At 47.1% G+C, this 72,089-nt stretch overlaps 1 protein-coding gene across 1 annotated transcript; it reads left to right on the forward strand.

The window, feature by feature from the left end:
• Positions 1–4,521: 4,521 nt before the first annotated feature.
• Positions 4,522–31,690, forward strand: LOC309399376 (maestro heat-like repeat-containing protein family member 7; the record flags this gene model as incomplete). Its single annotated transcript, XM_081967112.1, has 23 exons — positions 4,522–4,528; positions 4,768–4,784; positions 5,951–6,100; positions 6,921–7,040; positions 8,171–8,250; positions 8,996–9,131; positions 15,097–15,192; positions 15,345–15,449; positions 15,890–16,025; positions 17,042–17,160; positions 17,489–17,638; positions 18,142–18,296; positions 22,838–22,985; positions 23,321–23,502; positions 23,737–23,874; positions 25,603–25,717; positions 26,407–26,550; positions 28,190–28,366; positions 29,154–29,300; positions 29,842–29,967; positions 30,778–30,880; positions 31,339–31,404; positions 31,524–31,690. The coding sequence occupies 23 exons, from the start codon at positions 4,522–4,524 to the stop codon at positions 31,688–31,690; spliced, it is 2,784 nt and encodes a 927-aa protein (XP_081823238.1).
• Between the last annotated feature and the right edge of the window lie 40,399 nt (positions 31,691–72,089).

Genomic DNA, 72,089 nt, shown 5'->3' on the forward strand with positions numbered 1-72,089 from the left:
CCAGGTAACTACGCTACAGGTCTGGGCTACCTCTGGAACCAGCCTTCTCCTATCACATCAGCCCATCCCACCCTATCAATCAATCAATCAGAACAGAGCCGGAAGGGACCTTGAAGGTCTTCTAGTCCAACCTACTGCTGAAGCAAGAGTCCCTATACCATATCAGACAAGTGATTGTCCAGTCTCTTCTCAAAAGCCTCCAATGATAAGAGCACCCACAACTTCTGGTGGCAAGCTGTTCCACTGGTTGATTGTCCTCACTGTTAGGAAGTTCCAGGTTGCTTCTCTCTTTGATTAGTTTCCAACCATTGTGTCTTGTCCTGCCTTGGGGTGCTTTGGAAAATATGTGGACCCCCTCCTCTTTGTGGCAGCCCCTCAAATACTGGAAGACAACTCTCATGTCACATACACACAAACACACACATACTGCCCTTCTTTTCTCTAGACTTGCGAAACCCAAATCCTGCCACCGTCCTTCATCAGGCAGGGGAGTTATGGAGGAGACCCTCTTAGCTCTTGGCTCTTAGCTCTGTTTTAATCTTATCTTTTAAGAAAAAAATTGTCATCCCAAATTAATCTTCATATTTCATGGCTAATTTTATATGCTGTTTTATATCTTGATTGGCCTCCTCCTCCTCCTGAGGGTTATCTAAGGATATGAAGATGAGGGACTCGAGGCTTGTGACACGTTTGACCCCTCCCTCAGGCTCAGCCTGGCCCTCCCCTACACCCCTACACCCCTTTCCCCTCTTCCCTTCGAGAAGGCTCCTCCCTCCCAATTGCCTCTCAATCTCATCCTGTCTCTCCTTCCCAGAACTCTCCGATGAACAATTTCGCTATTTGTGGGAGAGCAAGAAGTCTCTCAAAGTCAGACCCATCAAAGAAATATTGGACTCAATGGAGGAGAGGGTAATGTTGGAGACTATCTTGGAACATCTTCGTCCTCTCCCGGTAAGCAGCTGCGTTTGTGTCCTTTGTGCAGAGGTTGCAGAAGCCAGGGCTGCCCCGGTGGAGATAATTGACCCCCAAAGTAGACAAAGGTGGTTCTGGAGAAGCAGTTGAACGATGGGGCCCTTGGTGGGAGGAGCATGGAAGGACCATGGAATGATCACCTCAACCATTTCGGACCCCGTCTCAACATCAGGATAACGGGGTCCTTAGAGTCTGTCACCAGCCCTGGAACGCTTCCAATGCATGGAGAAAATCCAAAGAAGGTGGAGATTTTTGGGTATCTGGGATCCCACCTCCAAGGCAAAGGTCTTCTGACACAGGCTTTCTTAAAAAGCATGAAGCACAGTCTTGGTCCCGGCGAAACCTCTTTTACTGACACGACTGTGAATTCCTTTCATTCAGAGTCAGCCAGGCTTGGCAAACAGACTTTCAGAGGAATATTTATCTACATGAACCTTATCTCCCTCGGAGAACTGCCAGATAATCAGTTTCCAAACACAGGGCAACGCAACACTTGGCTCAGAGACTCTTATAGTCACAAACAGAACTTTCCACTCTTGAAACGACCGACTGGCTGAATTGTTTCCTGCAAAAGCCCCCTCCCCCTTCCCTCCTCTTTTGTTTCCTCTGGGAGGGGCCAATCACCTCCAAGGTGTCTCTTTACCCAGAAGTCGACACTGCTTTCTTAGTAGTTCTTGTCTTCTGGCACCTCTGCGCATGCACACACTGGGAACAGGCTCCAGCTGTTCCTCTGCCTCACTGCTGTCTAGCCTCTCTGCCTCTGATGCTTCTGTGAGTTTCCCTCAGTCCCAGGACTGGCCCATGTTCCTCCCCAACCTCCTCACTGTCCGACTCTGCTGCCAGCTCCACTGGTGGGCCACAACAAAAGGGAACTTTAATGGCAAGGCGCAAGCAAGGGTGAATGCCGCCTGGATGCGTTGGTGAGAACTCACTGATGTGTTACGTGACAGACGGATGCCAACCCATCTTGAATCTAAGACCTACCAGAGAACCATCCTCCTGTTGCACTGTATGGCCCTGAATGCTGGGCAGCAACAGGAGGGAGCAAAAGCTTTCTCCATGCCATGGAAATGCGAAGACTCCCTTGCATATCGGGCACCTCCCTTCCTGACCTCATCACACATGATACCATTCGACCACATTTTACAGAGAAGATGAGAGAAGGCCGACTCTGCTGATAAGGACACGTCCCGAGAGCAGCACCTTCCACCGTGGCCAAGGCTGCCTACCAACTGGAAGACAAGGACTGGTGACCGTGTGGGCATCCAAAACAGGGATGGCAGGAGGCCATCAACAAAGATATGGAAGCTGCAGGCCTTCTCCCAGGCGACACAGGTGATGGTGCAAAGTGGCCCTCAATGACCCATAAAGCGGACATTGTACCTGTGGGAATACGCTAGGAAGAAGACGATGGGGCCCTTGGTGCTCCCTGAACTGGGTTCTTTAGTTGCACACATTTCATGACCCAACTTCTGTACATCATCAGTGCTGGTAAGTTTGATGTTTGCTCCCTGCTTATTCGGGACAAGCTCCTGTGTATAAACAGAGAGAAACTTCACTCCCTCCTAGCGCTGATGATGTTCCCTAGTTGGGCCATGAACCATCTGCAAGAAAACAACTAAGCTCAGAGAGCATCAAGGACCACATAGTCCTCATCATCATCCACCTCCCTTTTCTTTTCTCCCCTTCCATCCTTCCTCCTCCCCTTCCTCCTCTTCTCCTCCTCCAGTTTGAAAACCTTTCATCTCTCCCCCCCCCCTTTATCCACCAGAGCGAGGGTGGGGCTTTGCTAGCAGCGGTGGCTCTTCCGTCCCAAGGACCGGCCCATAGATTTCCACTGCTCTCCTTTCCTTTGCCTTCTGGGCTTCCACGCATCAGGCACTGGGCCCAGTTGTTCCTCCTCTTCCTCATCAGCCACCTCCAGATCTGGGAGCGGTTAAGTCTCCATCTGAGGTCTGATGGACAGCCCAGGCTCCACCCCTGTCACTCTCTCTCTCTCTGCCAGCTCCATTCTCTCTTCCCCCTCGGAGCTCCTAGGTTGCCTCAATGCTGACACTGACTCCCACACCTCCACCTCCTCCTCCTCCTCCTCCTCCTCCTCCTCCTCCTCCTCCTCCTCCTCCTCCTCCTCCTCCTCCTCCTCTGATTTGACTACTGTGGCGGAGAGGCCCCAACAATAAATGGTGATAAATCAAGGACTACCAACCTCTGTAGACCAGACAGAGGAAGAAAATCCAGGCTCTTCATCTCACCATTTGTGGCAGAGCTTTCCCTTCCATTCCTCTCAAAAGCTCTCTCGGCTCCAGCTGATAAAATCCGGATGGTCCTTCTTAGATGCTTTGTGCCTGTTCCAGCTAGAAAAGTTGAGTCAATGATCCAATGAATCCTAAGGCAGAAGGGAGACCAACCCTTCCCTTGGAAACACACAAAAACCTCTTCCTTCCTCTGCTCCTTCACGTCCTCACAGCTTCTGTTTTGTTGTTGTCCAAGCAGATTCCTGCAGACCACAAAGTGCCCAGGGGGAAAATCAGTGGACTGCAGCCCATCAGCCAGAAGCCTTCAATGCCACAAAGCTCTTCCCACTTGTTGCCTAAAGACAAGGTAAATATGCTGAGCTTTCCCCCTTTTAGGGTGGCAGTTGTCTTACACACAAGGTCAGAAGAGGACAACTTGCCGTGGCCAACTCCCCACTACCCACGAATCACAGCCGACTTGGCAGGGGTTAATTTAACAATTTCATTCTTTCCAATAATGTTAAAAATCATTTAAACATTTTTTCATTTCATTTTGTCTCTCCTTTGGCATCCTTTCTTTGATGCTTATGTTCCACATTTCTTCGATATTATACAGACAAATGAACATTAGAATTGCAGACTTGGAAGGGGGCCTTGGAGATCTTCTAGTCCAACCCCCTGCTCAAGCAGAAAACCCTTTACCATTTCAGGCAAATGGTTGTCCAATTCATCTTAAAAGCCTCAAGTGATGCAGCACCCACAACCTCTGGAGACAAACTGTTCTACTGGTTAATTGTTCTCACTGTTAGGAAGTTTCTACTTACTTCTAGGTTGGCTCACTCCTTGCTTAGTCACAGAATAACGTAAGAGATTTGGAAGGGAACTTAGAGGTCTTCTGGTCCAATCCCCTGCTCAAGAAGGAAACCCTATACCCTTTAAGGCAAATGGTTGTCCAATCTCTTCTTAAAAATCTCTAGTGATGAAGCACCCACAACCTCTAGAGGCAAACTGTTCCAGTGGTTAATTGTCTTCATTGTTAGGAAGTTCCTCCTTAGTTCTAGGTTGGTTCTCTCCTTGATTACTAACAGAATAACATAATAAGAGAGTTGGAAGGGACCTTGGAGGTCTTCTACTAAGATCTTCTACCAAAAAGTTTTTAGTAGGTTGGTTGTCTCCTTGATAAGTTTCCATCTGTTGCTTCTCGTGCTGACTTCTGGTCCCTTGGAGAACAGGTTGACCCCCTCTTCTTTGGGGCCACCCCTGAGATATTGGAACACTGATATTAGTGTAACTCTTGTTCCCTGCTGAGTTGGCCATGGCGAGTAAGCCATGCTTAGTTGGAAATGGCCCTGTGCTTGACCACACTTGGTCCTTTTCTGATCACCCTTTGTCCTATGCTTCCTTTTCCTGGATGATGGGTGGAGTTCCCTCAGACTCACGCACTCTTTTTCCAATCTTCAGATAAACCTATATAAATACTATGGCTTAAAGTTGAGGAATACCAGACAGAAAGATCTTGTAAAAGACCACCTCAAAAAGCTTCTGTCATTCTCATTTGCAGACGAGACGGACAGAGAGGTGAGTGGGAGTGGGCTGCCTGCGGGGGCTGAGGCCTCCAACTTTGTGGGGTCCTTGGTGCTCTCTGAGCATGGTTGCAAGAAATGCAGACCATTTGCGACACAACTAGGTCATTTCATCAGTTCTAGAAGGGAACAGGTTTTGCAGAGGGGAGGTGAAGGGAGGAGTGGGAGGAGGGAGGAGGAGGAGGGGAGGAGAAGAGGAAGGAGGGGAGGAGGAGGAGAACTGTGGGGGTTTTGGAGGAGGAGGAAGAGGAGGAAGAGGAGGAAGAAGACTGTGGAGTCCTTGGTGCTCTCTGTGCTTGGTTGCATTCTTACAGACATTTTATTACCCAGTTAGGTAATTTCATCAGTGCTAGAAGGGCCTGGGGTTTGCAAATAGGAGGAGGAGGAGGAGGAGGAAGAGGAATAGGAAGATAAAAAAAAGAAAATGTGCAAATGTCGTAATTCACAAGCATCGCTTTGCCTAGGGAATCTCGGAGACAATCCACCTCGCTGCATTCCATCATCTGCCAGAAATTCTCCTGGTCCTCGGGGAGGTCGGTAATACCACAGAGCCCAAGAGACCTTCTCTCTTGGAAGGATCCATTGAGGTAAGACCAGGGATGGGGTTCCAAGGTCCAAAACTCAGTAGAGAAGAAGGTTGGGGGATTCTGGGAAGGAAAGTCCAAGGTGTTTAGAAGGACGGATGCTCCAGGCCATCTGCTCTCTTCAGACTGGTCATACATCTCAAAGACCTGACACCAGCACTGAGATTGTAGGTGGGACTGGAAATTGTCCACCTCCATCTCCTGGAGGAGTATTTTATAAGGCTAGAGAAGATCATGAGTTGCCCAACAAACATCTCAAGTAGACCCAAAGGTGCTTTTTCAAAGGGCTTGGACTTTGTTTGACCTTGAAGACATTTCGCTTCTCATGCAGGAAGCTTCTTCTGTTTTGACCGAAGTCAGAAGTGAAGAAGCTTCAGGCAGAACTGAAGAAGCTTCTTTGATGAGAAGCGAAACCTCTTCAAGGAAAAAACAAGTCCAGTTGCCTTTGGAAAAAGCCCCTTTGGGACAACCATGACGTGGATGACTAAGAATCTCCATCAGTTTCCATCCATGGCTTCTTGTCTTGTCTTCTGGTGCTCTGGAAAAGAGTTTGACACCCTCGTCTTTGTCCTGGCAGGATTCACAATATCTGTCTGACAGACAGATTAGAACAACATTAATGCTCTGCTATGGACAAGCAGCCCTGGGAGCCTCCGCTGAAGACCTGGGTGTTTTCATCGAAACCATCGTGTCCGAAATTCTCGTCCAGTACGCCACCATGAACAAGGTAGGCTGGTTTCCACCCTCTGTCAGTGCTGGCAGGACTGTTGTTTTCCTCCTCCTAGTTCCTTGATCTATTGTTTACTTCTGCCTTGTTTGTCTGGGGTTAATCCCTGCTTATCTGGATTTCAATTGATGGTGAAAAAATATAAGAAACGTCTGTAAAAAAACAAAACAAAGTTCAGGGAGCACCAAGGGCTCCGCAGTTCAACCCTGAGCTACAAATCGCCCCTTTTAGTGAACCAGGACAACCTGACTGCAGTTCTTAGAGGTTGCTGGGGAGAATCTGGGCTCAACAGGCGACCTCCAGCCCCCAGTTATGCCTCCCATTCCGATCTGCTTCCTGTTCCAATTGCCCTGGAGAGGATGAAATGCTAGTGGTTTCTTTATCTGTGGTCATGCCACATTCATTACACTCAAGGCAGCGCATTATCCTCTTTCTTCCTTTTCACACAACCACAACAACCCTGTGACGTTTCTTGGATTGAGAGAGAAGAACTGGGCCAGATGTGGACTCACCCAGCTGGCTCTCGTGCTAAAGGAGGGACTAGAACTCACAGTCTCCTGGTGATTGACTCAGACAGTTGGCTTTCATGGCTATAGTGGGACTAGAACTCTCCATCTCCTGGTGATTGGCCCAAAGTCTCTCGGCTGGCTCTCATGCCTAAGGCAGGACTAGCACCCAGAATGTCCAGGGGATATTTTGATTGGGAGCCCCCCAGAGTTCAAGAAAAGACGGTCGGCTACGTAATTGTTGAAATAAATAGATGCACCCTCTTCCTCCTGCTGTCTTCTCACCCCACCCTCTTCCCACTTGGGTTTCCCAGGACGAAGGCCTGAAGAAAGCCTTCATGAGGTCCATCATCATGGTCACCAAAGCGGCTGCCCTCAGCAGGAGGCAAGACCTCCATCTACCCCAGAAACAGGAATTGGTCCTCAAGATCATTGTAAGTGGGGAGGGGGAGGGGCAGGTGCTCCTGGGCGCCTTTAGGTTTGAAAGAGAATTTGAACCGAATTGAATTCCAATCAATTGGGCCCCAAATTATTCTGTTGCTAAGTGGGACGGCTGTTAAGTGAATTCTGCCCCATTGTACGACTTCTCTTTCCACAGTTGTTAGCCGAATCACTGCCATTAAATTAGTCGCACGGTTGTTTCATGAATCTGGCTTCCCCATTGTTTTTATTATTAGTGTTTATTTTTAAATCAAGTTAGGTAGGTAGGTAGGTAGGTGGATGGCTGAGTGGATGGATGGATGGATGGATAGATAATAGATAGATAAATGAGATATATAGATATGGATGGATAGAGAGAGATAGATAGATAGATATTTAATATATAAAGTAGAATGACCAATAGAAATGGGAAATTCGGGGAAGAAAGAAGAAAAAAAAAGGCATTGAGACTTTCTAGAAGAAACGACACAGCCAATTTCCAGAATGGAAGAGGGCAGAATTGTATAACTTTAAGAACGGTGGATTCAACTCCCAGAATTCTCCAGCCTTCAGGGATTCTGGGAGTTAAAGTTCACAGGTCGTAGTGAGACCCTAGTTACCCATCCCTGACTTAAACCATGGTCAGGGGACATTGCAAACTGCCATCAATGCTGGCTGGTTGCCAAGAGACCAAAATATGATCCTCTGATCGCTGAGGAAGAAGAGCCTCTCAGAACTTCAAATCTGGGTCATAAGTATTTACTGTGCTTCTAAGTAGTCCTTGAGTATCAGAATTAGAAGAACCAAGTTGGAAGGTGCCTTGGAGGTCTTCTAGTCCAGCCAGGAAACCCTACACCACTTCAGACAAATGGTTATCCAATCTCTTCTTTAACACTTCCAATGTTGGAGCATTCACAGCTTCTGGAGGAAAGTTGTTCCACTGGTTAATTGTTCTGGCAGGAAATTTACCCTTGGTTCTAAGAGGGATCCTGGAGAGATCCTTCATAACTTTAAATGGTGGCTAAGTGAGCAGTTGTAAGTTGAGGACTTCCCCTGTCAACCAGGAAAGGCGTAGGGATGGGAGTAGTGCCAGCTGGATGGTGGCCACATCTCAGGAGCTTTCTTTCTTTCCTTTTCCTTTCAGGAAGTCATTGAAGATGAGCCCGAAAGAACCCTGTCCGTCATAGTTCTCCATCAAGCCATCGTCACCATTACCTGCATAAGGTACGTACCTGCCCCACCCTCATCTTCCCACCAGCTGGGGAGGAGCTTGGAGTTGGACCAAGTGATGGGATTTCCGTGGCAAGTCAACGTGCTCTAGAGCAGGGGGGGTCAAACCCCATTTCATTGAGGTACACATCAGGACTGGGGTGGTATGGATGGATAGATGGATGAAGAAAGAGAGAGAGGGAGGGAGGGAGGGAGGGATAATAGATAGATAGATAGATAGATAGATAGATAGATAGATAGATAGATAGATAGATAGATAGATAGATCCAGGAGAGTAGGAGTTCAAACTCCATTTCATTGAGGGACACATCAGGGCTGTGGTGGGATGGATGGATAAATGAATGGAGAGATGGATGGAGAGAGAGAGAGAGAGGGAGAGAGGGAGGGAGGGTGTGTGTGTGTGTGTGTGTGTGTGTGTGAGAGAGAGAGAGAGAGAGAGAGAGAGAGAGAGAGAGAGAGAGAGAGAGAGAGAGAGAGAGAGAGAGAGAGAGAGAGAGAGAGAGATCCAGGAGACATTTCCTTACACTGAGAACAATCAATCAGTGGAAGGGATTGCCTCCAGAAGTTGTGTTCTCTCCATCACTCGAGGTTTTCAAGAAAAGAGAGAACAACCATATGACTGGGTTGGCTTAAGGACTATCAAGCAAGGGTTGGAGTAGAAGATCTCCAAGGTCCCTTTTAGCCCTCTGAGTCTAGAATCTCCTCACTCTCCTCCTCCTCTTTTCTTGTCTTTCATCAGCCGTATGAAGCCCCCCTTGAATTCCGAAGTGAGGTCTAAATTGGTCAAACAAAGCATCCGGAAGGTGTTATCGTTGCCAGCTATCAAGGTGTCCAAAATTAAAACAGATAGCCAGACCTATTCACCTCAATCTCAGGTGAGCAGTCTAGATGGAGCAAAGCAATAGGGGATCCACCTGGAAACAAGGATGCAGTGAAGAGGATTCCCGATCTCCTCAACAGCCCTGGATCCATCCCTCGAGCCAAAGGTCCCCTTGGCCAGTCCCTTCCTCTTTGTTCTTGAAAGTCTGCTTCCCCTTCTCGTTCTATGTTTCTGGATCCCAGGACTCCCTATTTTGAAGCCCTAAACATCTCCAGGGGGTTTTCCTCCCCATCTTTTCTCTCTTCCTCCACTTCTCTTTTATCTTCTGTTTGAAGGATCTTCTCAAGATCAATTCCCACCTCCCACCTTTGCCCCCCAACAAAAGAAGGGCCATGGTGGGGCAGAGCAACCATGGTCTGCAGGCACAAGCTATGATTCCTAGCTAGTCTCAGATAACCCTCAGAATTCAAATGGTTAGCAACTGATTCAGATTTTTTTAAAACAATATTTATTTATTTTTGAACAAAGACAAATAAACATAAAAATAAAAAAGCCATCTTGCATTACAAATTGTAGAAAGTGTGTCAGTTGGTTACAGTTCTTCCAGGCATCTCTTCCATAGTCATCACCAGCTTTTCATATCAAATCGCATATTTTAAATTCACCTATATTCATGTATATCACGTTTATTATATCTCAACCTTAATTTGACTGTAATTGTTTTTACGTCATTTTATATATAATATTCAAAATCTAGAATAGGATTATATGATAACATTCTATTAAATCATCCAATCCCAATACATCTTTATAACATATTCTAGATAAAGCTTTTAAACCTCCTCTCATATTCTCCATTTGTTGTTTATATAAAATTTCATTTTATCAAACTAATATATCTATATGTATTGTTATCATTATTAATCATTATTTAACTATAGCTATTGTTGCTTCATTTTATGTATAAAATACATAATATTTTATACATACATATCCATACTACTAGTAAACTAAATTTAGCTTAGTTTTTATTATACATTGTATTTATTATATTATATTTATTATATGTAGCATTAATATTCTAGTTACTTTCTTAATAAATCTTGTATGAGCTTCTCTTCGCAACATGTTTTCCTTTCGTATCTCATAAAAGCTTGAAACCCAGCATCTGATCTTTTCATCAGCCTATCTTTGGTTATCAATGGTGCTGCTGTCAAGATTTCTCTTCGTATCTCCGTTAATTTTTCTCTCTTTTCTTCTTCTGTGCTTTGAAGTCTGGGGTAGAGTTCCAATCGATCTATCTCCCCTTTCCATATTCCACTCTTGCCATTACCAACCACGCTCACTTTGTTGTCAGTATCCACAGTTTTCTTATCTCTTTGCTCATTTTTTTCTTCCATCTTTTGAACTCTGTCCTCCACATTCTTCATTTGATAAACATCCTCAGTTTCTCCATCAGATTTTTCTGTTTTATATTCCATATTCTCCAATCTCTTTTCAATTCTCTCTGTCACAACTAATAGATTTTGAATTTCAAACATAATCATTTGCAATGTTACAGTTTCTTTTTCCTGCTGCGCCAGTCTTCCAATTTTGCAGGCACTGCTACTATAGGATTCAAGGCTATTTTAATAAACTTCAAACAGGTTCATTTATTATCTTTCAAGTCAAAATGTTGTCTTCCCTCCAATAGCTAGTGATGGAACTCCCAAAAAGCACCTGTATAAACAACTTGTGCTCTTCCTACTATCACTCTCAGCAAACAATACAATACAATAGCAGAGTTGGAAGGGACCTTGGAGGTCTTCTAGTTCAACCCCCTGCCTTGGCAGGAAACCCTATACCGTTTCAGACAATTGGCGATCCAACATCTTCTTAAAGACTTCCAGTGTTGGGGCATTCACAACTTCTGGAGGCAAGCTGTTCCACTGATTAATTGTTCTAACTGTCAGGAAGTTTCTCCTCAGTTCTAAGTTGCTTCTCTCCTTGATTAGTTTCCACCCATTGCTTCTTCTACCCTCAGGTGCCTTGGAGAAAGTGATGTGCGGTGAGATTTATGGCTGGTGAGGCTGGTGACGTCATCAGGAAGGCAGGGAATGGGACCACGTGTGCTGGAGGGTGAGGCTGCCTCAGCCTCCAGCACACTTGATCCCATTCCCTGCCTTCCTGAGCGCGCTCCACCGGCTCGTGCTCCACGGTCCCTAACAGCAGCTGCTTTTCAGTGCTTTCCTGTGCGTCTGGTGTTTAGGACATCCGGCTATCTACCTAAATGCCAGACACACAGAAAAGCACTGAAAAGCACTTCGCCTCCAAGCCACTTCATCTTGATGACGTCACCACAGCTGCTGGGCGCGGCTGGACGGAGGTAGCCTGATCCTCGGTCGCTTGCCCGCCGGACTGCCTCGCGCCACTCTGGCTACCTCTGTCCATTCGCAACTTGCAGCTGCGGCGACGTCATCAAGACGAAGTCCAGCGGAGGCAGAAATGTTGTTGGCACTCCCGGACTTCGTCTTGATGACGAAGCCACGAAAGTGACTGGGGAACGACGAGAACCTTCCTGCCTCTGCTGGACTTCGTGCACTCCTCACGACTGCAATATCCATCCAGAAGCAGCTTTTGTGGCTAATGGGGTTTGGGCTTCCAGCCCAACAGCCCCTGTCACTTCTGGACATCTATTGCAGTCGCGAGGAGCGTGCAAAGTACAGCAGAGGCAGGAAGGTTATTGGCGCTTCCGAGAACCCTCCTGCCTCCGCTGGTTGCCCAGCTGGCACCGCCCCGCACGCGCACCTCCTCCTCCCTCTTCTTCCTCTTCACTCCCCAAAGGTTCTTCTCCTTACCGGAGCTTAGCGGGAGCCATGTGAATGGGATGGGAGGAAATATATATTATTATTATATATTATATATTATTTCATGATGAGCGGTGAGGCTCTGCCTCCCCTGCCTCCCCTGACCGCACGTCCCTGCTTGGAGAATAGTTTGACTCCCTCTTCTTTGGGGCAACCTCTGAGAACACTGTTATCATGTCTCCCCTAGTCCTTCTTTCTCTTAAGCTAGACATACCCAGTTCCTGCAACCGTTCTTCATATGTTTTAGTCTCCAGTCCCCTAATCATCTTTGTTGCTCTTCTCTGCACTCTTTCTAGAGTCTCCACATCTTTTCTACACCGTGGCGACCAAAATTGAATGCAGTATTCCAAGTGTGGCCTTACCAAGGCATTATAAAGTGGTATTAACACTTGGTGTGATCTTGATTCTATCTCTCTGTTGATGCAGCCTAGAACTGTGTTGGCTTTTTTGGCAGCTGCTGCACACTGCTGGCTCATATTTAAATGGTTGTCCATTTAATGGATGTCCAAACAAACTGGAAGAACCTTGAATCTCAAGTGATCAAAGAGAAAGAAGAAAAACAATGTATCCACCCTCCAGCCTCTAAGTGGCAGTGTAACTGCTTTTCCTCCTGTGGTTACAACCCTCTTTATAATCCTTCTTATTATCTTCTTTATATTCCAAGCTTCAGAAAGGAAAAAACCCATAAATGGAGATAAAAAACAATCCAATCAATCCAAAGAAGCATTATAAAAAAAGAAGGAAATTTTTAATCCATAGGTGTAAACAAAAGTGAAAAAAGAAGAAAAAATTAATCCATTCAGTTTAAAAAATAGGAAGCCTTTGCAAAAATTCCATCCATGAAAAAAACAGGATAACACACTAAGTTTAATGTAGATTTATTTCGCCGCTTAGTCTTCTATCTTCAATTTTAATTTAACTTAATTTTTTGGGGGGAGGGGTAGTCTCTTTTTCTAATAATAAAATTTCCTCACCAATTTGACACACTTTCTCTTTTCGCTTTGTTCCTATTGTTCCTATTCCTTGGGAGCTGTCCCAACTTCAACAGCTTCATTTGCTGCATTTCTGTCAACAGAAATAAAGGCAATTCCTGGATCTTTCAGGAACTTTGCGGTGTCCCTGAGATCAGCAGGAAGTGCCCTTCTCAATCACCATCTCTGTGGGACAGTTTAGGTCCGAAAGGACCGTCCAGTGGCAGAAATATGGACTGCAATCTCAGAGCACCAAGATCGCATGTCGAGCCGTCGTGACATCAGCCCCTTTTTTTTCTGCAACGGGTTCAGATGTATGACGGTTGCAGCATTCTGGGGTCACATGACCCTCCTTCTGTGACCTTCCGACCAGTCAATAGGGAAGCTGGATTCACTTAACAACTGTGTGACCAACTTAACAACCAAAATGATTCACTTAACCACTGTGGCAAGAAAGGTTGTAAAACAAGGGCAAAATTCACTTCACTAATGTCTCCCTTAGCGATGGAAATTTTGGGCTCAATTGTGGTCTTAAGATGAGGACTGCCTGTATTTGAATCTCCCAGAACTGTTAAGGAAGACATTCAACTTTTTAGTCATTCTGTTCTGAACTCAAACAGGAAGGAAGTCCTTTTGTTCCTCAAGTTCAGCAGATAAAGCATTTCTTCCCCCTCTGGAACGGGGCACCGTTTTGCGGTGGTTCGGCTCCTACCTTTCTGGCCGGACGCAGCGTGTGTTGGCAGGAGAAGAGAGGTCGACCCTACGCCCCCTTACTTGTGGGGTGCCACAGGGGTCGGTCCTCTCGCCACTCCCGTTCAACACATATATGAAGCCGCTGGGTGAGATCATCCGTGGTTTCGGGGTGGGATACCACCTGTACGCTGATGATACTCAGCTGTACTTTTCCACCCCGAACCACCCCAACGAGGCCATCGAAGTGATGTCCCGGTGTGTGGAAGCCGTACGGATCTGGATGGATGACAACCGACTCAATCTCAACCCCTCCAAGACAGAGTGGCTGTGGGTACCAGCTCCCCGGTTCAGCCAATTAATTCCATCATTGGCCATTGCAGGCATTCAATTTGCCCCCGTGGAGCGGGCGCGCAATTTGGGTGTCCTCCTGGATGCCCGGCTGTCCATGGATGACCATGTGACAGCCGTGGCAAGGGGGGCGTTCCACCAGGTTCGCCTGGTGCACCAATTGCGCCCCCTACTGGACCGGGACGCCTTACGCACAGTCACTCATGCGCTGGTAACGTCTCGCTTGGACTACTGTAACGCTCTCTACATGGGGCTTCCCTTGAAATGCACCCGGAGGCTACAGTTGGTCCAGAACGCAGCCGCGCGGGTAATTATGGGGAGTACTAGGTACTCCCATGTGACACCGTTCCTGCGCGAGCTGCACTGGCTTCCTGTGGTCTATCGGGTGTGTTTCAAGGTTTTGATAACAATCTTTAAAGCGCTCCATGGCTCAGGACCTAGTTACTTGCGGGATCGTATTCTGCCCCATACATCCCTGCGACCAATCCGCTCGCACAGAGAGGGCCTCCTCCAGGTGCCGTCCACTAGACAGTGTCGGGGGGTGGCGCCTAGGAGTAGAGCCTTCTCTGTGGCGGGCCCAGCCCTGTGGAATGACCTCCCTCCGGATATTAGGAATACCTCTGACCTCCGCTCCTTTCGTATTAAGCTTAAGACCCACCTATTCCAAGTAGCTGGCCTGGCTCAACTTTGATCTAACCATATCGCTCCTGACGGATTTTTAATTGGGTATTTTAATTATATTTAATTATTTAGGGGTTTTTTAATCACTGTATACTAATTGTTTTTTATTCATCAGCCGACCTCCTCCTTGTGTATGTCTTGGTATATGTCTCTGTTATATGTTTGTTTTGTCCACATATTTATTTCATATGTTTCATTGTACGCCGCCCCGAGTCCTTCGGGAGAGGGTGCGGCTAAGAAATAAATATTTATTTATTTATTTATTTAAAAACCAGCCCTGCAATGTCGGCCACTCCATTTACTGCAGACCTCTGGACTTCAACTCCCAGAATTCCATGGCTGGCTCAGGAAGGTTGGGAGCTGCAGTGCCCCAGTCAGAAAAAGGGCCATCAGTTCCCCACCCCTGGATTTCTGCCTCTTTCAGGTGCCGTTTATTCCTTGACGCCCCTCCTTCCTTCTGACATTTTCTCCTTTTTTTTAGGATTTCTATCAGCAGACGGCCACCGCCTGCAACAACATGCTGACCGGATTGCTGTCCGAAGCTCCCAATTTGGATGCCCTGCAGGAGATCCTGACGGTAAAGAGAGATCCTTTCTTGGGGTGGGTCAGACGGTCAGCCAGATGTTCAGGCTGGATTTGGCCCTTCTGTCCCCCTGTGGAGTCTGTGGCTCTTCCAACTGGGAATGATCCATTCCTCCTTTCCTCCTTCTCTTTCGTTTCCCCTGGCAGCACACAAATCCCTGGATCGACTCTCCCAAGAGCCACGAGAGAGAGAGGGCCCTCAAGAGCACCAGGCACCTCCTCAAGTTCGTTTCGGACAACGTCGGTTTCGATGTAAGTCTCCCTTTGGGATGAGAAGTGAAATGTTTTCAAAGAAAGGAAAAACTCCAAGAAAGTCCAGCTGCCTTTTGGGAAAAGCACCTTTGGGATGTGACCAGGAGGATACAAGGAGCCCTGCTTGAGCAGAGGGTTGGAGGAGAAGCCCTCCACGGTCCCTTCCAGCAACTGCGGTTCTGTCATGCTGTGATTCTATGATTCTGTAATTCTAAGGTTCTGTGATTCAAAGATTCTGAAGTTCTTAATTCTCAGGTTCTGTGATTCAAAGATTCTAAGATTCAAATATTTGATAATTCTATGATTCTATGATGCTAACATTCTGTGTATCTAAGATTCTGAGGTTCTTTGGTTCTTATTCCCTAATTTTAGCCGGCTGAAAGCTTCATGAGCCCCCTCCGCTTCTCCTTTTTCCCCTCCTTTTCCCTTCCTTTCCTTAGACCACAGCTGACTTTTCTTTGCTGGGACAGCTGGTGGCTTTGCTGGCCCTGCACATTGGCGACACCAGCCCAGTTGTTGGCCAGACGTCCGCAGAGGCTGCCTACCACCTGCACCACCTCATCATGAGCAAAATGGGTGAGAACTTTGTACTCCAAGGGCTGACTTGCTGCAAGAGGACCAGGGATGCCCCCTGCCCAGGAGAGCATTAGGTGGCACAGCCTGTGGCGTGGCTAAGAAACTGATCGTTTGGCTTGGCAGAGATGCCTGGAATTGGCGGTTGATATTGGCACTTCTCAGGGCCAGGGGTCCTTTTAAGATGGAGATTCTCATGTTAAGTGAGTCAGCTAGGAAGGAGGAGGAGGAGGAGGAGGAGGAGGTGATAGGAGAGAGAGAGAAGGAGCGATGAAGAGAGAGAGCGAAGGAGCAAGGAGGAGGAGGAGAGGGAGAAAGGGAGACAGGGAGGAGAAGCAGGAGAAACAGGAGGAAGAGTAGCAGCAAGTGGGCCAGGGGTCCTTTTAAGATGGAGATTCTCACGTTAAGTGAGTCAGTTAGGGAGGAGAAGGAGGAGAGAGAAGGAGCAATGAAGAGAAGGGCAGGGAGCAAGGAGGAGAGAGGGAGAGGAAGACAGGGGGAGAAGGAGGAGGAAGTGGAGCAGCAAGTGGAGGAGGCGATGAGAAGGGAGGGAAGGGAGAGGAAGATGAGGAAATGGGAGGAGGAGGAGAGAGTGGGGGAGGAAGATGAGGGGGAAGGGAAGAGGAGGTAGTGAGAAAGTAAGGAACAGAGAGGGAGAGAGGGGAAGGAGTTAGAGGAGGAGAAGGAGAAGGACTTTGGGGTCCTTGGTGCTCTCTGAGCTTGGTGGTTTTCTTCTTGACATTTCATGACCCAACTAGGTAAGGTGATCAGTATTTGAAGGGAGGGATCTTTTCTCTGTGCTTCTATAAGTATTGATGGCCAACATCCCTAGTTGGGCAATGAAACGCCTGCAAGGACCCCTCCTCCCAGCGCAAAGAGCACCAGGGACCCCTCAGGTTGACCCTGAGCTCCAGATCTTCTCTTCTGTTGCAACGACTAAACAGGCAGTCAGATGAAGGAACTTCCCAAGTTTTGAAGGCCAAAATCTGACCTTGTGGTTTTTTCCCCTCCATCCAAAGCGAAAGAAATGGACAAGAAAGGGAAGAATAAAAAGGGGAATATTGTACATTGGTTGCGTGAGGATTTCTTTGTTTCGGGTTCTGGGATCTTCTACAACAACATCTCCAAAATGGTGAAGGTATGTTTTGGATCAGCCTTTGGCCTGTCTTCCTTTTGCTCCTCCTCCTGACCCAGAGACCCTCAAAGGAGTCAATCTCACAGTGGGGACAGCATCCACCCAAGGTCGGGCTTTGGGTACCCCTCCTCTCCAATGCCTAGGAGGAAGAAAGGGCAGCTGCCATGTTGGCTTTCTTGACCCCCATCTGAATCCCACCTGATGGAGGACATGGAATAAGGCCTGCCTCTCTAGATGGTGTGCTGTCCCCCAATCTGGGTCAAAGTCTCAAGAGAAGGGAGTCAAAGCCCTGAGGCATCTCTGCATGGCCTCCTTTCCTTCTCTCCGATAGGCCTTTGGGGAGCACCTCAGCCCATTGCAGCTAACACAGGTGATCCTGGAAGCCCTGGAGGCCTTGACACACGTGGAAAAGAACATATCCCAGTCTGCGGGGCAGCTCCTCAACTCCATCCTGGAGGAGTGTGGCATGGATCTGGAGGAGGTAAGAAAATTGCAGGGCTTGGAGCAAAAGGGATGTAGGAGATTTTTTAGAAAGCAAAGACGAGAACGGCTGAGACCTTGTTGGCTCAGTGACGACACTTTGGCTGGTTTTAAGAAGGCTAGGGCTGGATGGGAGACCACTGAGCTATCCAAACCTCCCAGAAGAAGGTAAGGGCAAAACAAAGGAGCCATATTGGTTTCATGAAAAATAACATTTGGTGAGCCAGTGTGCCAGTGGTTAAGGCTCCAGATGTTTTTACATCTTTGTCATCCACCTTGAATCGCCATATGTGAATAGGCAGCAATATAAATCTCCTAAAGTAAACCAATAAAATATCACAGGCGGCTGGACAAATCAGGAGTCCTTTCAAAAATGTAGGGCAAACATTGAGACATTGTGGGGGCCAATTTATTTCCCCCAATGGGTGGGAGTTATCGTCTCTACTGCATCTCCAATGGAGACCAGCACTGGATCTCATCCCTCCGATCTCTCTTTTGCCATAGCTACCCATGATATTAAAGGAGATTTACCAGCGTCTCCCGAATATTGCCCACCCAGCAACGAAAGACCTCACCCTCAAGGCCGTATGTCACCTGGCATCCAAGAGGGTCAACCCAGTTGTGGACATATTGCTGGAATCCTCCATTGGCTGTGATGGGTAAGAAGAACTTCAAGGAGATGGGCCTCCTCTTGCCTTGGATTCATCAGAGACTCTCCATCCTTTGCGATGGGGTGAATCCCTGTACCTCAGGTGGAGGGAGAGGGTGGAGGTTGGTTCTCTGAGCTTCTGCGTTGGTTTCCAAATGTTTTGTTACCAGGCAAGGTAACATCTTCAGTGGAGTTTAAGGAACGCCAATGCTGGTGATCTTCTGCTTGTAAGGGCTTGGTGTCGTCAGAAGGTCGTGTGATGGGGAGGTCACCTCAGATTGAGAGTCATGTGAGGTGGGGGATCTTGTGATGGGTCTTGTGATGTGGAGGTCATGTCAGGTGAGGGTCATATCAAGTGAGGGACTTGTGATGGAGGGGTCATGTCAGGTGTGGATCTTATCAAGTGAGGGTCTTGTTAAGAGGGAGGTCATCTCAGATTGAGAGTCATGTGAGGTGGGGGATCTTGTGATGGGTCTTGTGATGTGGAGGTCATGTCAGGTGAGGGTCATATCAAGTGAGGGACTTGTGATGGAGAGGTCATGTCAGGTGTGGATCTTATCAAGTGAGGGTCTTGTTAAGAGGGAGGTCATCTCAGATTGAGAGTCATGTGAGGTGGGGGATCTTGTGATGGGTCTTGTGATGTGGAGGTCATGTCAGGTGAGGGTCATATCAAGTGAGGGACTTGTGATGGAGAGGTCATGTCAGGTGTGGATCTTATCAAGTGAGGGTCTTGTTAAGAGGGAGGTCATCTCAGATTGAGGGTCATGTGAGGTGGGGGATCTTGTGATGGGTCTTGTGACGTGGAGGTCATGTCAGGTGAGGGTCATATCAAGTGAGGGACTTGTGATGGAGAGGTCATGTCAGGTGTGGATCTTATCAAGTGAGGGTCTTGTGATGGGGAGGTCATCTCAGATTGAGGGTCATGTGAGGTGGGGGATCTTGTGATGGGTCTTGTGACGTGGAGGTCATGTCAGGTGTGGATCTTATCAAGTGAAGGTCTTGTGATGGGGAGGTCATCTCAGATTGAAGGTCATGTGAGGTGGGGATGTTGTGATGGGTCTTGTGATGTGGAGGTCAGTAAAGGTCGTGTCAGGTGAGGGTCTTCTGATGGAGGTCCTGATGGGCCATGGGTGTGTCACAGATGAAGTCTTCTAGTGGGGAGGTCACATCAGATGAGGGTCGAGATAGGAATGAACTTTGAAAGATATTTTACGACTTTTCTTGTCACATTTGTTAAGTGAGTCACTGCAGTTGTCAAGCGAGAAACATGGTCATTAAGTGAATCTGGCTTCCCGATTGAATGTGCCTGTTAGAAGTTCGCAAAATGTGATCGCTTGACTTTGGGACGGTCGTAAATCTGAACCAGTTGTCCAGGAGTCTGAATTTTGGTCAGATGATCCCGAGGATGCTGGAACGTGTGAAAACTGGGAATAAGTCGCTTTTTTCAATGCCGTTGTTCCTTTGAATGGCTGCTGGACAAACGGTCGTAAGTCAAGAACTACCTGTGTATATAGAGATATTTTGGGGGGATGAATAATAATAATAATAATAATAATAATAATAATAATAATAATAATAATAATAATAATAATAATAATTTTATTTGATTAGCCGCAACCCTCTCCCGAAGGACTCGGGGCGGCGTACAATCAAAACAGATAAAATACAGATAAAGACACACATACATACATAAAGAACAAAGACATATACATGTGCATGGAGGAGGTAGACTCATAAGTGAAAGACAATTAAAAAACACAATTTAAAATCCCATTAAATAAAATTATTAAAAAACCCATCAGGAGCGTTATGAAGTTATGATTGAGCCAGGCCGGCTATTTGGAATAGGTGGGTCTTGAGCTTTACACGGAAGGAGCGGAGGTCAGTAGTGGTCCTAATATCCGGGGGGAGGTCATTCCACAGGGCTGGGCCCGCCACAGAGAAGGCTCTGCTCCTAGGCGCCGCCCCATGGCACTGTCTGGTGGACGGCACCTGGAGAAGTCCCTCTCTGTGCGAGCGGATGGGTCGTAGGGATGTATGGGGCAGAATACGATCCCGCAGGTAACTAGGTCCTGAGCCATGGAGCGCTTTAAAGATCGTAATCAAGACCTTGAAACGCACCCGATAGACCACAGGAAGCCAGTGCAGCTCGTGCAGGAGAGGTGTCACATGGGAGTACTTAGTACTCCCCATAATCACCCGCGCGGCCGCATTCTGGACCAACTGCAGTCTCCGAGTGCATTTCAAGGGAAGCCCCATGTAGAGAGCGTTACAGTAGTCCAGGCGAGACGTCACCAGCGCATGGGTGACTGTGCGTAGGGCGTCCCGGTCCAATAGGGAGCGCAATTGGCGCACCAGGCGAACCTGGTGGAACGCCCCCCTGGCCACGGCTGTCACATGGTCATCCATGGACAGCCTGGCATCCAGGAGGATGCCCAAATTGCGCCCCCGCTCCACAGGGGCGAGTTGAATGCCCCCAATGGCCAGAGATGGGATTAACTGGTTGAACCGGGGGGCCGGAACCCACAGCCACTCCGTCTTGGAAGGGTTGAGCTTGAGTCGGTTGTCATCCATCCAGACCCGTACGGCTTCCACACACCGGGACATCACTTCGATGGCCTCGTTGGGGTGGTTGGGGGTGGAAATGTACAGCTGAGTATCATCAGCGTACAGATGATATCCCACCCTGAAACCACGGATGATCTCACCCAGCGGCTTCATGTATGTGTTGAACAGGAGTGGCGAGAGGACCGACCCCTGTGGCACCCCACAAGTAAGGGGGCTTAGGGTCGACCTCTGCTCCCCTGCCAACACACGTTGCGTCCGGCCAGAGAGGTAGGAGCCGAACCACCACAAAACCGTGCCCCGGACCCCCAACCCCTCCAGTCGGTGCAACAGGATACCATGGTCGATGGTATCAAAAGCCGCCGAGAGGTCTAATAGGACCAGGATAGAGGAACAACCCCTATCTCTGGCCCTCCAGAGATCATCCACCAACGCGACCAAGGCCGTCTCTGTACTGTGCCCGGGGCGAAAGCCGGACTGGCGTGGGTCTAGATAATCATTCTCCTCCAGATGTCGTGGGAACTGAGAAGCCACCACACTCTCTACAACCTTCGCCAAAAAGGGAAGGTTGGAGACAGGGCGATAATTGGCCAGCTCCGTAGGGTCCAGGGAAGGCTTCTTGAGCAAGGGTCTCACCACCGCCTCTTTCAAGGCGGCCGGAAGAGACCCCTCACCCAACGAAGCGTTCACTAGGCCCAGGAGCCAGTCGCGTGTAACCTCCCAGGATGCCAGTACAAGCCAGGAGGGACACGGGTCCAGTAAACATGTGGTAGGTCGCAGTCGTCCACGCAATCTGTCCAAATCCTCGATGACAACCAAGTCAAACTCCTCCCAAAAAGGTTTCTCAAGACTCGCCACTGGCGTCTCGACTGGGCCACTGAAGGGGACCCAATCCTTCCGGATTTGAGCGACTTTATCCTGCAGATATTTCCCAAATTCCTCTGCCCTACCCTGTAAAGGGGGCTCCCGCGGCCTCTGAAACAGAAGGGAGCGGGACACCCGAAACAGGGCGGCAGGGCGGTTCTCTGCGGATGCAATGAGAGCGGCACAATATTGACGTTTGGCCGTTCTCAATGCCACTAGGTACGTCCTTAAATGGGCTCGTACCTGTGCTCGGTCAAATTCGGATCGGGAGGATCTCCAACGACTCTCTAGGCATCTCTTGCGGCGCTTCATCACCCTTAGCTCCTCGGTAAACCAAGGAGCCAGGGTGGATCGTTGCCGCCGGAGAAGCCGCAAAGGCGCCACCCGGTTCAAGGCCCCGGTAGTCGCATTATTCCACGCGGCCACCAGGTCCTCTACCCGAGGGCGGGTCAGGGCTGCAGGAGGTGGCCCAAGCTCCGTCTGGAACCTATCTGGTTCCATCAGGCGCCTGGGGTGGAACCATCTAGTGTTTTCTGGTTCCGCCTCCCCGCAGCGAGGGGTAGCACCAGGGAAGTCAAGTCGGAGGAGTGAGTGATCTGACCATGACAGGGGAGTGATGGTTAAATTCCCTCCTCCCAGATCACTCAACCACTGGCCAGAGACAAAAACAAGGTCCAAGGTGTGACCTCCCTCGTGTGTCGGGCCCTGAATCATTTGAGTCAGGTCCATGGCTATCATGGAAGCCATGAACTCCCGAACCCCCTCTGATGCTTCTCCCACCGATGGCAGGTTAAAATCCCCCATCACTAGAAGTTTGGGGGTCTCAACCGCCACCGATGCGATCAGCTCCAGGAGCTCAGGCAGGGTCGCTGATGTATGGCGGGGAGCCAGGTATACTATCAGCAGGCCCAACTGCCTCCCAGGGCCCCATTTCACAACAAGGGATTCACATCCGGACGTCTGTGGCACAGTGGACTCCCTCGGCTCTAATGAGAGCCATTTATTTGGCCATCGGTTTTCCAATCCTTCCTTCCGTTGGGAGTTCATCTATCTGGACTGGCCGTCTCTTCTGAAGTGGGGAAAGATCTGTTTTCCACCCCATCTGTTTCTCCCCCTCCGCAGAAGTGCCAGGGAGGTTTGGGGGGCGCTGGCTGTGGACCATTATGCCAACCTCAAGATCATGAAGCCCCTCTTGAAAAGGCTGCAGGACCAAGACCCCAGCACCGACGCCCTCACAAGGAGGAACAGCAAGTCCCTCATGCCCATTGCGGTAAGCCCTCCACACCTGAGGGAAGGGAGGAGGGAGGCAGTGGGCAAGCGGCTGGGGGCTGAAATTGGAGCATCATTTGGTGTAAGCCCCCCTCCTTTAGGTGGAGGCAGATGTTTCTCTCCCTGGGCACAATGAGAATATATCTGCCGAACAAAACTCCTCATTGGCAACAGAAAGGGCATCTGGCCAGTAAACCCCCAGCTCCATTTAGATAGCCAGACTCCACCCTGCAAGTGTTTCTGGGAACGTTAGAAGAAGAGGAGGAAGAAGAAGAAGGTGATGAATCTAAGTTACCTGGGGAGCCCAAGGTGACGCTTCTTTCATCCCGCTTCTAGGCCACCAACGCTCTCTGTTTCCTCCTGTCCCTCCCGAACGCTGCTGAGCTCCTCCACAAAAAATTCTCCAACCTGCTCCTTGCCCTGGTCACGCAGCTGTACTTCCTCCTGGGAGCCAGCAAGAGTGGGGCCAGGAGGTCCAGCAGAGTCACAGACCTTTCAGAACAGATCAACCATTTGGGGTAAGGAATCTCCTGGGCCCAATCTGGATCCTACAGGATATCACTGGAGGGGGAAGAAATAAAGGGAGGCTGATTTGCTGTTGTGTTTTGTGGTTGTTTCACAAGCCGCCAAGTGAAACCTGGAGATCTCCTGAAGGGCAGCGGGAGGCCGGTTGGCATCAGGGTAAGCCTGGCCTTTGCAGGGGGCATCGCCCGAAGGATTGGCACCAACTCTTCTCCCTTTCTTTGATTTAGCACGACTGTGCAGGCGATCAAAAACCTCATCCTGTCTGCCGGATATGAAGAGGAGTACAAAGATTTGGGGATGGTGGGATGCTGGGAGATGCTCTTGAGCCCAGATAGTCTGTTTGAGGCCATTTTCCACCTGGTCCGGTAAGAACTTCAAAGTCCAAAGAGCTTGGCTACAAGTGTCAGTGGGTGAGAGAGGGAGGAGAAGGCAGAGAGAGAGAGGAGGAAGAAGAAGGGGCAGAGTGAGAAAAGTGAGGGAGAGGGGGAAGAGGGAGGGAAGAGGGGAGGAAGAGAGAGAGAGAGAGAGGAAGAGGGAGGGTGATAGAGGGGAGGGGAGGGCAGAGGGAGAGGAGGAAGAAGAGGCAGAGAGAGAGAAAGTGAGGGAGATGGGGAAGAGGGAGGGAAGAGGGGAGGAAGAGAGAGAGAGAGAGAGGAAGAGTGAGGGTGATAGATGGGAGGGGAGGGCAGAGGGAGAGGAGGAAGAAGAGGCAGAGAGAGAGAAAGTTAGGGAGAGGGGGAAGAGGGAGGGAGAGGAGAGGGAGAGGGAAAGAGAGGAAGAGGGATGGAGAAAGGAGGAGAGAAAGAGAGGGAGTGTAAGAGGGAGACATAAAAGGAGAGAGAGAATGAGATGGAGAGGGACGGTGGGAAGGAGAGGGAGAGAAAGACAGAGAAAGAGAGGGAGGGTGAGACATTATCTAAATGGAGTAATTCATTGAGTAATTCATTTATCCATAATTCAGATAATCTTTTCTCTAGCTTGGTGATTTTCTCCTCACTCACCAGCAGATTTTATTTATTTATTTATTTATTTATTTATTTATTTATTTATTTATTTATTTATTTATTTATTTTATTGTATTTATAGACCGCCCCCTCTCCCCGAAGGGACTCGGGGCGGTGTACAGACAGCAGCTAAAAAACCATATACACAGTAAAAAATATTAGATACCCCTTAAAAACAGATTAAATATAAAGCCTGTACAGTAATAATAAAAATTAAAAAAATTAAAAGGTCTACCGCCAAAAATTTAAAATACCGGCCAGAGGGATTGAAGATTAAAACTACGGTTGGGCCAGGCCAGCTAATTGGAACAGGTGGGTCTTAAGTTTCTTGCGGAAGGAGCGGAGATCGGTGGTTGTTCTGATGTCGGGGGGGAGGTCATTCCAGAGGGTCGGGCCCATCACAGAGAAGGCCCTACTCCTGGGCGCCGCCCGCTGGCATTGCCTAGTGGACGGCACCCGGAGGAGTCCCTCTCTGTGAGAGCGAATTGGTTGCAGGGATGTGTGGGGTAGGATGCGATCCCGCAGATAACTAGGTCCTGTGCCATGGAGTGTTTTAAAGATGATAGTCAACACCTTGAAACGCACCCGAAAAGCCACAGGTAGCCAGTGCAGCCCGCGCAGGAGAGGTGTTATATGGGAGTACCTGGTACTTCCCATGATTGCCCGCGCGGCCACATTCTGGACCAACTGCAGCCTTCGGGTGCATCTCAAGGGGAGCCCCATGTAGAGAGCATTGCAATAGTCCAGGCGGGACGTCACAAGCGCATGGGTGACTGTGTGAAGGGCATCCCGGTCCAATAGGGGACGCAATTGGTGCACCAGGCGAACCTGGTGGAACGCCCCCCTTGCCACGGCTGTCACATGGCCAGAGACAAAAATAAGGTCCACCGTGTGGCCTCCCTTGTGTGTGGGGCCCTGAATTATTTGGGTCAGGTCCATGGCTGTCATGGAAGCCATGAACTCCCAAGCCGCCTCGGATGATTCGCCTATCGACGACAGATTGAAATCCCCCATAACCAGTAGCTTGGGGGTCTCAACCGCCATCTCTGCGATCAGATCTTGTCTGATTTCTCCCTATTTGATCTTTAGGAAACTCTTCAACTACTCTAAAGTGGAGCTGAAGGTGATGTTCAGACAGGCCAACAACTACCTGCACCATCCCGATTTAAGGGAGAAGACAATAGGCATGGTGTTCTTCTCAGAGGTGAGGAGACATTGTGATGCACCACAACATTGTGGATCTCCAGGAATGTTGAGCAGGGTTCATGAGGACTTTATGGATAGGAACTTGAAGTTGTGGGGGCTCTATCACTAGAGGCCTTGAAGAAGAGACTGGAGAGCCATTTGTCTGACATAGTAGATGGTCTCCTGCTTGGTCAAGGGGTTGGACTAGAAGACCTCTAAGGTCTCCTCTTATTCTGTTAATCGGTGGAATGGGAGAGAGAGAAAGAGGCAGAGAGGGAGGGAGAGAAGGAGGGAGGGAGGGAGGAAGACTCAATGACCCCAAATTCCTTTTCCTCTTTGCAGTATAGGCAGTTTTGTATTCTTACTATCATTTGCACTACCTTTGCGATACTGTAGTCCTCGACATATTACTTGGCTTATCAGACGGTCACAAAATGGATCACGTAACTTCTAAACACTGCAACTGTCATAAATATGGACCCTCAAATATCCAATTTTTGATCACGTGACCGTGATCAATGGCCATAAGTTTGAAAAATGAAATTGTCCCTTTTGTCAGTGACATGGTGACTTTCCGCAGTCACTAAACGAGGACTGTCTTTTCTTCTCCCCGTAATGGTTGAATGTGGCATCTCTTCATAGAGGCTCTGAGGAAAGTTCCCTTCCTTTGTTTTGCTAATGCTCTGTCTCTCCACTCTTCTTCCCCAGCTTCTCTATCACCCGGAGTTTGGAGAATTCTTCATCATGAAGGACATCCTCAATGTCCTCCAAGACTGGATGGCTCAGCCATATCCCCTCATCCAAATATTTGCTGTTCGTGGTGTGGGGTATCTTCTCCAGCACCCCTTGGAGGTAAGAGATGGGAGGCAGGAAGTGAGGGACTTTCAAGGGAGCAGCAGGTGTGACCTCTCTGGGAAGTCTACAAGGCTAGGAAGGGTAGAAGGAGGAGAAGAAGACAACCCCCAGAAAGAGGATGCCCTCAGCTACAGTGGCGACTCTTCTACAAACATGGCGGCATCCCTGGAAGATCTGAAGGATCAATTTGGAGACAGATCCTCTTGGAGGACATCTAAAGCAGAACAAGAAGCAACGGATGGAAGCTAATCAAGGAGAGAAGCAACCTAGACCTAAGGAGAAATTTCCCGATACTGAGAACAATTAACCAGTGGAACAACTTGCCTCCAGAGGTTGTGGGTGCTCCAACACTGGAGGCTTTCAAGAAGAGACTGGACAACCATTACTACTGGTTTTCCTAGTAGTAGAGACCTTGCGGTCTTCTAGTCCAGCCTTCTGCTCAAGCAGGAGAACCTAAGCTAATTCAGATAAGAGACTGTCTACTCTCTTCTTAAAAACCTCCAGTGATGGAGTGTTTTGCATCAAACCCCTGGGATGAGGAAGCCCCTGAGCTGACCTAACAATCATCCAGCTTCCTCACGCCCAGCTATTTCCCCAAGATCTTCCCTTGCAGGATTGGAGATCACGGGGAACCTCCACCTGGGATGCTGGGTGTTATGGTTTTCTCCATTTATACATCTCATCCAGTTTTCTTATCATTGCAACCCAAGAGCATACGAAGAACGCTTACAGGAACTGGGAATGCCTAGTCTAATGAAAAGAAGGACTAGGGGAGACAGGATGGCACCTGTTCCAATATTTGAAGGCTCCTACAAAGACCAGGTGGTCAAAAGAAAGAGGAGAAAGAATGGTTGGAAACCAACCAAGGAGAGAATCAACCTGGAATTAAGGAGAAATTTTACTAACGGTGAGAGCAATCAAGCAATGGAAGGACTGATCTCCAAAACGTGTGGGTTTTCCAAAAGAGACTGGAAAACCATTCATGGTATAGAATCTCCTGCTCGAGCAGGGGTTGGACTAGAAGACCTCCAAGGTCCCTTCTGACTCTGATATGCCGTGTTGTATGTTCTAAGTGCACATGTTTATGTGCTTGAAATGGGGAACATGATGGTAGGTTTAACTGTGAAAGCTGAAGTGTGGAGCTGAGGCAAAACATAGGATGAAGAATTGGGGAACTAGGTAGTTTTAGTCTAACAACAAAAAGTGGGGCTGGGATGAGATGAGACTTTTAATATTTGAAGTGCTTCCACAAATAATGGGGGGGGGGGCAACTGATTCCACGAAGCCCCTGAAAGGAGAACAAGAAGCAATGGGTGGGAACTAATGAAGGAGAGAAGCAACGTGGAACTAAGGAGAAATTCCCTGACAATGAGGACAATTCACCAGTGGAACGACTTGCCTCCAGAGGTTGTGGGTGCTCCAACACTGAAGGCTTTCAAGAAGAGACTGAACAACCATTGATCTGAAATGGTACAAGGCCACCTGCTTGAGCAGGGGGTTGGACTAGATGACCTCCAAGTTCCCTTTCAACCCTGTGATTCTAGGTTATGGGGGCTTCTCTGTGTTTGTCATTCGTAGACTCAGAGAACTCCAGTGACCATGTTTAATTGCTCCCTTTTTTCCCTCCTTCCTCCAGAATACGATGTTAGAGCCGGTGCTAGTCCCTGTGGTCAACTGTGCTTGTCACCCAGAAAAAAGTGTGGCAAAGGAATCCTTACGGACTCTTCAGTTCCTATTCCGGTATCTGAAAGTTCAAACCTATGGATGGAAAGCTGTCAATCTTATTCCGGTCCTGGGGAAGTATTTTGCTGATGTACGTCAACCAAATCACGGCAAACTAATCCACCCCCCTCTCTCTTCCTCTCCCTCCCTCCCTCCCTCCCTCCTCTCTTTTTTTCCCATAAAGATGGCCTGGGTACCATCTGCAGTATTCTAATTTTATCAAAAAGGCTTAGAAATAGTTCAGCAATAACTGTGCTGTTCTCATCTAAAAGAGTGTGTGAGCTTTCAGATGATCCTTGAGCCCTTCCAGAGAGCTGGAGAAGGTTGCCACTCTCTTCAGCTTCACCAAACCACCATCAATCCCTCTCCATATTTATTAAAAATCCAGATTGGTGTTGCTTGATCTCAGACTCTTTAACGTTTGTGGGTCTCAACTCTGCTGGCCTGAGAACTCCAGAGGTTGAAGTCCCCACATGTGAAGGCTGCTAAGATGGGAAAACAGCTCCCTTGATCACACCATAGAGGTTGGTCTGCAAGCCTTTTACACCCATGGCCAACCATCCCCATGGCCTTGTCTGGAGAAACAGTTGCCAGACTCCTCTTCCTCGTCTTGTGAGTGGGAAACTGAGGCAGATCACATGAAGAGGATGGAGGTGATGAAGGCTTTTATTGTAGGTTTAGTGGATCCCTCCCTGCCTTTCTATTTCAGGAAACAAAGAAGAATCAAATTTGAGATGTTTTCTCGTCTGAAATTTCTGCTCTCAGTTTTTGCTCAGCTCACTATTGTGTGTGTTGCAGTTTGTTCTTCTAGGTTCTCACAATGCCTCCCATTTCCTGAATGCTATTGGAGGGACTGACCCGTTTCTCTTCCTTCGTAGGAGGACACCGAGTTGCGCAACATCTCCATCACTCTTTTTGGCCTGGTCTTAAATGGGGTCAAGGAGACAGAGCGGAATCTGACCAAATCCATCCTGCGCAGCCTGATTCCTCTCGTCATCCAGTTGGCTAATCCTTGGACCCAAGAGGTGAGTTGAAGGGCGGGGTCAACTAAGCTCCTGCTCTTTCATGCTCCCTTCTCCATGAGACCATGTTGTACCCCCATCTTCACTCAGGGCAACATGGTTGCATCATGTCGACCCTCTGGAGAAGGCAAAGAGATTCTGGACAATCCTGAAGTTATGAGGTCCTTGGTGTTCTCTGAACCTGGTTGTTTTCTTGCAGGCCTTTCCTGACCCAACTAGGTGACAGCATCAGTAGGTTGGAAGGGAGGGTTTGACCTCTGCTTAATGCCCGATCATTTTGATGTGGGTGCAGGTTTTCTGTTGGGTTGTCTTCGATTAGGGGGTTGTTCTCTGCTTGATTGTTTGCCTGGTTTACCAAGAGAATCAGGGTTGAATTGTGGGGAACTCTGGCCTTCAGAGGGGCCCTTTCCCTGCCTTAGCTTCCTCTTGGGGTGGCTCATCCCCTTTCCCACCTCTGAGCAAGGAGAAGTTTGGCTTTTCTCTGCCGAAGATGGATAACCTCAGAACCGGCTCCTCTGATGCCTCCTTTCCTCCCTCGGCCCAGTTCTCCAGGAACGCCCTGACCTCCTGCGTCTCCTTTATGAAGTGGGAGGAGTTTCCAGAGACTTTGTTTGACTACGAGATTTACACCAGTCTCCAGAGCATGTATTCCAGCATCTGCTCGGAGGTGGTAAGTAGGAGCCCAGCTGGTTCCTTTTCTTCTGGATTAGAGTATAATATATTTTCTTTTTCTCCTGCCTTTCTTCTTTTGATAAATCATTCAAGATGGTGGTCGTCCCGAATGCTTCTCCTCCCCCTCCTCCTTGGCTCCTGGTTTGTTGCCTGAAGCCTCAACCACTAGACTAAATCGACTAGAGGGATTCTTCTTGGGTTGTTGTTCCCTTGGGAACAGCAGAGGTTCTATGCCACCATGACGACTGGAAACCTTGCTGATTTGTGGGTTTGAGGATTAGAAATGGCAGTTTGTGGAAAAGGGAAATTACGATGTAAAGAGGGCAAAACATAAATGCATTTATAAGACCAGAAGCCATTTCCTTATCATCTTTCTTTCCCTTTTCTTTTTCTATTCTTTTTTCACTATCTATTATTTTTCTTTATTTTCCTTTTTGGTTTTAACTTGGATAAAAATGTCTTTAACAACATAAATGTGTGTGTGTATAATATAATACAATATTAAACTATATTATACTAATACTTTTAATATAATGTAATAGTATATTGTATTGCATTGTACAATAATCCAGTCTAGTCCAGTCCAGTCAAGTCCAGTATAGTATAATAATATTGTTTAGTATAATAAAAGATAGTATAGTATAACAATCTTATAGTTTAAAGTACACTACGATACGATAAAGTATAATAAAATTCAATATGTTATTGAAGACATTGTTGTTGAGGACATGAGGACTAGAAACCTTAGAAAGAAAAAAAGAGGAAGCTGCAGAGTTCATTGCCTTGTTTGTGGCCTTGTGTTCCCCAGATCAATCGATGCAAGGAAAACCTGCCTGAAATGTTGGAGCAGATGGTGGAATTCCTAAAGAGCCGGAATCCTTTGTCCCGAGAGGCAGCTGCCCTCTTAATTGGTAACCCCAAATGCGAACTCTGGAAGGAGGGGAGGAAAAACCAGGGCAGGCGGGAGGCCTAAGGCCAGGCATGCTGACCATTATTACACACACACACACACACACACACAGACACACACACAGACACACACACGGCCCCCTTTCTTAAGGGTATCGCCGCGGTTTTTAAGTGAGTCATGTGGTTGTTAATTGAATCTGGCTTCATTCTGGAGTTTGCTCTCTCGAAGGTTGCAAAAAGTGATCAGGTGACCCCCAAGACTCTGCAACCGTCATAAGTACGAGTTGTATGAAATTCTTTCCATTCCATCTCTAGACAGACCCAATTCCTGGGACCATCCCGTAAAGCCCCAAAGCGACTCTTCCAAGTAGAAATAAAAGAATTCTGCGTTTTCTTTCTTGAATCAGTCGATTTAGCCGTCTCTGCCAACTCCACCAACCTTTTCTTTGCATGTGTCTAGGCTGCTGCGCACAATACATGACACGGGATCTGGTGATTTCCAAACAAATCGAAGAAGTTTTCCTGGGTGAGTTTCAAAGTTCCCTCGCTTGAAGTGGAGACTTTCTCTCCAGAAGCTCTGGCCCTGATCGGGGTTGGTTCTCAAGGTGGATCCTGGTAATCATTTCTTTTCTGGATTCCTTCCAGGTCTCCGGGATCTGCAAGAGGATCCCGAAGCCTCCGTGGCTCAGGCTGCAGCTGGGTCCATGGAAGTAATCTTCCGGCAGTATGGCCATCGGATCAACCCTGCTCTCATTAGTAGCCAGCTCCTCTCCAAAGTCATCCAGAGCATCTCCAAGACCAAATTATCATAGTTAAATAGTTTAATCCTTTACTTTATTGTCTTGGCACCTCATATAACAAAGTTGTGCCTTCTTTAGTGTACAGTATATTATACATTAAAAATAAAAGTATGCAATTGTATAGAACTATACATTCTATACGATGAAATTGAAAACTCCTGATATTGCATTTCTGTTGCCCTCTACAGTAGAATTCAAGATAATTACTGCTCTGGGATGGAAGCTCTTTTTCAGTGTACTTGTCCTTGTTTTTATTGTCCTGTACCGTCTGCTAGATGGCAATAGTTAAAAGAAAGGGTGCCCAGGAGGAGATGGATCTTTAAGGGTGTTTGGAACTTTCTTAAGGCAGCAGGAGCTATAAAGCTCTTCCAAAGAGGGGAAGGGGGCAACCAAGGACCCTCTGGGCACCTCCCTTCCAGCTGATATTTATTTATTTATTTATTTATTTATTTATTTATTTATTTATTTATTTATTTATTTATTTATTTATTTATTTGACTTATCAGTCGCCCCCTCTCCGCAAAGGGACTCGGGGCGCCGTACAATCAAAAACAAATATACAGATGTGGCATGGAGGAGGTGACATCAATGCTTAACAAATAAGATTCCAATAAAAAGCCACTAGGTTAAAATAAATAACAATAAATGAAAACAGTTTAAATAATTTAAAACCCCAAAATTTACATTTACCGTAATTAAAATTGCCAGGGAGGTTAGAAAGTTCTAGTCTAAGCCAGGCCGGCTAGTTGGAACAGGTGGGTCTTGAGTTTCGTGCGGAAGGAGCGGAGATCAGTCGTTATCCTGATGTCTGGGGGGAGGTCATTCCAGAGGGCTGGACCCATCACAGAGAAGGTGTGTCTGGTGGACGGCACCCGGAGGAGTCCCTCTCTGTGAGAGCGAATTGGTCGCAGGGATGTATGGGGCAGAATGCGATCCCGCAAATAGCTAGGTCCTGTGCCATGGAGCGCTTTAAAGATGGTAACTAACACCTTGAAGCGCACCCGGTAGATCACAGGGAGCCAGTGCAGCTCGCGCAGGAGAGGTGTTATATGGGAGAACCTCGTTCTCCCCATAATTGCCCACGCGGCCGCATTCTGGACCAGTTGCAGTCTCCGGGTGCATCTCAAGGGGAGCCCCATGTAGAGAGCATTACAGTAGTCCAGGCGGGACGTCACCAGCGCGTGAGTGACTGTGCGGAGGGCATCCCGGTCCAATAGGGGGCGCAATTGGCGCACCAGGCGAACCTGGTGGAACGCCCCCCTTGCCACGGCTGCCACATGGTCTTCCATAGACAGCCGGGTGTCTAGGAGGATGCCCAAATTGCGCGCCCGCTCCACGGGGGCCAGTTGCTCGCCCCCGATGGCCAGCGATGGAATACACTGGTTGAACCGGGGGGCCGGTAGCCACAGCCACTCCGTCTTGGAGGGGTTGAGTCTGAGTCGGTTGTCTCCCATGCAGACCCGTACGGCTTCCAAACACCAGGGCATCACTTCGACGGCCTCATTGGGGTGGTTTGGGGTGGAAATGTACAGCTGTGTATCATCAGCGTACAGGTGGTATCCCACCCCAAAACCACGGATGATCTCGCCCAGCGGCTTCATATATGTGTTGAACAGGAGAGGCGAGAGGACCGACCCCTGTGGCACCCCACAAGTGAGTGGCCTCAGGGTCGACCTCTGCTCCCCTGCCAACACACATTGCGTCCGGTCAGAGAGGTAGGAGCAGAACCTCCTCTCTTAAAGATACATAACATGCCTTGTGCAATATATTGTCTACCCAACTTGTTGGTTACACCCTAACAAACCCCCATCCTTTGCCCTCCAGAAATCATCCACCAACGCGACCAAGGCCGTCTCTGTGCTGTGCCCGGGCCGGAAGCTGGACTGGCGCGGGTCTAGATAATCAGATTCCTCCAGGTGACGTGGGAACTTCTGAGCCACCATGCTCTCTACAACCTTCGTTAAAAAAGGAAGGTTGGAGACAGGCGATAATTTGCTAGCTCCATTGGGTCCAGAGAAGGCTTCTTGAGCAAGGGCCTCACAACCGCCTCTTTCAAGGCGGCTGACAGGAAACCCTCACTCAATGAAGCGTTCACAAGTCTCGTGTAACCTCCCAGGATGCCAGTACAAGCCAGGAGGGACACAGGTCCAATAAACACGTGGTGGCTCGCAGTTGCCCATGCAACCTGTCCAAATCCTCGGTGGCAACAGAGTCAAACTCCTCCCAGCATGGTCTCTCAAGACTCGCCTCGGACGTCCCCCCTGGAACACTGAAGGGGGCCCATTCCCTCCGGATTTGAGCGATTTTATCCTGCAGGTATTCCCCAAATTCTGCCTTGGATGCTTCTCCCATCGACGGCAGGTTGAAATCCCCCATAACTAAGAGTTTTGGGGTCTCAACCGCCATCTCAGTGATCCGCTCGAGGAGTTCGGGCAGGGCCGCTGATGTATAGCGAGGAGCCAAGTATACAATCAGTAGGCCCAGCTGTCTCCCTGGGCCCCATCTCACGCCCAGAGACTCACACCCGGATATCTGCGGCACAGTGAATTCTCTCGGTTCCAGATTCTCCCGTATAATTACCGCTAGCCCACCACCCCTGCCCTGGGCCTGTGGTTGGTGGAATACACGGTAGCCTGGTGGGCACATTTCCACGAGGGGCAAACCTCCCTCATGGCCCAACCAGGTTTCCGTTATTCCCGTGAGGTCCGGCTCCTCCTCTGAGATCAGATCGTTGATGAGGGGGGCCTTGTTAACCACGGACCTCGCGTTACACAACATCAGCCTGAGACCCTGGCTCTGTAGAACCTGACCACCTAGAATGCGGGGGTTGGTACAAATGACCGGGCGTGTCCAACGACCACGGTCTCCCAACCGACTACACGTTCTTCGACTGTCCTCGCGCCTGCCCCTTTGGGGAAAGGGAGGAAGCATGAAGATAATTCTTATATCGTGAAGGACCACGAAGGGACGTTGTGAAAACAGGACCTAGCAGGGAGATTTTGGAAACAGAAAAAGCCAGGACAATTTAATTAGAGAGAGAGGAAGCCATGAGAAGGTCCCAGAGCCACAGGTGCCAATGGAGAAGGGTGGTGGCCACCATCAGTCATCCACGATGTCTGGGACATCTCCACACTTGGTTGAATTCCGGCAGAAATTGAAGCATGTAGAGTAGGGCAGATGCCAAGAGCTGAACACTCCCCTGGGGGCAGATCTAACGTCCTCCAAAAAAATTCTCCTTATTATCCACATAGATGGACCATTGAATCAAAGCCTTCAGGAAAATATCTGGATCCCACATAGTCTCTTCCCATGGGTCGTGATCGCCTTTGGAAACCATGCAACGTTTGTCAACTTAGTTTGTTAAGCCAGGAAGGGGGCTAAGCCCTGGTCCCCTCCTCATATCTGTTACAGGGAGGCCTCTCAAGGTTCAGCCGTGAATGAGCCCAGCATTATCGGTTGTAAGTTGCGTCGGTCATAAACCAAGTCACCCTGGGTCCATGATCGATTTTATGACCTTTGAATGAATTAAGGGAGTCATTCAAAAATACACATTGTAAATTATGATATATTCATGTGACTTTTATAGGCGAAATAGAATACAAAAAGAAATCTAGAATAGAGCTGGAAGGGACCTTGGAGGTCTTCTAGTCCAGCCCCTGCTAAAGTAGGAGACCCTATTGTTAGATCGGGTAAAGGAAGACACAAAACGCTAGCGATAACAGCTCTTTATTGAAGTACGTGCAAACATCCACTGAGGAGATGGTCGGCCAGCTCCCCTTTATAAATGGAAGCTGTCCAGCCTCTCAGCCAATCAGGTGCTCCTCTGTTCCCACCGGCAACAGAGGATCTGAGTGGAGACTTCTATTGTTTAGCCGCAATAGCGGGGGGGGGATCTAACACCCCTCCCCTCTAGGATGGAACATTCAAACTGGTAACATAGTCCCGTAAGTAGGCAGGCCTTTGCGTTGCCCGGCTGGACCTGCACAGTTCAGTTTGCTGGTTGCCCTCACGCAGGTTGGACGGACATGACGCTTCTTCGGACCTGCCTGGTGGAACCTCCTGGAAACTTTCACAGGCCCCGGCTGGAACTTCTGGTGGTGGTTCTGCCCAGCCCACATCGCCGTCAGATAAGTCCCGTGATGCATCCGGAACAGTCGGGAGGTGGTGCTGCTCGAGTTGTGGAGGAATCATTGTTGGTTGTCAGAGTGGGGAGTTGGTTATTTGGCCCCGGAGTTGGTCGATGTGCCTCCTCCAATGTCGTCCGTCCTCGAGTCTTACCGAGTAGGATCTCGGGCCGGTGATGCCAACGATGGTCGCAGGTATCCACAGAACACCCCCCCCCCCGTGTAATTGTGCGTGTATACCGGGATGCCTATGCTGAATGATCTGACTTTGCTCAAGGAATCTGGGGGTGTTTCTGTGGAATAGTTGGGGTGTAGCCCGTCCAGGTGGGACCTGAGACGGCGGCCCATGAGCGTTTGGGCTTCTTCCAGTTGTGGCTCTGGGTGAGATGTGTTGTATTAGCAGGTAGTGGTCTATTTGTGTTTGCCAGTCACCCGGGCCCATCCTGTTGAGGGCTTCCTTTGCAGATCTCACCATATGCTCCACCTGGCCATTGGAAGCCGGATGAAACAATGCGACCATGTCGCAATGCATGTCGGATTCCTTGTGCCGCAAAGAACTCCTCAAAACCCCTGGCCATGAATTGTGGGCCATTGTCTGACACTAGCACGTCGGGGAAACTGTGAGTTGCAAACAGCTTCCATAGCGCCTTGATGACTGCGACTGTGGTAGTGGATATCATCAGTACTACCTCTAGCGACTTGGAGAATGCGTCCACAATTATGAGGAAGGTTTGGCTGTGGACTGTTCTGGCAAAGTCTATATGTATTCTAAGCCACGGTGCTTGTGGCCGCTCCCACTCTTTTGCGGGCACCTCTGGGGGAGCTGGTCTGGATTCCTGGCGGGGTGTGCATGTGGCCACCCATTCCTGTATGTCTCTGTCAATGTTGGGCCACCACACATAACTCCTTGCCAGTGCCTTCATCTTGACTATCCTCGGGTGCCCCATGTGAAGCGCCTCCAAAACGGCTATTTGTAGATGTTTAGGAATGACCACCTGGTCCCCCCATAGCATACCACCCTTGATTGCCGACAATTCGTCAGTCTTCAAAACATACATTTTATATTCCGGCCCAACCGGCCCTTTGGGCCACCCCCTCCACACCCAGTTCAGAATCTGTTTGATGATGGGGTCCTTTGTGGAGTGGCATGCGACGTCACAGGAGGAGACGGGTCCAGAGTCCAGGCAGTCAAGCAGGAGCACCACAGTCTCAGGGGTGGGGTAATCCAGCAGTTCTGGTAGGTAGCAGCGGCTCAATGCGTCAGCGTGTCCTAGTGTGGTGCCTGGGTGGTGGCTGAGCTGATAGGAATAGGCCACCAGGAAAATAGTCCATCAGGTCATTCGGGGGGAGAGTGACACCGGAGTGGGGCGTTCTCTGACCAACAGTCCCAGTAGAAGCTTCTGATCAGTAATTGGGTCAAAGTCCCTGCTGTACAGATATTTGTGGAACCGCTTGACTCCCACCCCTGCAACCAGGGCTTCGCGTTCCAACTGGCTGTAGTTCCATTCCATCGTGGACAGTGTCCTTGAGTACAACGCGATGGGGGCTTCCTTACCATTCAGCATCCAATGGCTCAGGACAGCACTGACACCGAAGGGGGAGGCGTCGCAGGTCAGCACCAAGGGCAGGGTCTGGCTGTATTCCACGAGGAAAGAGTCTGCGGATAACAATGCTTTCATGGCGGCAAATGCTTTGGCCTCGGCTTTGCCCCATGTCCACTCTGCGTTCTTTGCCAGCAGCTGGTGTAGAAATTCAGCAGCTGTCATCTTCTGGTTTAAAAACACGATATAGAAGTTAAGGAGCCCAAGGAACGCCTGCAGCTCAGTCTGATTCTTCGGTGTGGGGGCTTCCTTAATATCTTTTATTTTTTGGTTAGTCGGGTGAATTCCCAAACCATCGATCATATAACCCAGGAATTCCACTTTTGGTACATTTATTTTACATTTTTCTCTTTTGAAACGGAGGCCATTGTCTCTGATTCTGGTTAGGATGGCTCATACTCGTTTTAAAAGTTGCGCTTCATTTGCGGCTGATACCAGTATGTCATCAAAATAAGGGACGACTCTGGGTATCCCATGCAAAAGGTGCTCCATGATACTTTGGAACAGTCCAGGGGCGATACTTACTCCGAATTGCAGGCGGTTACATTTGAACGCCCCCTGTCCGTCACGATGGTCTGGGCCTCTGCAGTAGCGTCATCTACTGGCAGCTGCTGGTACGCCTGCACCAAATCAAGTTTTGCATAGATCTTTCCTGGACCGAGGGAGTGTAACAGATGCTGTACTACTGGTACCGGGTATGCGCTTTGTTGCAATCCTTTGCTGAGTATGCATTTATAGTTCTGATAGACCCATCAGGCTTAAGGGGGGTCACGATCGGCATTTCCCAACAGGCGTGAACGATTGGTTCGAGGATGCCCTGGCTTACCAATTCATCGATTTCTCTGTCAATTTTTGGACAGAGAACGAAAGGTACTCTCCTGGGCTTAAGTTGAATTGGAGCTATGTTTGGGTCTAAGCTAAATGAAATTGGGTTCCCCTTGTACTCACTCAGACTGGAGGGAAAAATGTCCTCAAACTCCTTAAATATGGTTTCGGCGGCGCTCCCAGTGGCGGCGACGGCTGGCCCTTCTCTGGTCTGCTGCTCGTCCATGGCGTTGACTTCAGCCATGACCATTCCCAAAGCCTGAAACCAGTCCAGTCCAAAAAGGCTTTGTAAGTCATCCCTGACTATGATCGCGTGTAGGTTCCTACTGATCTTCTTTTTTGAACAGCGCGTTCAGCCAGGCCATTCCCCGCAGGGTGAAAGGGAGCGACTGGGGCAAGGCGAATGCCCAAAACTGCAAGGAATTGTTGGAATTCCTGGGAGGTGAACTGGGGGGCATTGTCCGAGACAATGACGTCCGGCAACCCATGGGTGTTAAACAGTGAATTAAGGATGCGGATAGTAGCCGCGGAGGTGGTAGAGGGCATAGGAAAAAGTTCCACCCACTTAGACCAGGCATCTATAACAAGGAAGAAGGAAGTGCCTGCGAGGGGGCCCATGAAATCTATATGGAGGCGGCTCCACGGAGCCCTAGGATGCTCCCACTCGCGAGCAGGGGAGGGGCGGGACAGACCTGTTGGCATGGGGTGCAGCGCTGCACCTAAGCCTCGATGTCTGCATCCATGGAGGGCCACCAGACATATCCCCTGCCCAGGGATTTCATCCGGACTATGCCTGGGTGCCCCTCATGGAGGCGTGCAAGCACAGACTGGCACAAATGGTCAGGAATGACCATGCGATGGCCCCATAGGAGGCAACCCTGAAGCGCGGAGAGCTCCGTGCAGCGCCGGTAAAAGGGGAGAAAACGGGGTTCGACAGAGGTGGGAGGCCATCCCCTGCGAACATAGTTAAGGACAGTAGAAATAGTAGAATCAGAAATAGAGGACAGGGCTATATTGGAGGCGGTAATGGGCAGGTGAAGTTTGTCCAGGAGGTGGATGGACTCGATGGGAGCTGGGTCGGAAAGAAGCAGGGGAAGCGGGCAGCGGCTAAGAGCGTCCGCGTGGCCCATGTGGCGACCGGGCTTATGGATGAGGGAAGAATTGTAAGCAGAGAGGAATTCCGCCCAGCGTGACATGCGAGGGGAGAGGATGGGAGGAGTAGGGCGATGCCCTGCGAGGATGCCCAAAAGAGGCTTGTGATCCGTAAAGAGGGAGAAGGGACGACCGTAGAGATAGTGGTGAAAACGTTTTACCCCCGCAACGGCGGCCAGCGCCTCTTTGTCCAGCTGGCTGTAATTTTGCTCAGGCTTGGTCAAAGTGCGGGAGTAAAAAGCAATAGGGGCTTCCGAGCCATCAGGGTAAGCGTGGCTCAGGACAGCCCCGACGCCGAAGGGGGAGGCGTCGCAAGCAAGGAGCAGAGGAAGGGACTGATCGTATTGTGCCAGGACAGGTGGGCACGTGAGGGATTCCTTGACAGCCGCGAGCGCATGCGCTTCGCGGCTAGTCCATGTCCAGGCGGCGGAACTGTCTAAAAGCCTATGGAGAGGCTCTGTGAGGGAAGCTTTATGAGGAATGAAAGAGGAATAGAAGTTGAGGAGGCCAAGAAAGGCCTGCAACTCAACCTTGTTAGAGGGAGTGGGGGCGGAGAGAATGGCGTCCATTTTGGAGGGGGAGGGATGGACGCCATGCTGGTCAATGAGGAAACCTAAGAATTCAACAGAGGGAACGCCAAGCTGGCATTTGGAAGGTTTAAGGCGGAGGCCAGCTTTACGGAAAGAACCTTTTGGGGCCTTGCAGGGGAGACTGGAACCGGTGGGGAGGTCAATCCCTCGGTTGGCCACTGCCCAGCTTTCTGCCATGGTGCCATCTGCTGAGGGAGGGCAGGTGCCCACTGGCATCCCTCCCATCCATGACCTGGGGTTAAGACCCATCCCGGGGTTGCCTGCTTCACAGGTTGCAGCTCAACCAATGATGGCTGGCTAGGGGGTTTTACGTGCCAAGGACCCTCCTGCTGGCTTGGAGGAGTTATGGGCCAAGTAGGTGCCCTTTGCTGGCTTGGATGAGTTATGGGCCAAGTAGGTGCCCTCTGCTGGCTTGGAGCATTTCCCCATGCTGATGGCAAAGGAGTTTGTAAGTAGCATCTCTTCCATCCAAGTCCTGGGAGGAAAGCCCAATTGACTGCCCAATTTGCTTCATTTACTGGTTGCAGCCCCATTTGTGGTGGCTTGCAAGTGACAGATGCTGGAAAAATTCCTTCTTCCTGCCTCCTTTGAAATTCCCATTTTGAAAGGGAATCTTTCTCCCAGCTATCTGCAGGGTGACAAGCCATTTCATTTATTGCCGACTGGAAGGAGCCCAAACCTCCGTTCTAAGGGTGTTTTTTTTTTTCCAATCTTGCTTCTAAGCTGGGGGGGAAGGAGGGGGAGCATGCACTCACAATTTTGCTGAAGAAGTCCGTCTGAGATTTCCTTCGTCTTGTCACGTCTCCTCCTGCATTCCTCCAGATGCAATTAAACTGGTGGCAGCATTCCATTGCCCTTGAAGTTCCGCACTCAGCTTCTTATCACCAAAAGCTTCTCATTTATTCTTTGCTGATATTTACGCTGTCCCGGTCAGCATTGAGAATGCCGAGACCTCATCACCAGATCTTTCATCACCAGCCCTTCCCCCTTGATAGGGGGAGGGAGCTAGTGAAAAATTTTTAAAGTAGAGAGTTGAAATAATGTTAGGGTTCTAAATACCATGCAGAAATAAATCATTGTCCAAGGCAAAACATCCTTTAAGGTGCAATTTATTCCGCAGGCATGTTAGTACTGCTATGGAAATTTCAACTCTGGAAGTACATTCTCTAAGTTCAACCAGTTGAAAGTTCATGATCTCTCCCCACACCCACAAATCCATCACATGTTCCAATCATCATCTTCCACGCTGGCATGTACACCCATCTTCTTCCGGCCAGGTGTCGAGATGCGAAGACAAAAGATGACCTTGGCTTCTACAAAAGAATGTCAACAATCCATTCTACAATCCTACTCCTTTCTATTCCCCCCTCCCAACTACTACACTATTGAAACAGCATAGAAAATTCTAAGAAAGTGTGGCAGGCCAAAGATCCAAAAAAGAATATAATTACAGGCCTGACAGGCGGCCTCTCCTCAAAAGAAAAACGTTTCCTGCAAAGAGAATACCATAAAAGTTAACATAACAAAATTAACCACCTCTTCTCCACCCAGGGGAACCCCTTGACTTCTCAGGAAACTTCCCATTGAATTGCTTTACTAACTTCTCCACTTTCAGGTTCCCACTGTTTACCCAATTAACTTCAGACCAAGGGTAACCCTTCCAATGCACTAAGTACTGTAAGCAACCCCTATTCAGCCTGAAATCTACAATTTTTTCCACCTCAGATTGTGTTTCCCCTTCCATCACTAAAGGAGGAGATTGAGCTTGGGTGGATGCTCTTCTGTTAGACCCAATTACTGGTTTCAACAAACTACAATGAAATTCTGGGTCAATTTCCCCTAGACTTCTGGGTAGACTGAGTTGAACTGTAACTGAGTTAACTATCTTCACTATTGGGAATGGACCTAGAAATTTTGGACCCAATTCCTTGCTAAGCATTTCTAATCTTATGTATTTGGTAGATACAAAAACATTGTCCCCCACACGGTAGGGGTTTAGGAGTGAGCGACGTTGATCATCTTGCTTCTGGTAGGCTTCTGCCGCAACTGCTAGAGCCTTCTTCGTATTCTCCCATCCTTTCTTTAGCATGTCCATCCATTCACTCAAAGACATGAAAGAAGGAGGTTCTCTAGGCAACTCAGGCATGGCAACAACTCCCATGCCACTGGTAATCTGGAAACCCGCTAATCCTCTGCTGCTGTGGACCGCATCGTTGTACGCCACTTCGGCAAAGGGTAGAAAGTCCGACCAGTTGTCTCGCTGATAGTCCACAAAACACCGGATGTATTGTTCCACCACCGCATTGGCTCCCTCTGCTGCGCCGTTCATGCTGGGATGAACCTCTGAGCTCAGTTCTTGTGTGAACCCAATGGATCTCAGGACCTCTCTCCAGAACTTGGTTGTGAACTGGACTCCGCGGTCTGAAATGATCCTCTTGGGTACTCCATGCAGGCGATAAATGTGGTTCACAAACATTTTCGCTAATTCGTTTGCGGATGGCAATCCTGAGCAAGCAATGAAGTGTGCCTGCTTAGAAACCAAATCAATAACCGTCCAAATTACTTTATGCCCACTGCTGTCTGGGAGTTCCATGATGAAGTCCATTGCGACCTCTTCCCAAGGCCGTTTCGGGCTCTCTGCTGCAGGTGCTGTAGGTTCTGGGCTCTTGGATCCAATCATCCACGGCTGGCCTTGTTCCTCCTCCGAGGCCTCCCCCTTGGTAGGACTCTTCGTCACCTGAAGTTGGGGGTTCTCTTCCAGAGGTTGGTTGGGCATTTCCCCCTCCGAGGCCTCCCCCTTAGTTGGACTCTTTGTCACCTTCAGTTGGGGATCCTCCTCCGGAGATTGTTTGCCCTTTTCCTCTTCCAAGGCCTCCCTCTTGGTAGGACACTTCGTCACTTTAAGTTGGGGATCCTCTTCCAGAGGTTGTTGGCCCAGATGACTTTTCTGTGCAGGCATCTGGGGCCCTCTCTTAACCACCGTGGCAATTGGTACACACGTTTGTTCTTCGGCAATTCCCTCCTCCGAGGCCTCCCCCTTGGTAGGACTCTTCGCCACCTGAAGTTGGGGATCCTCTTCCAGAGGTCGTTTAGGCTTTTCCCCCTCCGAGGCCTCCCCCTTAGTTGGACTCTTTGTCACCTTAAGTTGGGGATCCTCCTCCGGAGATTGTCTGCCCTTTTCCTCTTCCGAGGCCTCCCCCTTGGTAGGACACTTCCTCACCTTAAGTTGGGGATCCTCTTCCAGAGGTTGTTGGCCCAGATGACTCTTCTGTGGTGGCATCTGGGACCCTCTCTTTACCGCCGTGGTGGTTGGTGCGCACGTTTGTGGCATTGGGGCTGGAGCCAAACACTCTGACGCTCTGTGGCCAAGTTGACAACAATGGTGGCATTTAATTGGCCCCCACGAGGAATGGAACCTAGTTACATCTCTAAACTTAGGAACCGTTTCATCACACTGCCTTGCTCTCCAACTTGCAGCTGCCCCCTTGGTAAACCCTTCTTCCATGGTGGAGATTGCTTCTCTGTAGGAAGGTGGAGTAAGAACCTTTTGGGGCATTGCAGATGCACCTTGTTCCGCTTCCCATCTTGCAGGCCTGGCTTTGGTAATCCCTTCTTCCATGTTGGTGATTGCTACTCTGTAGGAAGGTGGGGTAAGAACCACTTGGGGCCTTACAGGCGCACAATTTCCCGCCATCCATCCCGCAGGCCTCCCTTTGATAATACCTTCTTCCATGGAGATTTCTTCTCTGTAGGAAGGTCTGGTAAGAACCTTTTGGGGCCTTGCAGGGGAGACTGGAACCGGTGGGGAGGTCAATCCCTCGGTTGGCCACTGCCCAGCTTTCTGCCATGGTGCCATCTGCTGAGGGAGGGCAGGTGCCCACTGGCATCCCTCCCATCCATGACCTGGGGTTAAGACCCATCCCGGGGTTGCCTGCTTCACAGGTTGCAGCTCAACCAATGATGGCTGGCTAGGGGGTTTTACGTGCCAAGGACCCTCCTGCTGGCTTGGAGGAGTTATGGGCCAAGTAGGTGCCCTTTGCTGGCTTGGATGAGTTATGGGCCAAGTAGGTGCCCTCTGCTGGCTTGGAGCATTTCCCCATGCTGATGGCAAAGGAGTTTGTAAGTAGCATCTCTTCCATCCAAGTCCTGGGAGGAAAGCCCAATTGACTGCCCAATTTGCTTCATTTACTGGTTGCAGCCCCATTTGTGGTGGCTTGCAAGTGACAGATGCTGGAAAAATTCCTTCTTCCTGCCTCCTTTGAAATTCCCATTTTGAAAGGGAATCTTTCTCCCAGCTATCTGCAGGGTGACAAGCCATTTCATTTATTGCCGACTGGAAGGAGCCCAAACCTCCGTTCTAAGGGTGTTTTTTTTTTTCCAATCTTGCTTCTAAGCTGGGGGGGAAGGAGGGGGAGCATGCACTCACAATTTTGCTGAAGAAGTCCGTCTGAGATTTCCTTCGTCTTGTCACGTCTCCTCCTGCATTCCTCCAGATGCAATTAAACTGGTGGCAGCATTCCATTGCCCTTGAAGTTCCGCACTCAGCTTCTTATCACCAAAAGCTTCTCATTTATTCTTTGCTGATATTTACGCTGTCCCGGTCAGCATTGAGAATGCCGAGACCTCATCACCAGATCTTTCATCACCAGCCCTTCCCCCTTGATAGGGGGAGGGAGCTAGTGAAAAATTTTTAAAGTAGAGAGTTGAAATAATGTTAGGGTTCTAAATACCATGCAGAAATAAATCATTGTCCAAGGCAAAACATCCTTTAAGGTGCAATTTATTCCGCAGGCATGTTAGTACTGCTATGGAAATTTCAACTCTGGAAGTACATTCTCTAAGTTCAACCAGTTGAAAGTTCATGATCTCTCCCCACACCCACAAATCCATCACATGTTCCAATCATCATCTTCCACGCTGGCATGTACACCCATCTTCTTCCGGCCAGGTGTCGAGATGCGAAGACAAAAGATGACCTTGGCTTCTACAAAAGAATGTCAACAATCCATTCTACAATCCTACTCCTTTCTATTCCCCCCTCCCAACTACTACACTATTGAAACAGCATAGAAAATTCTAAGAAAGTGTGGCAGGCCAAAGATCCAAAAAAGAATATAATTACAGGCCTGACAGGCGGCCTCTCCTCAAAAGAAAAACGTTTCCTGCAAAGAGAATACCATAAAAGTTAACATAACAAAATTAACCACCTCTTCTCCACCCAGGGGAACCCCTTGACTTCTCAGGAAACTTCCCATTGAATTGCTTTACTAACTTCTCCACTTTCAGGTTCCCACTGTTTACCCAATTAACTTCAGACCAAGGGTAACCCTTCCAATGCACTAAGTACTGTAAGCAACCCCTATTCAGCCTGAAATCTACAATTTTTTCCACCTCAGATTGTGTTTCCCCTTCCATCACTAAAGGAGGAGATTGAGCTTGGGTGGATGCTCTTCTGTTAGACCCAATTACTGGTTTCAACAAACTACAATGAAATTCTGGGTCAATTTCCCCTAGACTTCTGGGTAGACTGAGTTGAACTGTAACTGAGTTAACTATCTTCACTATTGGGAATGGACCTAGAAATTTTGGACCCAATTCCTTGCTAAGCATTTCTAATCTTATGTATTTGGTAGATACAAAAACATTGTCCCCCACACGGTAGGGGTTTAGGAGTGAGCGACGTTGATCATCTTGCTTCTGGTAGGCTTCTGCCGCAACTGCTAGAGCCTTCTTCGTATTCTCCCATCCTTTCTTTAGCATGTCCATCCATTCACTCAAAGACATGAAAGAAGGAGGTTCTCTAGGCAACTCAGGCATGGCAACAACTCCCATGCCACTGGTAATCTGGAAACCCGCTAATCCTCTGCTGCTGTGGACCGCATCGTTGTACGCCACTTCGGCAAAGGGTAGAAAGTCCGACCAGTTGTCTCGCTGATAGTCCACAAAACACCGGATGTATTGTTCCACCACCGCATTGGCTCCCTCTGCTGCGCCGTTCATGCTGGGATGAACCTCTGAGCTCAGTTCTTGTGTGAACCCAATGGATCTCAGGACCTCTCTCCAGAACTTGGTTGTGAACTGGACTCCGCGGTCTGAAATGATCCTCTTGGGTACTCCATGCAGGCGATAAATGTGGTTCACAAACATTTTCGCTAATTCGTTTGCGGATGGCAATCCTGAGCAAGCAATGAAGTGTGCCTGCTTAGAAACCAAATCAATAACCGTCCAAATTACTTTATGCCCACTGCTGTCTGGGAGTTCCATGATGAAGTCCATTGCGACCTCTTCCCAAGGCCGTTTCGGGCTCTCTGCTGCAGGTGCTGTAGGTTCTGGGCTCTTGGATCCAATCATCCACGGCTGGCCTTGTTCCTCCTCCGAGGCCTCCCCCTTGGTAGGACTCTTCGTCACCTGAAGTTGGGGGTTCTCTTCCAGAGGTTGGTTGGGCATTTCCCCCTCCGAGGCCTCCCCCTTAGTTGGACTCTTTGTCACCTTCAGTTGGGGATCCTCCTCCGGAGATTGTTTGCCCTTTTCCTCTTCCAAGGCCTCCCTCTTGGTAGGACACTTCGTCACTTTAAGTTGGGGATCCTCTTCCAGAGGTTGTTGGCCCAGATGACTTTTCTGTGCAGGCATCTGGGGCCCTCTCTTAACCACCGTGGCAATTGGTACACACATTTGTTCTTCGGCAATTCCCTCCTCCGAGGCCTCCCCCTTGGTAGGACTCTTCGCCACCTGAAGTTGGGGATCCTCTTCCAGAGGTCGTTTAGGCTTTTCCCCCTCCGAGGCCTCCCCCTTAGTTGGACTCTTTGTCACCTTAAGTTGGGGATCCTCCTCCGGAGATTGTCTGCCCTTTTCCTCTTCTGAGGCCTCCCCCTTGGTAGGACACTTCCTCACCTTAAGTTGGGGATCCTCTTCCAGAGGTTGTTGGCCCAGATGACTCTTCTGTGGTGGCATCTGGGACCCTCTCTTTACCGCCGTGGTGGTTGGTGCGCACGTTTGTGGCATTGGGGCTGGAGCCAAACACTCTGACGCTCTGTGGCCAAGTTGACAACAATGGTGGCATTTAATTGGCCCCCACGAGGAATGGAACCTAGTTACATCTCTAAACTTAGGAACCGTTTCATCACACTGCCTTGCTCTCCAACTTGCAGCTGCCCCCTTGGTAAACCCTTCTTCCATGGTGGAGATTGCTTCTCTGTAGGAAGGTGGAGTAAGAACCTTTTGGGGCATTGCAGATGCACCTTGTTCCGCTTCCCATCTTGCAGGCCTGGCTTTGGTAATCCCTTCTTCCATGTTGGTGATTGCTACTCTGTAGGAAGGTGGGGTAAGAACCACTTGGGGCCTTACAGGCGCACAATTTCCCGCCATCCATCCCGCAGGCCTCCCTTTGATAATACCTTCTTCCATGGAGATTTCTTCTCTGTAGGAAGGTCTGGTAAGAACCTTTTGGGGCCTTGCAGGGGAGACTGGAACCGGTGGGGAGGTCAATCCCTCGGTTGGCCACTGCCCAGCTTTCTGCCATGGTGCCATCTGCTGAGGGAGGGCAGGTGCCCACTGGCATCCCTCCCATCCATGACCTGGGGTTAAGACCCATCCCGGGGTTGCCTGCTTCACAGGTTGCAGCTCAACCAATGATGGCTGGCTAGGGGGTTTTACGTGCCAAGGACCCTCCTGCTGGCTTGGAGGAGTTATGGGCCAAGTAGGTGCCCTTTGCTGGCTTGGATGAGTTATGGGCCAAGTAGGTGCCCTCTGCTGGCTTGGAGCATTTCCCCATGCTGATGGCAAAGGAGTTTGTAAGTAGCATCTCTTCCATCCAAGTCCTGGGAGGAAAGCCCAATTGACTGCCCAATTTGCTTCATTTACTGGTTGCAGCCCCATTTGTGGTGGCTTGCAAGTGACAGATGCTGGAAAAATTCCTTCTTCCTGCCTCCTTTGAAATTCCCATTTTGAAAGGGAATCTTTCTCCCAGCTATCTGCAGGGTGACAAGCCATTTCATTTATTGCCGACTGGAAGGAGCCCAAACCTCCGTTCTAAGGGTGTTTTTTTTTTCCAATCTTGCTTCTAAGCTGGGGGGGAAGGAGGGGGAGCATGCACTCACAATTTTGCTGAAGAAGTCCGTCTGAGATTTCCTTCGTCTTGTCACGTCTCCTCCTGCATTCCTCCAGATGCAATTAAACTGGTGGCAGCATTCCATTGCCCTTGAAGTTCCGCACTCAGCTTCTTATCACCAAAAGCTTCTCATTTATTCTTTGCTGATATTTACGCTGTCCCGGTCAGCATTGAGAATGCCGAGACCTCATCACCAGATCTTTCATCACCAGCCCTTCCCCCTTGATAGGGGGAGGGAGCTAGTGAAAAAATTTTAAAGTAGAGAGTTGAAATAATGTTAGGGTTCTAAATACCATGCAGAAATAAATCATTGTCCAAGGCAAAACATCCTTTAAGGTGCAATTTATTCCGCAGGCATGTTAGTACTGCTATGGAAATTTCAACTCTGGAAGTACATTCTCTAAGTTCAACCAGTTGAAAGTTCATGATCTCTCCCCACACCCACAAATCCATCACATGTTCCAATCATCATCTTCCACGCTGGCATGTACACCCATCTTCTTCCGGCCAGGTGTCGAGATGCGAAGACAAAAGATGACCTTGGCTTCTACAAAAGAATGTCAACAATCCATTCTACAATCCTACTCCTTTCTATTCCCCCCTCCCAACTACTACACTATTGAAACAGCATAGAAAATTCTAAGAAAGTGTGGCAGGCCAAAGATCCAAAAAAGAATATAATTACAGGCCTGACAACGGGAATCAGGAACGGTAGAGCGGCAAACATTTGCTAAATGGCCCTGTTTACCGCACTTTTGGCACACAGCAGTGCGGAAACGGCAGGCTGAGCGCAAATGGTGGCCACCACAGCTGAGGCAATTACGTGTATCTTTATGGCTCAAAGATTGCAGGCAGTCAATCGCCAAACCTAAGTCAGATTGAAAAGAGTTAGAGGCGACAAGCTGGTTGGTGGCTGAGGAAATAGCTGGAGGAAAACGCCTCTGGTCAGGGCTGGATTGACCTGCCATTTTGTAAGCACGAGCCTCATCGACAGCATTCTTCAACGTGAGGTCCGAGCGGGAGAGAATGCGCCGGTGGAGATTAACATCCTTTAACCCATAGATGAATTGCTCAAGGAGCGCTTCGTCTAGGTCGGCGAATTCACACGTGATAGCGGCAGCTCTAAGCGCGGCTACGTACTGACTAATAGATTGTCCATCTCATTGAACACAGTGGCAGAAATCTTGGCGCCTGGCAAAACGTGAGGGCGCTGGCTCATAGTGCGTTTTAAGTTTTGCCATGAGGAGCTCCCATGGCATGGTATGAACAGGGGTGGGGGCAGATAGTGCCCTTGCCGTGGCAAACATTTCTGGGCCACAGTAATTCAAGAAAATACCCCTCTTATGTTCAAGCGAGAGATTCAGCAGGTCATGGGCTTGAAGAAAACATTCAAAACGTTCTATGAACACCTCCCAGGATTCGGCCTCAATGCGGAATGAAGTGAAGAAAGCTGTATTAGCCATAGTTCTTGTGGTTTGAGGTTCAGGTTCGCTCACCTTCGTCGCCAGTTTTGTGTTCCCAGTCAAGAAGTCGAAGGAGACTGCTGAACGTTAATCTTTATTTAAAAAAACAACAGTAACTGACTAAAACCAAGATACACAATCCTCGGCTGACAGCAATTTATACAAAACGCCGTCAGTCGGGGAACCAATGGGGTAATCAGGATTCTCCCGCCGGATGTATGGGCCAATGCAAGGAAGGTCTACGCAGCGCCACCTACTGGTGGACTGGCTCAGTACACAACACTTACCTTTGCTAATCTATCCTAAATATGTTTTTTCCCCTTTATATCTTGCTCTTGAATTTATACTTGTATATTTAACATTTTCTTTTCTGTTTTCCCCCTCTTCCCCCCCCTTTTCATTTAATAGTGCATCGTCTGGGTTCTGTATTTTCTTCTTACTTTCTTTTCTATCTTCCTTTCTCTAGTCAATCATAAAATCTTCCCCATGTCTTGAAGTACACCGATTCCTCTTTATCCTTTATTTTCAGTGTCAACCTGTTCATCTCTGCATAATCTAGTATCTTTTAAAAAAATCTTTAGTATCTTCATCTCTTGGTAGCTTATTTAATTTTTAATTTTGGGCAAATACAATTCTTGCTGCTGTAGATACATGTATAATCCTGGGCACCGCCCTCTGACAATCTCTAGAGGACAGCACCCGGAGGAGACCCTCTCTGTGTGAGCGAATGGGTCGCAGGGATGTATGGGGCAGGACACGATCCCGCAGGTAACTAGGCCCTATGCCATGGAGCGCTTTGAAGATGGTAACTAACACCTTGAAGCGCACCCGGTAGGCCACAGGAAGCCAGTGCAGCTCGTGCAGGAGCGGTGTTATATGGGAGAACCTCGATCTCCCCATAATTACCCGCGCGGCTGCATTCTGGACCAACTGCAGTCTCCGGGTGCACCTCAAGGGGAGCCCCATGTAGAGAGCATTACAGTAGTCCAGGCGAGACGTCACCAGCGCGTGAGTTTATTATTTATTTTATTTATTATTCACACTTATAGACCGCCCCCTCTCCCGGAGAGGACTCGGGGCGGTGTACAGTCAATAAAATACATTATAAAATACATACATAAACAATTAAATTAATACTGGTGAAGGAGGTTATGAGACTGTAATCGAATAATAAATATAATACTGTAAAAGCCTATAAAACCCTTAAAACCCAATTAAAATAAATAAATCCCGGGAGGTAAAACTAAGACAGTGCCAGGCCAGCTGATTGAAATAGGTGAGTCTTTAACTTTTGCCGGAAGGAGCGGAGGTCGGTGGTAGTTCGAATGTCTGGGGGGAGGTCATTCCAGAGGGTTGGGCCCATCACAGAGAAGGATCTACTCCTAGGTGTCGCCCGCTGGCATTGCCTAGCAGACGGCACCAGGAGGAGCCCCTCCCTGTGTGAGCGGATAGGTCTCAGGGACGTGTGTGGTAGGATGCGATCCTGCAGATAACTAGGTCCTCTGCCATGGAGCGCTTTAAAGATGGTAATCAATACCTTGAAACGCACCCGAAAGGCTACAGGTAGCCAGTGCAGCTCGCGCAGGAGAGGTGTTACGTGGGAGTAACGAGTACTTCCCATAATAACCCGCGCGGCTGCGTTCTGAACTAGCTGCAGTCTCCGGATGCGTCCCAAGGGAAGCCCCATGTAGAGGGCATTGCAGTAGTCCAGGCGAGACGTCACCAGCGCATGAGTGACCGTGCGCAGGGCACTCCGGTCCAGTAGGGGGCGCAATTGGCGCACCAGGCGAACCTGGTGGAATGCCCCCCTTGCCACGGCTGTCACATGGTCCTCCATTGACAGCCGGGCATCAAGGAGGACACCCAAATTGCGCGCCCGCTCCACAGGGGACAACTGTTCGCCCCCTATGGCCAGCGATGGAGTCAGCTGGCTGAACCGAGGTGCCGGCAACCACAGCCACTCGGTCTTGGAGGGGTTGAGTTTGAGTCTGTTGTCCCCCATCCAGACCCCGACGGCCTCCAAACACCGGGACATCACTTCGACAGCCTCGTTGGGGTGGTTTGGGGTGGAAATATACAGCTGAGTGTCATCAGCGTATAGATGATATCTCACCCCAAAACCACGGATGATCTCGCCCAGCGGTTTCATATATGTGTTGAACAGGAGAGGCGAGAGGATCGACCCCTGTGGGACCCCACAAGTGAGGGGCCTCGGGGTCGACCTCTGCTCCCCTGTCAACACACATTGCGTCCAGCCAGAGAGGTAGGAGCGGAACCACTGCAATACGGTGCCCCCGATCCCCAACCCCTCCAGACGGCGCAATAGGATACCATGGTCGATGGTATCGAAAGCCGCCGAGAGGTCTAATAGGACAAGGATGGAGGAACAACCCTGTTAGGTACTGGTGCGATTAAGCACTAGCAATGAACCCCAGGTCGAGGTTATAACAGAGCAACCCTGTAAAGTATACGCAGCGTGCGATAGATAAAGCAACCACACTGAATAATGGATAGTAAAGTAACAAAATAAACTTTACTTTTTGAAGAATATAGCAAAATCCATAAACACAGCCAAAAAGTCATACACAGAAAAAACAGTCCAATACTACCAAGATAACTTGGATACAAGTAGCAAATAACTTACACACAGTAAGTAGTAGCAACAGTAGTAACAGTTAGACAGCAGTTATCATACATCAATCAAGAGAGAGAGAGAGAGAGCAACAACATCAGCTGCAATTTAAATGCTGTAATCTACTAATTAGCAGAGCTCCTCTCTTAAAGATACATAACATGCCTTGTGCAATATATTGTCTACCCAACTTGTTGGTTACACCCTAACATTCTCCCCTTTGGGTAGATCAATATATCCACTCACAATGTAAGATGATAACCTTCACATGATGAGGTATGTTTCACTGAACTTTGTGCCTTAGTGAAGTTGTCTGCTAAATTGTCTTCAGTTGAACAATATTCCAACTTTATCAGGCCATCCTTAATGCTTTGTCGAACATTAAGATACCTCAAATCAGTATACTTCGATCTCGTCTTAATAGCTAAACTAGTCGCCATTTTTATTGCTGCCTGATTATCTTCATAAACAGTAAAAGGTTCATTGATACTTAATCCCATATCTATAAGCAACTGCTTATAATATATCAGCTCAGTACATGTCAACGACAAACATGAAAACTCAGCTTCCATTGTGGATAAGCTTATGTGTTTCTGTCGTATCGACTTCCATCCAATCAGTACACCACCTAGCATAAAGGCTAAGCCGGAAGTTGACTTCCTATTATCTATAGCAGCTGCAAAATTCGCATCAGCATACACAGTCAAAACTAAATCCCTATTCGGTTCTAAATATAATGCATAGTGGATAGTTTTCTTCAAATAACGCAGCACACGCTTTGCTGCTTGCCAATGCCTCTCTGAAGGACTATCATTGAATCTAGCCAGTTGGTTCACACTAAATGATATATCTGGTCTAGACCAATTACTTAGGTACATTAGGCTACCTATCAAAGATTGATAGATTCCCTTATCAAAACCAGTACCCTCAGTAACCTCAGGTTTAAACTCCAATGCCATTGGTGTCTTTGCAGTCTTACATAGCTCCATGCTATATTTCTTAAGTAAATGATTAATTTTACCAGCCTGCGACAGCTTAAAACCTTTACTGGTTCTAACCACGTCTAAGCCCAGATAATGCTTAATTTCACCCAAATTCCGGATTTTAAATTTACTCTCTAATTGTGAAACAATGTCAATAGCTTCCTGCTCAGACCTAGTAATAATAGCTATATCGTCCGTGAATAAAAGCAACAACGAGATCAAACCATTTTTCACCCGTCTAAATAAACAAGGATCAGCCAAACCTGGAATAAATCCCATAGCTTTTAGTTCATTTACTATACATCTGTTCCACTCAAAACCGGACTGTTTTAAACCATAAAGGCTCTTTTTAAGTCTCCAACAACCAGTCTAGCCATTAGAATCCACACCTGGTGGCATCTTCATATAAATGGTATGCTGCAATGGAGCATGCAGATACGCTGTTTCAACATCAATATGGGTAACATTACACCGATACTTAGCAGACCACACCAATGCTGCCCTCAACGTAGAGGCTTTCAAGCTCGGAGCAAAAACCTCATCGTAATCCCTCTCAGTTTGGGAAAACCCTTGAGCAACTAAACGAGCCTTATAAATAGCATTGCCAGCAGCATCGTTTTTAATTTTAAACACCCATCTACAGCCAATTGCACTCTCCCCTGAAGGGAGCCTAGCTTCTTCATAAACCTTCAATTCCTGTAAGGATTTCAACTCCTTCTCCATAGCTGTTTTCCACAATTTCTTTTCCTTTTCAGGATACAGCCTTAACTCTGCAAAACTAGAAGGTTCTATGCTAACTTGCAATACTACACTGGCTTGGTATCTGTCGGGTGGATGCCTGTCCCTAGTAGACCTCCTAGGCAATACAGGACTTGCAGAATCATCCTGTTCCACCTCACGAGTAGATTCTACATCTACATCTTCCTCCCTTTTCAGAGTAATAGATGGACCATCCTGATTCTCTAACTGCTCATTTGGTGTATCATGATTAACCAAACGATCAACATCTATATCATCACAAACCTTGTGAAACTCTTGTTCTAGCTTCTCCCAACCAACATGTTCTGAAAATTTAGCACTAGCACTGTGCATAATTCTCCGAGTTCCAGGTTCCCAGAACCTAAACGATCTATGATTGGAATTGTACCCAACAAAAACCATCTTCCTAGCTCTGCTTTGATCCTTCCGTCTAGTCTGTGAGGGAATATGCACCCAAGCAGGGACACCAAATGTGTGTAAATAACTCAAATCAGGCTTCCTACCATGCCAAAGAGTATAAGGAATCTTACCAGTAGTTGAGTTAACTACTATGTTCAGAATATGGTTTGCACACATTATAGCCTCACCCCAAAGCTTTTCTGACAAACCAGAATCAACCAGCATAGTTCTGGTCATTGCCTGCAATGATTGACCACGTCTTTCAATAAATGAATTATGTTCTGGCCTGTAGGGGGCAGAACGCCTATGTTCTATACCAGCATTCTCCAACATTGATGTAAACCTATGATTAGTGAATTCAGACCCATTATCAGTGACTAGGCAAAGTACTTTTTTATCCATCTTACGTTCAACAAACTTTAACCATTTAGTAAAATGTTGGAAAGTTTCTGCCTTTGATTTCATTACATAACAGAAACCATACCTAGAATAATGGTCCATAATGCTGAGTATATAGCAGGCACCTCCTAAGCTAGGTTTCTTAGGGCCAATTAGGTCTGCAAACACTACATCCAGTGGTTTAGATGTCTTGAATCCTTGAAACCGGTTTGCAGGGGTAACCTTACTTTTAGCCTGGTTACAGGCATTACAGTTAAGATATTTTGAACAAGGTTTCAAATTGATTCCATTAGATAGAATAACAGTTTGACGTACCATTTTAAAATTTACATGGCCTAAACGTCTATGAAGTAGATGTATACAGTTATCATGGGGCTGTTTATTCTTATAACCAGGTTCAGAACTCGCAATATTTAAAGAGTTCTCATGTAGAATAAATAAATTATTCTCCAAATTGGCAATAACACTATTACCTTCCTTTTCAATAATGCATCTATCATTCTTAAATGTTACTGTAAACCCACATTTCACAAGGTCTTTTACAGATAATAGGTTAAATTTCATTTTAGGTACATATAACATTTCCAATTTTTCATTAATACATGGACAATAAGCTGTACCTTCACCTGAAGCCTTAATTTTCCAACCATTTGCTAAGGAAATGTGCTGTTTGCTAGCCTTCATAGTAACAAACCTTTCTTTAACCTTAGTTATAGAATGGGATGCGCCACTGTCAACCACCCAGAAACTATGGTTTACAGCCTTATCTACCTTAGCTACAGTTACAGTAACATTGTTGCTTTTTCTTTTACTATTAGCAACACTCCTTTTCTTGCTATTTTTACAGTTCTTAGCAATATGCCCCTTACCACCACAAGAATAACATTTCTTAACAAAATTTACAGTTGAAAACTGTGTTTCTTCTTGTGATTGATTGTCTCTGAACTGAACTCTATCCTCTCTTCGTCTGGACTCTTCAAGCAATCTCCCGGTAACCTCAGATAAAGTCAGTTCATCTCGTGAAAGAACTTCCAATGAGGAAACAAAAGAGTCGTAGCTTTCATCAAGCGATGATAGAATAATATACACCTGTTGAAGCTCAGAAAAAATCAACTCTTTTTCTTGCAAATCCTGCAAAGTTTTCTTCATGAAGTCTAAATGAGCCAACATATCACCACCTTTTTGCAAACGGGCTCTAAACAGTTTCCGTGTGAGATGAATATGAGCACCCACACTGTCCCGAACATAAATTCCCCGCAATGTGTTCCAACACCTAGCAGCAGACTCTTCGCCACGAATATGGACCAGTTGCTGGTCATTCAGTGTTAGTCCAATAATGCAGAGAGCTCTCTCATTGTCCCTGTTAAACTGCGCAATCTTCTTCGCATCCTCATTATCAGCAGGATCCCAATCTGTAACATCTGGTGGGTTCTGAACCACAAACCACAGTCCTTCTCTACGCAGAAGTAGGGAACACTTCAAGGACCAGGAAACATAGTTGGTTCCATCAAACCGGGTAATCATGGAGAGTGCAGCAGACTGTTCTTGTGCCATATTCACAAAAATAAACTATCCAAAAAGTGGTGCTTAAAAAAAAAAAATTATGGTTAAGGCAGGGCGTCTGGGCCCATAACCAATGTTAGGTACTGGTGCGATTAAGCACTAGCAATGAACCCCAGGTCGAGGTTATAACAGAGCAACCCTGTAAAGTATACGCAGCGTGCGATAGATAAAGCAACCACACTGAATAATGGATAGTAAAGTAACAAAATAAACTTTACTTTTTGAAGAATATAGCAAAATCCATAAACACAGCCAAAAAGTCATACACAGAAAAACACAGTCCAATACTACCAAGATAACTTGGATACAAGTAGCAAATAACTTACACACAGTAAGTAGTAGCAACAGTAGTAACAGTTAGACAGCAGTTATCATACATCAATCAAGAGAGAGAGAGAGAGAGAGCAACAACATCAGCTGCAATTTAAATGCTGTAATCTACTAATTAGCAGAGCTCCTCTCTTAAAGATACATAACATGCCTTGTGCAATATATTGTCTACCCAACTTGTTGGTTACACCCTAACAAACCCCCATCCTTTGCCCTCCAGAGATCATCCACCAACGCGACCAAGGCCGTCTCCGTGCTGTGACCGGGTCGGAAGCCGGACTGGCGCGGGTCTAGATAATCATCTTCCTCCAGGTGACGCGGGAACTGCTGAGCCACCACACTCTCAACAACCTTCGCTAAAAAAGGAAGGTTGGAGACAGGACGATAATTTGCTAGCTCCATTGGGTCCAGAGAAGGCTTCTTGAGCAGGGGTCTCACCACCGCCTCTTTCAAGGCGGTTGGTAAAAGGCCCTCACCCAATGAAGCATTCACCAGTCCCAGTAGCCAGCCTCGTGAACCCTCCCAGGAAGCCAGTACCAACCAGGAGGGGCACGGGTCCAATAAGCATGTGGTGGCTCGCAGTCGCCCGCGCAACCTGTCCAAATCTTCGGTGACAACAGGGTCAAACTCCTCCCAGCGTGGAATCTCAAGACTAGCCTCGGACGCCCCCCCTGGAGCACTGGAGTGGGTCCACCCCCTCCATATCTGATCAATTTTATCCTGCAGGTATTCCCCAAACTCCTCTGCCCTGCCCTGCAATGGGGGGTCCCGTTGTCCCTGCGACAGCAGGGAGCGGGTCACCCGAAACAGGGCGGCAGGGCGGTTCTCTGCGGACGCTATAAGGGTGGCACAATATTGGCGTTTGGCCACCCTTATTGCCACAAGGTAGGTCCTTAAGTAGGCTCTTACCTGTGTTCGATCGGATTCGGAGTGGGAGGATCTCCACTTGTTCTCTAGGTGTCTCCTGTGGCGTTTCATCGCCCTTAGCTCCCCGTAATAAAATAAAACCCATATCTTATAAAATTGTTTATCTTCTTGTTCTCTAATTTCAAATGTCAATTTACTCATTTCAGCCCATTCCATTGTTTTGTAAGTAACTTCCTCCTGCATTGGTATTTTCTCATTTTTCCAATTTTTAGCAAATACAATTCTAGCTGCTGTTAATACATTTACAATCAAGTTTTTCAATTCTCTATTGTATGTTTCCGGTATAATTCCCAATAAAAAGATTTCTGGTTTAAAGTCTATATGTTTTTGTATAATTTTATCAACCAGGTGTGGATTTTAGTGCAACATCTTTTAGCTTCTATACAAGTCCACCACATATGGTAATATGAACCCGGTATCTGTCGATTCTCCATTTATCATTATCTTTGCTGTTTGTTTGTAGTATATAGTTTGTATGGCTTGGGTGAATTTCTTACCAAAGCCCCTCTGTTCCAACCATAGCAACATAAATCACCAGTTCACATTGTCAAAGGCTTTCTGTGCATCTAAGAACATCAAAGCCATTTGTTTTTTGTTTTTTCCCCACATTTTTTTTATTTTAAACATAAAAGACAATATTAAAAAAAAATTCATCCATTACATACAGCATGTCATTTGGTTACAAGTGTTTTTGCATCCATATTTTCAATTACATATACAATCACAGATTTTCCATCTAATATAACCAAAAACCTCACTTTCATTGTACAACATATATTCAATTACGATTAATATTTCTTTCTTTTCAATAAACATACTCTCTTACATACTTGATTATCTGCTTAATAACAACATACCTTTATGTAATCATTATCTCATTTTAAATATTTTTACAGTATACAAGAATTTATCAAGTGTTGGGCGGGACTTGCTGCCAGCATGAATGGCTGCTTGGACAGAGAGCTCTGTTAGTAGCAGCCAGAACTAACATCCGGAGGAGGTTTGCTGAAAAGATTTTGATAAGCCAAGCCTTCCTGGAGGGAAGACTGAAGAGAGAAGGTTGGTTTGACACGACCATAGGACGGCAATCCATGGTCTGTGCTTGAAATCTCCTTCATATCCCCAGAGGTGGAAGAGGGCGACAGTAATGGCCGTCCCAAAATGCTGACAAGAGTTCAAAGCAAGCGAGGATGTATTACAGAGAAGCTGTCGGAGTTGCGATTGACCTAACAGTTTCCGGATCTTGGAGAAGGTAATTCTATCCCAAAACAGCTCAAGAGATTAAGGGCTCCAAGAAGAAGTGGGGGGGGCTGCTTACCCTCCTCCATCACAGCGGCGAGAAGTAATATGCTGAGTGAAAAATGGAGGCTTTATCTTTTTACTCTCTGAACTGTCTGATAAGCTGAACCTAAACCTAATCTGTTAACATAACAAAGCCGGCTGCAAATAACTCTGACTATACAGATACCTTCAGGGGGTTTTGAGTTAATTATACAAATCTTGAAGGCTTGAAAGAAAAATATATCTTAGCAACATATATATATATATGATTGCAGTTGGTTAGCTTCTGGACAAGTGGAAGAGTGACATCTACTGGCGAAATCTAGAATTCCCCCCCCCCTCTTAATACCCTAAGAGAAAACAGGATTTTTACAATAATACAATAGTAGAGTTGGAAGGGACCTTGGAGGTCTTCTAGTCCAACCCCCTGCCTAGGCAGGAAACCCTATACCATTTCAGACAGATGGCTATCCAACATCTTCTTAAAGATTTCCAGTGTTGGGGCATTCACAACTTCTGGAGGCAAGCTGTTCCACTGATTAATTGTTCTAACTGTCAGGAAGTTTCTCCTCAGTTCTAAGTTGCTTCTCTCCTTGATTAATTTCCACCCATTGCTTCTTGTTCTACCCTCAGGTGCCTTGGAGAATAGTTTGACTCCCTCTTCTTTGGGGCAACCCCTGAGATATTGGAACACTGCTATCATGTCTCCCCTAGTCCTTCTTTCTCTTAAACTAAACATACCTAGTTCCTGCAACCGTTCTTCATATGTTTTAGTCTCCAGTCCCCTAATCATCTTTGTTGCTCTTCTCTGCACTCTTTCTAGAGTCTCCACATCTTTTTTACATCGTGGCGACCAGAGCTGAATGCAGTATTCCAAGTGTGGCCTTACCAAGGCATTATAAAGTGGTATTAACACTTCACGTGATCTTGATTCTATCCCTCTGTTGATGCAGCCTAGAACTGTGTTGGCTTTTTTGGCAGCTGCTGCACACTGCTGGCTCATATTTAAATGGTTGTCCACTAGGACTCCAAGATCCCTTTCACAGTTACTACTACTGAGCAAGGTATCACCTATACTGTACCTGTGCATTCCGTTTTTGTTGCCTAAATGTAGAACCTTACTCTTTTCACCATTGAATTTCATTTTATTAGATTGTGCCCAATGTTCAAGTTTGTCAAGATCCTTCTGTATCTTAAGCCTGTCTTCTGGAGTGTTGGCTGTTCCTGCCAGCTTGGTGTTATCTGCAAATTTGATGAGTTCCCCATTTATTCCCTCATCCAAATCATTGATGAAGATGTTGAAGAGTACTGGGCCAAAAACAGAGCCTTGGGGTACTCCACTGCATACTTCCCTCCATGTAGATGCAGTTCCATTGAGGACTACACGTTGAGTGCGGTTGGTCAGCCAGTTACGAATCCATCAGGTGGTGATGCTGTCTAACCCACATTCTTCTACTTTATTTAGTAGTAGGTATTTTTGTCAGTATTTTTGTCAGTATAGTCAATACTATAGTATTTTTGCTGACTATATTCTCTGGATAACCTTTGGATACTACTATCTGGAGAGAGAGAAAGAAGATCTATCGGAGCAGGGGAACCCAGAACACTCTCATATAATTATCCAACACAGGAGGGACGCATCTTAAAGTTCCAATTTAATAAGACAGATATCTTAGCACATCTGTGGAATTCCAACTCTGATTTACTTCCTGGAATTCCATCCAATTGAAAGTTCATAATCGTATGCCCACTCCCATAAATCCACCACATGGTCCAATCTTCTTCTTCAACCCTGACAACTCCACCCCGCTGGTTCCGGTCAGGTGCAGAGGTGCGGAGACAAAAGATGACCTTGGCTTCTAGAAAAGAATGACAACAACACATTCCACAATTCTACTCCTTTCTATTCCCCCTTCCCAATTACTACACTAATGAAACAGCATAGGAAAATAATAGAAAGTGTGGCAGGCCAATGATCCTAAAAGGAATATAATTGCAGGCCTGACATATACATTATATTACCAATCCTCTATCAAATGTACATAAATTCGTTATTATCTTTGTCCTTAATTTTATAACAAAAAATTCTAAATTATTCAATTCAGATATATGTCAGTGTTTCATTGTATCATTATTAGTCTATTTAACAACATTATTGTATTCTCACTTTTCTCCTTCAATTAAAACATAAGTAAAACATTTTTCATTTCCAGGTTCTTTTTTCCAGCCACTGATAAAACAAATCCCATATCTTATAAAATTGCTCATCTTCTTTTTTAAAAAAACAAAGTTTTATTGGTTTTTTAAAAAAATAAAAAGGAAAGGGGTGGTGGAATAGATTACAAATTTTGGCAGTCACAATATGTAGGAGGTGCCCCTTCCCCCCATGCTCATAATTTCCATTTATACATAAGTAAGTTTAATACTAAATAGTAATATTTTGTCAGCATATAAATTCAAATAATAATTTCAATCAATTTATGTCAAGCAGATTTTCTTGCTCATTTTTGTGATCTGAGATTTCATGGTATTGCCCCTTCTCCCCCCGCCAGCAGAGCTCCGCCCCTCCCGTGTCCTGTAGATCTGGTGTATCATCGAATTTATCTAGGTGTACTTTATTTTTTTCCATAAAGGCCTGAGCCTCTATAGTTGTGTTAATTCTAACTCTTGTATCCTCCCACAATATTAACATGCCTTCAGGCATCAACCATCTGAACCACACCCGTTTCTGGTATAACTTCTTTGCTAATTGCGAATAATTTTTTCTTTTCTCTCTCACTTTCTTAGGGATCTGTTTCAGAATGGTTATTTCTCTATCTTGATATTTCAAAACTTGCCCCCTTTGTGCACTCAGAATCTCATCTCTTGTAGCCTTTCTAAGAAATTTAATGTGTACCTCCCTTGGGACATTGTGTGTTCTAGCATATGCTGAGTTTACTCTATAAACCAGGTCCAAGTCCCACCCCATCTGTTGTTTTTCTTTTTGAATATATTCAGCCAAAAGGTTTGTCATGATGTCCCTTAAATCTTCATCATCCGCCTCAACCACATTTTGAAATCTAAGAAAAAAGGACATTCTTTCAAATTCCGTTTTTATCTGGTGGTTCTCAAGCGCTTGGTTCCCCTTCTGCACCCCTTTCACCTCCCCCCTCATCTCAGCCGTCCCCTCCTCCAAAAGATCCAAGCTCTGTGAATTTTTAATTGCCCGGTCCTGGTTCTCCTTAAGCTGCTTATTCATCTCCTTTAGTTGATTTTTTAAGTCCTCCTGTCCCTTTAAGATTTGTTGCAACATCTGCTGGAAGTCCGTCTCAGAAGGCTTGGGCTGCAACAGGGAGGTTAGGGTCTGTTGTCCACTGGGACTGGATACTGTAGATGTCGGGGCGGAGACAGCAAAGCCCGGCTTCCCTGGGGGTGGTCTTTTAGGTGGCATTGTGATGAGCAGAAAAGGTACAAAGTCAATACAGAGAGGAAGCAATTAGGGAGGAAAACCGCCAAGAGAGATTAGGAGGCAAGGGGTCCAAACAGAGGGAAACTTTTTCTGGTTACAGCTTCTGGCAATAAAGTAATAAAGTCCTTTGTTCCAAGCGGAGTCCAGTACAACAAGAGATTTATCTGAGTGTCACGGAGACAAAGACAAGATGCTTGATGATCCTATGGGTGGAGTCAGATTTCAGTGTCTATGAAGATGACGGAAGTATGCCATCTTGCCCTGCCAGCTTCGGAGTTAGAAGGCATAACAAAAAGTTTTCAAAGTTTCCAAAGTTTTCAGATCATCACCTCGTTTATAAAATTACAGTCCAAAATCCGCCTTTGTTATGAGTGTGAAATCATTGCATGGCTCTCTCCCTTCCTCCTCCTCTAGAGCAGAGAGCAACAACGTTTATAGCCGCCTGTCTGAGGGGGGGGAAATACCCCTCCCTCCAGTCACGCTTCTCCAGTCCGAGTTGAGAATAGCTCTAAAAACAGTTGGCAATTTTTCCCCCCTTTTAGAACAAGCTAGGGAACGGGGGGAAGTTTCCACCTCACCATACAGTGACTGCAGCCTTCACGATGCTGGTTCATCCAGCAGCCCCGTTGCGAAGCGCGCGATAGCGAGAAGCTCCCACGCACCCCCTTTCGCCTCCTGGTGCCTAGGTCAATGCCAGGAGCCCCCCTGCGGCCTCCGCCGACTCCAGAGACCCCCAGCTAGCAGCCCCCTTGGCTGGGCGCCTCTCCAGGTCACCCAGTGCCCCCCCAATCAAGGGGGAGCCCACCAGGAGCGCGCAGGGCGAGCAGACGCGCCCGTCGCTCTCGGGAGCCGGAACCGGAAGTCCCGTACATTGCAAACCAATTCTGTTGAGGCCCATATCATATCAATTCTGGAAAATGATGAATGTCTATTTGAATAAAAAGTATATTGTTCTTTTGTAGTATTTCTTTCTCTCCATGTGTCTTTTAAGTTTATTTCATTATCATCCTAAAGAAGGATTTCGGAAGCAGTTTTCTATTTAGCTTTGTTGTTTTGTGTGTTTTATAGTCCATATTCTGGTTTAAAATGTCATTGAAGTCTCCCATCATACAAATATCAACATAGTCCAAGTCCGAGATTTTTTTGGGCAGTTTTTTATAAAATTCAACTTGCTTTTCATTAGGAAAATAGATTCCAATGAAGAGTATTTTTTTAATATTATCCATAATTTCCACCATCAAAATTCTTCCCTCTTCATCTGCATAGATTAATTTCGCTGGAATGTTATCTTTAATATCAAAGATCACTCCTCTTTTCTTGCAATTCGCCAGTGTAGTAAATACTTTCCCAAGCTTTGGTTGTGTTAGTAGGTGTTCATGTCTCTTTTGAATATGCACTTCTTGTAGGCAGATTAAGTCTAATTTTAGTTTTTCTAATTTGTGAAATATTTTCCTTCTTTTAATTGCTCCATTTATATTGATTGTGATCATTTTTCCCCTCCATATTTATACTTTATATACAGGATTTATAACTCTAGTTGATCTGGGTTCTCGTTGTTCTCTGAGATTTGCACCACCCACAGCACCTTCTTCTTTAGCAATTCCGCCTACGGCTCCTTCTACTTTTTCAATCTCAATTATGGGTGTCTCCAGTAGTTGTAACACTAGTTCATCTTATAATAATAATAATAATAATAATAATAATAATAATAATAATAATAATAATAATAAAAATTTTATTTGTTAGCCGCACCCTCTCCCGAAGGACTCGGGGCGGCGTACAATAAAAACACACAAAATACAAATATAGACAGTACATACACATAAATATAGACGTATACGTGGAGGAGGTAGACAGATACATGGAAACAGAATTTAGATCGCAATTTAAAACCCCCTAAGTAAAATTACAAGATTAAAAACCCGTCAGGAGCAATATGATCAAACTATGGTTGAGCCAGGCCAGCTACTTGGAAAAGGTGGGTCTTGAGCTTTGCACGGAAGGAGCGGAGGTCAGAGGTAGTCCTAATATCCGGGGGGAGGTCATTCCACAGGGCTGGGCCCGCCACAGAGAAGGCTCAGCTCCTAGGCGCTGCCCCCTGACACTGTCTGGTGGACGGCACCTGGAGAAGTCCCTCTCTGTGCGAGCGAATTGGTCGCAGGGATGTATGGGGCAGGATACGATCCCGCAAGTAGCTAGGTCCTGTGCCATGGAGCGCTTTAAAGATCGTTATCAAAACCTTGAAACGCACCCGATAGACCACAGGAAGCCAGTGCAGCTCGCGCAGGAGAGGTGTCACATGGGAGTACCTTGTACTCCCCATAATCACCCGCGCGGCCGCATTCTGGACTAACTGTAGTCTCCGAGTGCATTTCAAGGGAAGCCCCATGTAGAGAGCGTTGCAGTAGTCCAGGCGAGACGTCACCAGCGCATGAGTGACTGTGCGTAAGGCGTCCCGGTCCAATAGGGGGCGCAATTGGCGCACCAGGCGAACCTGGTGGAACGCCCCCCTTGCCACGGCTGTCACATGGTCATCCATGGACAGCCGGGCATCCAGGAGGACGCCCAAATAGCGCGCCCGCTCCACGGGGGCAAGTTGAATGCCCCCAATGGCCAATGATGGAATTAATTGGCTGAACCGGGGAGCTGGTACCCACAGCCACTCCGTCTTGGAGGGGTTGAGCTTGAGTCGGTTGTCATCCATCCAGATCCGTACGGCTTCCACACACCGGGACATCACTTCGATGGCCTCGTTGGGGTGGTTCGGGGTGGAAAAGTACAGCTGAGTATCATCAGCGTACAGGTGGTATCCCACCCCGAAACCACGGATGATCTCATCCAGCGGCTTCATATATGTGTTGAACAGGAGTGGTGAGAGGACCGACCCCTGTGGCACCCCACAAGTAAGGGGGCGTAGGGTCGACCTCTGCTCCCCTGCCAACACACGTTGCGTCCGGCCGGAAAGGTAGGAGCCGAACCACCACAAAACGGTGCCCCGAACCCCCAACCCCTCCAGTCGGTGCAACAGGATACCATGGTCGATGGTATCAAAAGCCGCCGAGAGGTCTAATAGGACCAGGATAGAGGAACAACCCCTATCTCTGGCCCTCCAGAGATCATCCACCAACGCGACCAAGGCCGTCTCCGTGCTGTGCCCGGGGCGAAAGCCAGACTGGCGTGGGTCTAGATAATCATTTTCCTCCAGATGTCGTGGAAACTGATAAGCTACCACACTCTCTACAACCTTCGCCAAGAAGGGAAGGTTGGAGACAGGACGATAATTGGCCAGCTCCGTAGGGTCCAGGGAAGGCTTCTTGAGCAAGGGTCTCACCACCGCCTCTTTCAAGGCGGCCGGAAGAGACCCTTCACCCAACGAAGCGTTCACTAGGCCCAGGAGCCAGTCACGTGTAACCTCCCAGGATGCCAGTACAAGCCAGGAGGGGCACGGGTCCAGTAAACATGTGGTAGGTCGCAGTCGTCCACGCATTCTGTCCAAATCCTCGATGGCAACCAAGTCAAACTCCTCCCAGAGTGTTCTCTCAAGACTCGCCGCGGACGTCTCCACTAGACCACTGAAAGGGACCCAATCCTTCCGTATTTGAGCGATTTTATCCTGCAGATATTTCCCAAATTCCTCTGCCCTACCCTGTAAAGGGGCCTCCCGCGGCCTCTGAAACAGGAGGGAGTGGGACACCCAAAACAGGGCGGCAGGGCGGTTCTCTGCGGATGCAATGAGAGCGGCACAATATTGACGTTTGGCCGCTCTCAATGCCACAAGGTACATCCTTAAATGGGTTCGTACCTGTGTTCGGTCAAATTCGGAACGGGAGGATCTCCAACGACTCTCTAGGCATCTCTTGCGGCGCTTCATCACCCTTAGCTCCTCGGTAAACCAAGGGGCCAGGGTGAATTGTTGCCGCCGGAGAGGCCGCAAAGGCGCCACCCCGTTCAAGGCCCCGGTAGTCGCATTATTCCACGCGACCACCAGGTCCTCTACCCGGGGGCAGGTCAGGGCTACAGGAGGTGGCCCAAGCTCCATCTGGAACCTATCTGGTTCCATCAGGCGCCTGGGGCGGAACCATCTAGTGTTTTCCGGTTCCGCCTCCCCGCAGCGGGGGGTAGCACAAGGGAAGTCAAGTCGGAGGAGTGAGTGATCTGACCATGACAGGGGAGTGATGGTTAAATTCCCTCCTCCCAGATCACTCAACCACTGGCCAGAGACAAAAACAAGGTCCAAGGTGTGGCCTCCCTCGTGTGTCGGGCCCTGAATCAATTGAGTCAGGTCCATGGCTGTCGTGGAAGCCATGAACTCCTGAACCCCCTCGGATGCTTCTCCCACCGATGGCAGGTTAAAATCCCCCATCACTAAAAGTTTGGGGGTCTCAACCGCCACCGATGCGATCAGCTCGAGGAGTTCAGGCAGGGCCGCTGATGTATAGCGAGGAGCCAGTATACTATCAGCAGGCCCAACTGTCTCCCAGGGCCCCATTTCACGACAAGGGACTCACACCTGGACGTCTGTGGCACAGTGGACTCCCTCGGCTCTAAATCCTCCTGAATAATCGCTGCTACCCCACCGCCCCTTCCCTGGGCCCGGGGCTGGTGAAATGCTCGGTAGCCTGGTGGGCACATTTCCACGAGGGGTAAACCTCCCTCGTGGCCCAACCAGGTCTCCGTTATTCCCGCGAGGTCCGGCTCCCCCTCCAAAATTAGATCGTAAATGAGGGGGGCCTTATTAACAACGGACCTCACATTGCATAGCAACAGCCTCAGGCCCTGGGTCTGTAGCTCCTGACCACCTAGAACGCGGGGGTTGGTACAAGCGACCGGGTGTGACCAACACCCACGGTCTCCCAACCGACTGCGAGTTCTTGATCTGTCCTCGTATCTGCCCCTCCCTACGACCGTTGGAATCAACGAGCCCTGTATTGGAACGATATCCTCCCCCTCCTCCTCCCTTCCGCTCCTTCCGCTCGCGACCACACCTAGTGACCTGGCTCTGTCATCACTCCTGACCTGACCCACCCGCCCCCCAACCCCAGAACCCCTACAAATTTTTTAAAAAACATTTAGCTAAAAACCCCCTAAGTCTCCGCTTCCTCCACCTCTCGAGATTAATTAATCCGTCATCAAGGTGGGCCCTCGAGAGGGCAGAGGGCCACACCTGCGAGAGGGGGGACTCCCGCAGTAGGATTCGGTCTGACCTTAAATACATGTGATATTAAAAATTCGGCAGGGCCTAGGATCTGTGCTGAAGATGTTCCGGCAAATATGCCATAGTCCAGTTTAGTTTGAAAAAGCCAGGGCTCCAATATGGGAGAAAATTATCCAGTCATAGATGGGGGAGGGGTAGGCTGGTCGGATAATGATCGATAAGTGGGGGCTAGTGGGTGGTCAGTGGTGGACGGCGAGGGGTAGATAGACTATTGTTGGTAATGGGCAAGGGGCAGATGGTCAATCAAACGGTAGAGTGAGTTTTAGCAGAGGAATAGGTCTATAATTCTTAATTTGAAGTGGGTCAGCCTCCTCTTTTAGGACAAATGTAATATATGCTTCTGAACATGATTTAGGTATCCTCATCTTTGACGCAACCTCATTCATAACTTCTAGTAATGGAAGACACAATGATTCCTGCAATGTCTTATGAAATTCCACTGGCAGTCCATCCGGAACTGGAGCCTTTCTATTGTTTTGTTTTTTAAGTGCTTCGGTTAACTCCATCATGGTTATATTGCCTTCTAGCATCATTTCAGTTTCTTTAGGTATCTGTGGTAGATTCACTAACTGAAAATATTGTTTAGCTCCTCCCTCTTCTATATTCTCTTGTTCATACAATTTTCCATAGTAATCTTGTATATTTTTTTTCTTCTCTTCATTTCCATAACAAATTTGCCCTTGATCATCTATTAATTGCATTATTTTTCTTGATTCTCTCTCTTTTTTTCAATTTATACGCTAACCATCTGCCTGGTTTATTTGCATTTTCAAAGTAATTCTGTTTAGCAGCTCTAATTTTTTGTGCTAATTCCTCCTTTTCCATTAACCCCATTTTATGTTTGATTGCATCCATTTTTATTTTAATGTCCTTCTTTTGTGGAGATTTCTGTAACTCTTTTTCAAATCTCTTGTAATGGTCGTCTAGTATTTTAAAGGCTTGTCTTTTCTTTGTATTTATTTTCCTTGTATAATATATTATCAAGCCTCTGGTGTAGGTCTTCATTGTATCCCAAAGATTCTGCATTGATACAAATACAATACAATAGCAGAGTTGGAAGGGACCTCGGAGGTCTCCTAGTCCAACCCCCCACCCAGGCGGAAACCCTATACCGTTTCAGACAAATGGCTATCAAACATCTTCTTAAAGACTTTCAGTGTTGGGGCATTCACAACTTCTGGAGGCAAGCTGTTCCACTGATTAATTCTTCTAACTGTCACAAAATTTTTCCTCAGTTCTAAGTTGCTTCTCTCCTCGATTAGTTTCCACCCATTGCTTCTTGTTGTACCCTCAGGTGCCTTGGAGAATAGTTGGACTACCTCTTCTTTGTGGCAACTCCTGAGATATTGGAAGACTGCTATCACGTCTCCCCTAGTCCTTTTTTTCATTAAACTAGACATACTTAGTTCCTGCAACCGTTCTTCATATGTTTTAGTCTCCAGTCCCCTAATCATATTTGTTGCTCTTCTCTGCACTCTTTCTAGAGTCTCCACATCTTTTCTACATCGTGGCACCCAAAACTGAATGCTGTATTCCAAGTGTGGCCTTACCAAGGCATTATAAAGTGGTATTAACACTTCACGTGATCTTGATTCTATCCCTCTGTTGATACAGCCTAGAACTGTGTTGGCTTTTTTGGCAGCTGCTGCACACTGCTGGCTCATATTTAAATTGTTGTCCACTAGGACTCCAAGATCCCTCTCACAGTTACTACTATTGAGCAAGGTACCACCTATACTGTACGTCTGTATTTCTTTTTTCTTGCCTACATGTAGAATCCTACTCTTTTCACCATTGAATTTCATTTTGTTAGATAGTGCCCAATATTCAAGTTTGTCAAGATACTTCTGTATCTTAAGCCTGTCTTCTGAAGTGTTGGCTATTCTGATGTGTCTTCTTTTCTGTTTTCTTTAAAGAAAAATGCCAATTCTTTCTCCATTTTCTGTACAAAGTCCTTTTCTTTAATATAGTATTGTTTAGCGTCCATCTAGATCTTCTCCTTTGTCCTTTCCATTTAATTGTGATAGGACTGTGGTCCGCCCAAATGCTTGTTTCTATGTCAATTTGCTGTATTTTACAAATCAATTTCGTTTAAATCCATATCATATCTATTCTGGACCAGGATGGATGTCTATTTGAGTAGAAGGTATATTGTCTATTTGTGGGATTTCTTTCTCTCCATACATCTTTTAAATCTATTTCATCAATCATTTAAAAAAAGATTTTGGAAGAGTCTTTCTATTCAGTCTTTCTATTCAGTTTTGTTGTTTTTTGTGTTTTATAGTCCGTATTCTGATCTACAATTCCATTAAAATCTGCCATCATACAAATATTAACATAATCAAATTCAATTATTTTCATATGTAATTTCCTATAAAGTTCATTGTGGTTGTCATTGGGAGCATAAATTGCTATTAAAAGTATTTTCTTATTATTGTCCATAATTTCCACCATCAAAATTCTTCCATCATCATCTGTGTAGATTTGTTCCACTGGGATTGTATCTTTGATATACAAAACCACTCCTCTTTTCTTACATCTTGGCAACGCAATTTTGGCTGCACCAGTATTTCTTCATGTTGCTTTTTAATATGTACTTCTTGTAGGCAGATTATGTCCCATTTTAATTTCTCTAATTTATGAAATGTTTTCCTTCTTTTAATAGCTGAATTAAGTCCATTTATATTAATTGTGATCAATTTTTTCTGTTCCATTTTTATACTTTATAAAAAGGATTTACTGCTCTAGTAGATCTTGGTTCTTGTTGTTCTCTAAGGTCAATGCTGCCTACCGCACCTTCTTCTTTCTCAGTCACAACTATGCACTCCTCTTGGAGTACAATTAGTGATTCTTCTTTTCCTGTCTCCTCATCTTTCCCTCTCAGATGTTCTGCATAGAATAGTTCTGCTTTCTCAGTTGAATCTATTCTTTATCTTTATCTTTGCCATGCAAACATGAGACCTTCTGATATCAGCCATCTATAATTAACACCTTTTTAAAGTAAAATTTTAGTCAATAATTGGTATTCTCTTCTCATCTCTCACTCTTCTTGGTACTTGTTTCAAAACCACAATCTCCTTATTTTTATATTCCACTCTTTTGTCTCTTGCCTTCTGTAATATTTGTGTCTTAATTGCTTTCTTGGTAAATCTTATGTGACCTTCTCTTGGGAGATAGTTTCTCGATGCATATCTTTTATAGACTCAAAACACTTTGTTTCCTATTCTTTAAATTGAATGGATTAGTTTTTCTTCTTCTACCTTTTATATTGCTTTTTAATACCTATGGATTAAAATCTTTTTCCTTATTTTTATAATGCTGGATTGGATGGGTGTTTTTTTTTTTTTGCTTGATTTAAGAATTTTGTTTTCTTTAAGCCTGGAATATACAGAAGATATAAAAGGAATACAAAGAGGGCTGTAATAACAGAGGGAATGGAAGTAACAATGCCACTTGGAGGCTGGAGGCTTGGAAGGATTGGAAATATTGTCTTTTCTTTTTTTCTCTTTGATCATTTGACTTTGCATTTCAAGGTTCCTCAGCTTGTTTACAGAGAGTGATAGTGAGAAGAGCATGGTTGTTTATACAGGTGCTCTTCGGGAGCTTTATTGGCAGCTGGAGTGGAGTGAAAACAAAGCCTTGTCTTGAAATATTATAAATGAACTTGCTTTAAATTTAATAAAAAGTTTTGAATGTCAGAGTGGTAGTGTTTAAAAGTTGGAAGAATAGCGCAACATGAAAAAGAAACCTTAACATTGCAAAAGTTTATGTTTGAAATTCAAAAGTTATTAGAAGTAAGAGAAAATTGAGAAGAGATTGGAGAACATAGATCGTAGAACAGTAAAATTTGATGGAAAAATTGAGGATGTTTATCAAATGAAGAAAGTGGAGGTCAGAGTTCTAAAAACTGAAGGAAAAAATAAACAAAGAAACAAGAAAATTGTTGATACTGGCAGTGAACTGAGCGTGGTTGGAAATGTAAAGAGTGGAATATGGAAAGGGGAGGTAGATGGACTGGAGCTTACCCCAGATTTCAAATTATAGAAGGAGAAAAGAGAAGAATTGATGGAACTAAAAAGAGAGATTTTGTCAGAAGCACCTGTGATAACCAAAGATAAGCTGATCGAAGAAGCAGATGGAGGGTTTCGAGCTTATACAAGATATGCAATAAGTAATAAGTTGCAAAGAGAAGTCCATACAAAACCTACTAAGGAAAGAACCAGAATATTAATGCCACAAATGGCAAGAGACATAAGACTGCACTATTACTGGAAAGACACAGGTTGATGTAATGAAAGCTTATAATAAAAAATTAAGTCAAATTTAGTTAAATTTAGAGCATTATGTATAAAATGAAGTGATAATGAATATAGTTAAATAATTGATTGATAAAGATAATAATGCATATATATGTATTGGTTTGATAAGAGCAAATTTGATATAAATTGCAAATGGTGACTATGAAAGGTTTAGAAACTCTGTTATTAAATATAACCAATTTTTATTTAGAACATGTTATAAAGATGTAATGTTACTGGATGATATTGGGAAGAGCTAATGGAATGCCATTATGTGGCTTTGCTTTAAATCTGGAACATTTTATATAAAGGACG

This window comes from Natrix helvetica (genome assembly GCF_964273705.1).
Source record: "Natrix helvetica genome assembly, chromosome: 15".
NCBI classification, from domain to species: domain Eukaryota; kingdom Metazoa; phylum Chordata; class Lepidosauria; order Squamata; family Natricidae; genus Natrix; species Natrix helvetica.